Here is a 70,617-nt window from a genome sequence, read left to right on the forward strand (position 1 = left end):
CTGCCAGGCTGCTGTGTGATGGCATTAAAAGCCATTAGCATGAAGCCTTCCTCTCATCTCTCAGGGCTCTCTACCCTTAGTCCTCTGAATCGTTGTGCTGGTTTGAGGCTAACTGGAATATTTTAATGAGAGAAATTAGATCGTTGGTTGTAAAGAAGAAAATAATGGTGAAGTCTATAGCATTCCTTGGTTTGCTGAGAGGGATAAAAGGCTAAAATGGCAACAATTTGTCCCACTTTGTTCCAGGCCACTGCTTCCTTTCACTCCTCCCTCATTCTGCTCTAGTATCTAGTACAGGCTGGGAGGTGATCTGCCGGAAAGCAGTCCTGTGGAGAGGGACCTGGGGGTCCTGGTGGATAACAAGTTACCCATGGCACAGCAATGTGCCCTTGTGGCCAAGAAGGCCAATGGGATCCTGGGGTGTATTAGGAGGAGTGTGTCCAGCAGATCAAGGGAGGTTCTTCTCCCACTCTACTCTGCCCTGGTGAGACCTCATCTTGAATACAGTGTTCAGTTTTTGGCTCCCCAGTTTAAGAGGGACAGGGATCTGCTGGAGAGGGTCCAGCAGAGGGCTATGAGGATGATTAGGGGACAGAAAGGCATGGCTTATGAGGAGAGGCTGAGGGACCTGGGGCTGTTTAGTCTGGAGAAGACTTAGAGGGGATTTGATAAATGTTTAAGTATCTGAAGGCTGGGCAGGAGAGGGGGGACAGGCTCTGCTCATTTGCTCCCTGGGATAGGACAAGGAGCAATATGTGTAAGTTGCAGCAAAAGAGGTTCTACCTCAACACAAGGGGGAACTTCTTTACTGTAAGGGTCACAAGAGCACTGGAACAGGCTTCCCAGGGAGGTTGTGGAGTCTCCTTCTCTGGAGCCTTTCAAGGCCTGTCTGGATGTGTTCCTCTGTGATCTGTGTTAGATAGTACTGTCCTGCTCTGGCAGGGGTGTTGGACTCAATGATCTCCTTGGGTCCCTTCCAATCCCTAACATCCTGTGATCTCCCCACTAACCTTGGCTAACAGATAACAACCCAAGCTTTGCTGGTTGTTTTGTTTGTCTGGGAAGAATGAGGGAGCGACAGAGACACACAAGTGAAGAGGGGTTTACAGCTGGAGTTCCAACCTGCAAGGAGCATCCTTGTTTTTCTCATGCTTTGTCTGCCTTGTAGTTGGACAGTTTTGGTCCCCTTGTACTGGACAAGCTACCCTCACTCTTGCCAGCGTGGCCTCAATGATCTGTGGAGTGGAAAACTAATGCCTTGCACCCTAAACATAGTCAATAGATGCAGCTTAGAAGTGCATCAGTTTCCTCATTCCTTCTGCACTATGAGCTTATGTTCAGGCCACTCCTCTGACTAGTTTGTATCCAGGCACACTGGGCCAGGGGACAACAAGCCTCTGCTCAGGCCCTCTGGTCATTCTGCCACTTCAGCAGGTGTTTCCTTGGGACTCCCTTATCTTTGCTGCATTTCCAGCACTGGGTTCACCCAGACTCTCCGATTCCTCTGCATCATAATGGATTTGAAACTTAAGAAAACTGTTTAATTGATCAATGTTTGCACAGACCTCTTTGCCCAAAAGTGATGTATTCCCACAACATCCTCTCCAGGTGACAGCTGCGCAGAAGCTTCTGACAGCCCAAGCTGCATGGGGGTCAGAGGGTAGGGCTGGAAAAAGAAGTGTCTGACCCAGCTGAACAGAACAGCCTACATGGGCAGGACAACCTCTGTCTAAGGGAGGCTGCAAAACCCAGGTTACCCAAACACCTGAAACTATGCATTGATGCAGAGCAGGTAGATTTTTTGTGCTTGGGGGAAGGAAAAAATAACCTGAAATACACCTTAAATTCACCAGAACTGTGTGTCTGACACAGAGCTGCAGACTCTGGTAATACAGACACAGGCAATTTTCCCCACAGCGAGAGCAGCAGTGGGTTGCACTCCAAGATGGGAGAAAGCAAGAATCATGGAACTTTAGAGGTTGAAAGGGACCTCCAGAGATCAAGTTCAACACATCCAGGCAGGTTTTGAAAGTCTCCAGAGAAGGAGACTCCACAACCTCTCTGGGCAGCCTGCTCCGGTGCTCTGTCACCCTCACTGGAAAGAAGTTTCTCCTCACGTTGAGGTGAAACCTTCTCTGTTCAAGTTTGTATCCATTGTTCCTTGGCTTATTACTGTGCACCACCAAAAAGCAATTAGCCCCATTCATTTGACACCTGTCCCTCAGATACTGATATACATAGATAAGGGCCTCTCTCAGTCTTCTCCAGATTAAACAGCCCCAGGTTTCTCGGTCTCTCTTTGTAAGGCAGATGGTCAAGTCCCCCAGTCATCCTCCTGGCTCTCTGCTGGACTCTCTCCAGCAGGTCTCTATCTCTCTTGGACTGGGAGCCCAAAACTGGACACAGTATTCCAGTTACAGCCTCAGCAGGGCAGAGTAGAGGGGGAGAAGAACTTCCCTTGACCTGCTGGCCACACTTCTCCTGATGCACCCCAGGATGCCACTGGCTCTCTTGGCCACAAGAGCACATTGCTGTCCCACGCAGAACTTGCTGCCCACCGACACTCCAAACTCTTTCTCTATGGAGCTGCTTTCCAGCAGGACAGCCTCAACCTGTACCGGTGCCTGTTGTTACTCCTCCCCAGACGGAGGACCCTGCGCTTGTCCTTACTGAACTCCATAAGGTTTGCCTTCACCCAGCTCTCCAGCCTGTCCAGATCTCCTTGGCTGAGCCAACGCTTGAAGCTTTTGCTTCCCTCTTCACAGCAGGGAAAACTGGAAAGCCAGTTCAAATGTTTGCTGTTGGGAAGATGTGAAGACACACAGGATCAGGAGAGGCTTGAAAGTGCGCGCTTTTATTTTCTATTACAAAGGCTAAAAGAAGCAAGTCTGGTTGGTTGTTGTTGGTTTTTATTTATTTTAAGAACAAAACCAAAACTGTTGTTAAAACATCTACATTATTATCCTGATACTAGACCTTATGAAAGATACTAAGTTCTTTTTCTTTTTTTAATAGTAAAGCGTGGTATTCTTAAATTATATTAATACAAAGACATATTAAAGGACTCAAAATCATTACTACCCAGCTCAGAACTGCAGCATCCCCTTGCTGTCTTTTCCTTTCACTTGCTAAAACTCATCCATTTTTGACATACAGTTTCATAAAAGCTAAGTAGGGTATTTTTTGGTTGGGTTTTTTTTGTTTTGTTTTGTTTTTCCCAGTAAAGCTCAGGTCAACTCCAACACCAGCAGCACCTAAATCCCTGCCCCTACCAAAGGAGTTGGGATAAGATTTTCACTAAGTCTTGTCAGCACTTCACAATTTGATCTAAGTCCAGGTCTCCCCTCAGAGTGATTTGTGTGTCTGTGGTAATTGTACAGGACAGGAGATTTTTCCTCTGAGGTTATAAAATTAAAACATTGCTTCTTTTGTTAAAAGCCCTCAGATTTGGCTCTGTGCTGCAGAGGTTTCTTTTTCCTTCACAAGAATGAAGAAAAGAGAGAGATTTAGCACAGGGTCTTGTGAGTGGGCCACTACAGCAGCCTTACAGCTTGTGGTTTATCTGCTGTAAAGCCACAAACAGTTCCCCTGGGAGTTACAGAACCTGCTGAAGGAAACCCTTTTGGCTTGATACAGTGAGCCTGGTAAAGCTGAGCGTGGAGCTAACTGCCTTCCACAACATCCCTCTGAATAATAAAAGCATTAAAACTCCTTAGCAGTATAATAATCTCTCATTGAGATGGGACTGCAAGGACAGGGGCTTTCAAAAACATCAACAGGGGAACCTGTCCCATCTCAAAATTCATACCTACCTCTATAAACCTCTCCTTTCTTATTGCCCTTGCCCTAATCCAAAGAGAAGCCTCTATATTTAACCCGGAGATGCTGCGTTTCCTGGCCTGAGTCCTTTTCCTTTTACCCTCATTAAAAGATTCCTTCGATACCACACACATATAATATTATATAGAGCGATATATTTAATACCTGTGTATATATGCTTCATGGCAGGGGTCACATATATACACACTAAAACGAGTCTGGTGACAAAGTACTGCAACACCACAGACCAGGTTATCATAGCAGGGAAAACAAAAAGATACTTGATGCAAGCCCTGTGACCGCGGACTTCCCTCGGCTTGTACACATTCGCCCTCTCCCTGCCTCAGCCCCAATCTGAACCCCCAACCCCACCCCCCAGCAGCTCAGCTGCCGTGGCAGGGACAGGAAGAGGGGACAGTTACCCACCCTGGAAGCTAAAGGAGTTATGGTATGAGAATCACAGCGCAGCGAATGCTAGAGTCACGCTAGAGATGCGGGTCTGACACATTCCAACGTTCCCACAGCCACGTCTGTTTCCTTGGCATCTCTGCTCAGCAAGAGCAAAACAAGATAGCCTAGGTCCTCTCCTATCTCTGTTTATAACAAGGGCCAGAAGGAGAAGGTACAGCAAAGGGCAGAGGAGAAAATACAGCACCTGACCACTCAAAAACTGCCTTGGCCAATACTGTGTTGGTCACTCTCTTTCCCTACAGCACTATGGGTCCTTCCTCATCTCATGCTCCTCCCCACATGTAGGCAGAGACAGAAATAACTGCTTCTCTCCTCTCTTCTCCCAGTAAGCCACCTGTGTATCATCAGATGCTACAGTCCTGGTCCCTTCCAGGTCAGATCTCAAGGTGCCCTACAACCAAGAAGGAAGCTCTTACCAAACTGCTGACCACTATCCACATGTTAAAGGACAACAAACAAGCTCAGAGCAAAGTCAGCTTGGAGCACACAATATCCTTGCAGCGGGCCAAGACCAGCGTGCAGCACACTCTGCTCCTGTGCCAGTGACCCCAGTGGAGCTGATGCACCTCCCTGGAGGCTGCCTTAGACCAGTTCCAGCTGCCCTCACAGCATCTCCTGCATTTCCCCATCTTCTCTATTACCACATCCCATCTCTCTTAAAAATGGGAACCCTAAGGATATGGGAGAAGGGAGGGAACAGAGGGACCCAGCAATGCCAAAGTACCAAGCAGTTCATGGCCAGATTGCATTTTCTGTGGATACAGCAGTGCCAGCCCCAAAGGTGGCTGTCCTGGGAGACTCTAAGAAAAAGGCACTCCCCGAGAGGGCTGAGAGATGTGTGTTTGTGTTTGAGTGGATGGTGCCCTCCATGCATGCAAACCTGCAAAGTGCAGCTGGACTGCAGAGGAGAGGAGGAAGGGGAAGCTCACACGTTCACTGCTTACAAGATGAGGCTGCCAGAAGGGACAAGGCTGGCACGCAGAGCAGCACTGCCTCTCAGTGCTGCCACTAGAACAGCCAAAAATCCTGGCATAGAGCTCAGCATCACCACTTTCTCCACTGTGCTGCACATCAGGTGGGACAGGAGCAGGCACACAGATGTGATCCACTGTGACAGCCTCCACTGTGATCCATGCTCTGTGTCACATCCTGGCTGCACTGGACCTCTGGTACTGGTAACCCTTCCCTTCCAGCTGGATTCCCATCAGCAAAGCATCGCCCATGCTGCTCGACGGGTCCCCACCCAGTTCTTCTGGCAGTGCAGGTTGAAAAGCAGCTGTAAATAAGCAGTACCACATGCCACTTACAGAGCAAGAAGGGAATACTATTACCTCCTTCTCTCACGTCAGGACACAAGGCAACATAAAAGCACAGGCTCCTTTTGGTTACAGCTGTTCTCCTGCCTGATACTGTTCCGTGCACTACAGTGCCACAGGGTGTGCCACAGCCTCCACTACACCTTCTAGATGTGTGTACCTGTACCACTCACACTGGCCAAAAAACCAAAGCAAAACTACCCACTCTGAGTACCTGCTGCACACCAAGAAAGACATCTAATGTAGGGTTCCCAATTTGCTTTTTGGATACAGGCAGCTGAGACACTCTGATGTCACCTACAACCCAGCTCCTGCTGCTGCAAGCAGTTTTATTACTTCACTAGTTACAGCTACACACTTTGCACCAGACAGCTGATATCCTCCTCAGCACGAGCTGACACCTCAGGGCAACTCAGACAGCAAGAGCTTAAGCTTAGATGTTTTAAGCCAGATCTAGTGGTTTTCCTTCTTTTGCACCTCAATTCCTAAACCCTCTGGTGCTGAGCTCTCAGGAGAACAGGCCAGCAGCAGCAGCATAAGCAGAGCTTGCAATGCAGCCCTGAGAAAAGGAGCACAGGAACCTTATGGGCACCTTTTCACCTGATGTCTGGTCCTCTCTCTCTGCTTTGGCCACACTCTGAAAGGCCAGAGAGTGACACACAGAGAAATTCCCTGAATCACAGGCCAGTACAGACTGGATTCATTCCTTTGAGTGAAGGGCAGCAAAATCAGAAATATGGAGAGGAAGGAGAATTTGGGGGAAAAGAGAGAGAAGACAGATCACAGAGTTAGTGAGCATGGTGTTCGCTGGCCAAGGAGAATCAAATTCACAATTTCATTCATCACTAATAAATCATCATCTCATAATCTTAACAGGAAAAGAAAATAAAAGGTTCTCTTAAGCAAGACATAGGTCTTGCTCTCCCTGCTACTGCCACTCTTGGAAACCCTGCCCTGTGTTTCTCCAGCCGGCAGGCTGCCCCCTGCAGCCCTCACTATACCCCGTCCCGCAATAGGAAGTTGTATTTCCCGAAGTCATCATCCCTGGGGCAGAGCAGCATGTCCTTGCGGGCCTTGGCCAGCTTCTGCTTCAGCACCTCTCTCCTGTCCAGCCACTCTGTCAGCTCGTCCTGGCCGTGGGCATAGCGACACTCCTCTCCTTCGGGACAGGTCTTGTTCTTCTGGAACCTGCCAGCACAAGCAGCACGATCAGGAGGGCACCTCCAGGGCAGGGTTTTGGGCTCGCTGTGTGGGCCCAATTCTCCTACAAACCCACATGCAACGCTGGGGAAGGCAGCACAGAGGCTGGGTACAAAACACAGCATCAAACAGAGAGGCGTCTAAGGGGATTTAGGCAACAGAACAAAACAATGTGAGCTGGAACTTGACCAGCAGGGATGAGGAGAAATCACCACGCAAGAGAGGAAATGTCAGGTAACAGCTGGAGATAGATAGAGAGCCTTCTCTCTAGCCAAAATGTCATTTCTCACTGTCACAAGCCTTCTGAAGACACTTCAAAGGTGTTCATTCAGAGGGTGTGAGACATTCAAACCATTTAATAAAGCACCTGGGATCCCCCCAAGCATTATGCCAAGCAGATTGTTCAGAAGCCTGAGAGCTGAGAGCATCCTGGCCTTGGAGGGCACAGGTGCAGAGGTGAAACCTGCTCTCCTTTCCTACAGACACGTGCTTGGGAATGGAGTTGTAGTGTGGCTAAGCACCTCTGGAGCCCAAGACCAGCCTTGCTGGCACACAAACCTGTCAGCTTGGCACACTCCTCCTCCAAGCAGAAGTTCCTGGGAACATCATGAGAGGAGCAGGAGGTGGTGAAGGAGGAGGGATGATGGAGGCCCTAGACCTGTTGCTCTGTCCCTGCAACAGTAGCATCAGAGGCGATGCCCAGGGCAAGGGTCCCAGAGGGAGGCCCAGAGCAAAGATTCTAGAGTGGGAGGCCCGGGGCAAGAGTAATGGAGGGGGGCCCGGGGCAAGGGCACTGGAGGCGTGGCCTGAGGCAAGGGTACCTTTCACAGAGCCGGAATTCCCCCATGGGGAAGCGGTAGCTCCAGCAGCTGGAGTCACTGTCTGAGGTGAAGACCTTCTCCTTGTGCTTCTCCGACTGGATGTGCTGCTGCCACTGCTTCTTGCTGTTGCTGTTCTTGCCGCAGAGCCAGCAGTGGTAGCCCATCTAGCAGGTGCAGGGCAAAGGGCCAGTCAGTGCAGTAACAGTCACACCCTCCAACCTTCCCATGCTGGCACTGCCTCTGCTCCTCTCCTTCCAGAGCATCCTGGGAGCTCCACTCAGTTTACTACTTCCTGTACTTAAGTGTCATGTCATTTCTAGGGCACTGTGCTGCCACTTAAGGAGGACCAGAGCAGATGCTCTGTCGAGGTCCACCTACAGCTCAGACAGGCTCAGAGAGCAGGGCAGCTCAGTTCACTGACATGGTCTCCCTGTCCCTGCTGACAGCCCAGGTGGGGTCTGACTGCAAGGACCTCAGATGCACAGGCAATGGGGGACTCTTTAGGAGCACAAACCTTTACACCAGCCACCACCCCTGGGCTAAGCAGACACACCTGCCTCTTTTCCCTGGGCCTCTCTGCTCCAGACTTAATTCCTCCTCTTTTCCAAGAAGCCAGCAATGCCTTTGCCAGCTTTCCCAGGAGTAAGCAGGAACAGAGGCTGACCCCATGCAAAGGGAACCTAAGGTAGACTCCTACTGACCTGAGGATTAACAGAAAAGCCATTGCAGAGCCTTGCTGACCCCAGGTCAATCCCTTCCCACCTCATCTGTGCTGCTCCAAGCTGTCAATTTAACCTGCATTGGCACAGGTTCTTTCCCACAAGAGCAGTGCAGTGCCTGCTAGCTCACATCTGAAGCACAGGAGAGGGGCAGGCTGTCAGCCCCGAGGAGGAGGGCTGAAGGGCAAGAGATCAGATGATTACCATGATGTCAGCATAGTCGGTGGGCATCTGGATCTGTTTCTCCCCTTCTCGTGAGGTGAGTGGTGTCCCCTCTCCAGGCTTCCCAGGATTGTGTTTCTTCAGCCACATGTCATAGGTCTGCTGCATATCTAGAACTGCACAAAGGCGACTCATGAAGCCACTGAGACAACCTCCCACACCAAGCAAAGACTGTAAAGCCAGGACCACTGCTGGGGCAGCCCCTCCCTCCCTGCTCCTCTGTGGCAGCACCTGCGGTCAGGCTGAAGGCCTGTGCATGGGAGGCCAGGTGTCACCTCTCCAGATGGAGAGGAACCAAATCCACACCACACCAGCTGGTATGCAGGGATGTCTTCCATGAGTCAAAGGGTAATCATGATTGTAACTGTAACCAAAGCATTTGGGAAGGAGCGAAAGTGCCCCAAAATCTCCACAGACTTCACAGAGTCACAAAATGTTAGGAAGGGGCCTCGAAAGCTCATCCAGTCCAACCCCCCCTGCCAGAGCAGCATCACCTATACCAGACCACAGAGGAACATGTCCAGGTGGATTTTGAGTATCTTCAGAGGAGACTCCACAACTGCCCTGGGCAGTGAAAAAATTCCTCCTCATGTTTATCCCACAAGGTGATTCTCCATCAAGCCTGATTCTGCTTGACCTCGGCAGACAGCTCACTCCAGACAGGGAGCTGAGGCAGGGGATGGATTCAGCTCTGTCCCTTCCCTCTAAGCCTGTACTTCATCCTCAACATTTGAGAGTCAGAAGAACCCTTAAGCAAGCTGGCCACAGGAAGCACTAAGGATCAGGGGGGAGACCTAATGAGAGCTTGCCTTATGTTCAAAACCTGCACAGCAGGGTGCAGGCAATGCCTCTTGCTGCTTTTGATTTAAAGTTAATTCAGGATAATAGTGGGAAGGGAAAATTCGAGTGGAAGCTTGGACTGCACATCTGCTCTTTCAAGATCAGCTCCTGAGAGAGCTGTGGAAGCATTTATAAAGGCCTGCAGACAGGGATGCGGCGCTGGAAGTGCAATGTGTCGGTGATTTACTCCTCGCTAAATGGGTAATTGAGGCACTTGAGGCAACTGGGGATAATGAATGCAAATTCTCCCCGACTGGAACAACACTGTCGTTTGAAGATTCACACTGGTGCTTGAGCAAACACACCCAGACTGGTCTGATGTGCTTTAAAGGCCTCAGCAACAACAGTTCTTGACCGGTACCAGATGCCAGCCTGTGGTCCAGCAGAAAACAAGAGCTTTCATCCTGGCACAAAGACCAAGCTCACTCACAGGGTGTGCCTGAAACCCACTTCAAGCTTCCCAGCATCTCTCCAGCGCTAGGTCAGCACTTGGACAGTTTGGCCTTGCAAAGAGCTTACTGCTGGTCTGAAAACATAAGGATTGCTGCCAGAGAGCTGACAATCCCAGGACGTGGGCAACCCCCACCCCCCCCCAGAAAGGTTCATCGAGAGCCTGCAAAATGAATACTAGTAAAGCTCCTCCACAACAGCACCATTCAAGATGTTCTCATTCGGTATCTCGAACCCAACCCCTTCAAATACAATGCCATAAGCAGGTAGTGTCACAGCCCAGGAGCAAAGGATATGAAGAGAAATGGGCAAGAAAGCCAAGGCAAATACAAGATAGACAAGAAAGGAAAAGGAGCAGCTACAGGTCTGGCCCAGTGCTTTGGCAGAGCTCCATACAGAGCCAGACCTGGGGTGGTACAGGCAACTGAAGGGACAGGGGATTCAAAGAGCTGCAAAAAGGGAGGACAGCAACGAAGCAGTGCAAGACATGGGACAAGTGTGCACCAGTCCCAGAGTGAGAGCCTTAAGATCCACACACACATTTAACTAAAGAGCAGCTCTAAATTACTGTAGTTAGACCTGCACCACAATCCCACCGAAGCTCACGGTGCCAGCTCTGCCCAGCTCCATTCTGTGATCAAGAGACCCAGATGTCCTCTTCCCATTCCCCAGACTCTCTGGCCCATGTGTCCCCACTCACTTTTGTTTTCCTTCATGAAGGTCCACATGTCTCTCTCCTCAGGGCTGTGGGCGAAGGAGCAGTTGCCCACGTACTGGCATTTCCTGCCATTCTGTGCATGGATACACAGCTGTTGAAAGACAGAGAGCAGAACTCAGCACCAGTGCAGAAACACTCCATGCTAGAGAGGAAAGTGGGTTCACAAAACCAGCTGGGACATTAAATTGCACACAGGAGAGGTCACAAACAGGACACTTTGTACGTCATTGATTCCTGCTTCTTTTCCTCAGGTATTCTCAAGGGGACACAAAGAGTAAGCTCAGTTCCAGCACCTGGCCTCTCTCTTCCTGCCATTTCAACAGGGTGCAGGTATGATTAGCACTGGCCCTGGGGAAGACAGCAGGTAGCAACTTGGATCTACCCCACAGTGTCTCCTATAGGTCCCCAAAGGGGATTCATTCTCCAGCCATCTCCAAGCAGGCAAAGAGTGACCTTATGAGTTGCTTTGTCCACAAAAGCATGCACAACACTTCACTTCCCAGCTACCAACGGCATCATTGCTAAGGCAAATGAGAAGCCTTCCAAGCATCATATTAACCCATCACCCCTTCTCCCCTAGTCCTGCCACCAGAGGAGCTGGCTCACACAAACTGAGTAGAAGAGGCAACATTGCTCCTCTCTGGGTGGGTTTGGGTGGGAGCTCAGGCAGCACACACAGTCAGTTTTGCTGCATGATCTGCAATTTACCTGCTGCTCTCATGTCCTACTGCAGCAGCTGTATGTAACTCTTCCTCCCCTCTCCACCTTCTAGCAATTGGCCTGCAAATGGAGAGTGCTGAAGGCCTCACGCATGGCCTTTTGCCTGTCCATGGACTAAGAGGCAGCAGATGCCACAGAGTAGAGGAAGAAATGAGGATGAAAGAGAAACTACTGATCACTACACTCAGAGCTGTGGATGGGTATCTGCAGTTTTCCTCACAGCTGCACATGGCTTTTTAGCTGAGTTTTTCGTTTTGCTTTCAAAACACACCATGGGCAAATTTCACAACCTATAGCCACACAGTCAAATGCAGGGAGAGGCTTTTTCCAAGACCTCCCTCTTTGCCTCTCACCCACACTGAGAAACCCTGACCTAAGAGGAGACGTAAATCTCATTCCCAGACCCTGTGTCAGCCGCTTCTTGAGATGGTGACTGCATCAACAGCAATGTCAGAAGCTCACATCTGAGCACAGAGGGGTTTGAATGGGTGCTGCTCCTTTTTTCACTCTGCCTTTTTGCTGGCGTGTTGAGACCTCGCTGCCATCAGTCTGTCCTTGCCTCTCGCCTCAGCCAATGTGTGTCTGCCCCTTTACCAAGCCTACAAGGGACCAGCTCTCAAAGCACTGCACCAGGGTGGGAAGGGAGGGGCACTTGGCCCTGCCAGACATGGGGCTTACGTCGTATTGCTGCGGGAAGTTGCGGATGGAAGGCAGCGGTCGGACAGACACCCACTTCTTCTTCGCCTTGGACATCACCAGCAGGACGCGACGCTCCTTTGTCCAACTAAGGAAGAGAAAATTAATGAAGAGGAGAGATGAAAGGAAGAGCAGAGCAAGGTTTTGTTTTCCTCAGAAACCTTTAAAGATCAAGGGAGAACCAGATACTCTGCTCCAGCTTGTCCCTGCACTACCTGGTTGCTCCTAGTTATGCACATCCTTGCCAGAGAAGACATGAGAAGGGCTATCTCTTATTGTAAAGCCACTGAAGTCTCCCCCAGGTCTCATATGGCATCACCGTGCTAAACAGCTGCATCCCTCCCTTTGACACAGGCAATTCTCATGCAGTCAGACCTACAAAAACTGTTTGGGAACATTTTCTTTTTGAAAGGTGCAGTAGAGAAGCAAAGTCAGCACCAGCTCCTCCTCACAAACAGGTGCCAGGAAGTACGAATCCTCCTTCAGCACCGCTGAGTGATCACCAGCAGATATCCTGAACAAAAATCTCAGCTCTGTTCAGCACCTGCACAGAGGCCTTATCCTGCTCAGTCCAGGAAATGATTCTCACCTGCTCATTTCCTCCAGCAACTGCTGCTTCTGTCTCTGTCATCAAAAGTCTTACACCTGCAGTAGGATGCTGGACTGTGCCTTTGGGGCTTGTGTTAAGGGAAGTGAAGCCCTATAAACCTTTTCATCCTATCCTGACAGGCTGCCTGGGTGAGATGGGCCAATTTCCATCACATCCCAGCTGATATTCCTCTTCTAGAGGGCTTGAAAGAAAGATGAGGATAAACCTTCTAGATACAAGGAAGAACGTTTTTACAGTGAGAGTGGTGACACACTGGAACAACCCAGAGAGGTGGTAGAAGTCTCATTCCTGGAAGCATTCAAAGTCAGGTTGAATAAGGCTCTGAACAACCTGATGTAGTTACAGATGTCCCTGCAAGGGAGGTTAGACTAAATGATCTTTAAAGGTCCCTTACAACCCAAACTGTTCCATGATTCTATCACACTAAACATCCTTATGGACCCCCAAGGAACCAGGAGGTGCAAACATACAAGACACACATCAAAGAAGAGCAACTGAAGCAATGCAAGAGCCAAGGAAAGCAATTTAAAAAGGAAGCTGGATATCCTGAATTATTGCTGAGAGTGACCTGGGAGTAAAAACAAGTGCAGAGAACTCTACTAGTGACCTTGCTAAGAAGAAATCATAGCTACTGGGAAAAGGGGACTTGAAAGAGCTGAACTGTGCACCAGGAAAAACAGCCTGCACAACGCTGGCTGCAAGCACAGACAGCAGAGAGCTGGGAATGGGAAAACAACTATCTGCACTGCTTGCTGCAGTGATAAACACTTCCAACAGCAAGAGGCTGCTAGGACACCTCATAGCCTCTTCCAGAGAGGCAAAACGAAGCCAAGAGGAAAAATCCCTGCCCTTGAGGAGAGGTGGGGAGAAAGAAGAAGTTGCATTGCTTACCAGTGGCGGGCTTTGGCACTACAGTACTTGAGGTCTTTGTCTGGCTCCACCAGCTGCCCGTTCCTCCAGCACTGGCCACATACAAATTTCATCTGGAGGTCAAAGGTGCTTGACGTGGGAGCCCGGGGAGAAGCCTAGGGAAGAGAACCTTAACGTCAGGTAAACAGAGCCAGAATGCATCCCCCCAAACTGCCACAGGGACGCTGGTGGCTCCCTGCACACCCATGTGCCGGTGCCAAGTCAGATTAGTCAGACTCAGCTCTCCTTTGCCAGGGTTAGCTGGTGGCCCACTCAGATACCAAGCAAAACCACCGCCTGCTTCAGCCTGATTCCCTGGGCTTTGACAGCTGGCCAAAAGCACAGCCTGGCCGTGGAACCCCTGCAGTGCATCTCTGTGTACAGACAAGCTCTGTGAGACCTGCCCCAGTGCTTAATCCCCACTTTCCTGCAGGGAGGGAAATCCACATCCTCCTCACTACCTGTGGAGAGAGCTCAGTCACACAGCCAAGACAGCCCCCTCAGGAGGGAGCCAGGCTGTGCTGCAGCACAGCACATGGCACTCTTGCTTTGGAACCAAGAGGCTCATGCCACATGCAGCTTTTGATGCACTGAAGTCAGATCTGGGTCCTCTTGTTGATATCCTTCCAAGCCACTTTTGGGCAGGTTTCCATCTCTCACAGTTCCTTTGCACCAAGTTTCACAGATAGTTGGTCATGATCTCTGGGCAGAGGTACAGCCAGGAACACACATACTTCATGTCCTCTCAGACACTTTGCTTGATTGGTCTTCTACCTATTCCATGGAAGGCTGTTTTGGGATTATGCCAAATACATTTTGGAAGGGGAAAAAACAACAACAACAACAACAAAGGAGCCAGTTCTGTATTACCACTGCCTTGTGTCTCCTGGAAAGCAGATGACATTCTGTGTCACCACTGTAAGACACGAGGCTGGTGTTCCCAGTTAATTTCCAAGCCAAAGAGCAAACCTGACCCTATGCCAGCAGCCCTGGGCTCCAGAGCATGTGAAGGTACAAAAGAACACCCTGAACACATCAAGTTGACCATGATGCACAAAGGTCACACACTAGCAAAACAGTTCTCTGCCTGCCGACCACCTATGCAGCCCATCCCAGCTGCCATGACTTGATTTCTAACCCTAAGCATCTAACAACGAGCAAACAGGGAAACCACGTCCCCCAGGAGCAGGTTTCTGCCAGCAACTGACTGCCAGCAGCATGGACCTCACAAGCATCCCTTGGCAAAGAGAAAAGAGCAAGCAGAGGTGCTGCAGAATCAAAGCACCTCCCAGGAAATGCCACATAAATTATTGACTGACTACTACCACTCTGCATCCTCCTGACATAGCCTTTTGCAGAAGTCTTTTCAGTCTTTTGGAGAAGCAGAATTGACACATAAAAGCTCCTCCTCTGCTGTGAAAAGCTGACTGGAGAGCAGACTTTCGCCTGTGCTCACTACAAGAGGCCATCTCTGCTCTGCATGTCCCAGGAAAAAGACCCCTCCAGAAAACTGTGATCTCTCTTGAAAAGCAGGGGTGGTTCTGGCTCACCTGCCTGCAAGATGGCCTTTCTAGTGGCATCTGTCACCAGTGCTGGTGACCACCAAGAACCCATCAAAGTGGAGTGCTGCAGAATGAGCAGGGTTGAGACCTGGGATATGACAGGAGGCAGTAAGATGTCTCCTTCTCTGATGTGTGGCCTTTGAACTGTAGTTTTAATCTCCCCTCGGTCTCCAAAGGAAATTATGCTCCAGTTTGCCACTGACCCACCAAACCTACCGACACTGCTGGCATACTCCCTTCCATTAGTCCCATGCTATCTGCCCCATGATACCTCCAGGTGATAGCTGCTTGTCTCCAATCTAGTGACTCAGCAAAACCAAAAACTGAGTGACCCCAGAAGGCACAACCAGATCAGAGATAAAGCAAACATTTCTCAGGTAATTCTGGTGGTCTGGGCTGCTTTCTCCACAGATTCTTAATCAAAAGGAGCCCCAAGGAGCCCTGTGCATGTCTGGGCTGCTTTCTCCACAGATTCTTAGTCAAAAGGAGCCCCAAGGAGCCCTGTGCATTTCACCAGCAAGCCATGCTGAGGAAGATGCAGTTCTTCAGCCTGGAGAAGAGAAGGCTCTGGGGAGACCTAATAGCAGCCTTCCAGTACCTGAAGAGGGCCTACAAGAAGGGTAGAGAGAGACTGTGTACAAAGGCCTGCAGTGATGAGGGGCAATGGCTTCAAACTACAGAAGGGCAGATTTGAATGTTAAGAACAAGCTCTTTACTAAGGAGGGTGGTGGAACACTGGAACAGGTTGAGCAGGGAGGTGGTTAGGACCCCATCCCTGGAGATATTCAGAGTGAGGCTTGACAGGGCTCTGGGCAACCTGATCTAGTTGAGGATGTCCCTGCTGACTGCAGGGGGTTAGGACTAGACGACCTTTGGAGGTCCCTTCCGACCCAGACCATTCCATGATCCTGTGCAAAGTGCTGGTCAATGCAGTGGGCATGTATGCTCCCAGGGCATTAGGGGCCAAGCCAAAAATCAAAGCTGCTGCTGTTGCTGCTACATGACTGTATTTGCAAAGGCAAGACACATACCTGGCAGGCTGCTGATAACCAGCAGTGTGGAAATTAGTATCACATGAGGCTCAAGCAGACAAAGCCAGGCAGAAGTGCCTGGGGCTGTGGCACCGCCCCTGGCTATGAAGCCAGACAATATAGTGTTAGCTGTGCACTATGGCAACCAAATAAATACGAGTCTTTGGCATGACAGCTCTCCACTTCAGGCTCTGCAGAAAGCAACAGCCCCAGCACGGCCTCTCCCATCTCCTGATTTCAGCAACTCCTCCTAGTGATACTGAAATGCCCTCTGGAGGAGCCCAGGTTACCCCAGCCCCCCAGCTGAATGAGCTGCACTTAGATACAAGTGCCCCTTATTAGAGACTCTGCTCTCCAGCCTTCAACTGCTAATTCTGACACTTGCTTTTGTAGGGGTTCTGCAGCTGGCTAGTGGAGATAAAACAGATTAGCCCTTGAAAACCAGAATAAACAAGGGCTAAAGCTCATTAATTCCTAGGGATATGATGGAAGAACACCCAGCAGCCTACCTCAGTCTCTTCTGCTGACTGCCTCCTCAATCTGCAGCCACTGGCTAAACTCCTTCAGCCTGAGGCCAAGCGTGAGGTTCCTGGCAGGTGTTTAGCAAGCAGTGTATCTTCATCTCCCACCTCCTGCTAAGTCTCCTGACCTGCACCAACACAGCTGCGTGTCCCTACCTTTTTTCTCTGTAACTGCACAGCCCCAGTCACTGAGGCCAGCTGGCAGCTGTGACAAAACTGCAGCGAAATCCCTGGGAGTGGTTTTGCTTCCGCTGACCAGAGGGCACCGGGGTGAGCGCGGCTCACACGGGAGGGTGGGAAGGAGGGGTCTGCTTTTACAGCCCTCTTGGGAAGTTGTCTTTGCCAGGCAGCCAGCTTCGAATGCTGGAAGGACGCTGGGAAAACTCTGAGTCACATTAGCCTGCTTGGATGGGAGAAAACAATGACAAAAGTAAACATCTCTTAACAGATTTGCCAGTCCTGGCCCCGGGGTCTTGGGCAGCAAGCCAGTGTCTGATCCCAGAGCACAGCCCTCTGGCTGATACGTGCTGATGCCAAAGCCACAGGTCCTGACTCTGCCTCCTTGCGCAGTGCCAGGCTGCCAGTCCCTACAGACAACTGATGATGCCTCTGCTAAGCACTTTCTCACTGTACCAACAAGGCTGATGCTTTGCCTTTGCACAAATCGATGACCCAAAAGTGTGGAGGGTCCAGTTCAGCTCTGTGACAGGTATCTGCAAGGGCACAAACAGACTTTCCTGTTGGCCATCAGCCTTAACACTGCCTACAGGTTCCAGAAAGTGTTGTTTTCTGCCCATCCCCTGACAGCTGATGTAATAGGTGCTGGCATTTCTTTTCCTGATCCTCTGCCCCCTGCAAGCCCCAACAGCCAGAAGCAAAACCTTCACTCAACATCCAGCTCCTACACACTTCTGAGAACATGCTTTGACCATGCTCACTGAAAAACTTGCTTTTCCAACAGCAGCACCTGCAGACAAAGGTGAACTCGAAGCTGCAAGGCTCCCAGGAAAACAGCTGTCCCTCTGTTTATTTGGGGTTTGTTTTAAGCTCCACATTATGCACAGAGAATGACAAGACAGAGCTTTCTGGAAAAGGGAGGCAGATCCATCCACACCAGGTGGGACAGAACCAGTCACCAGACTTCACTCTCCACGGTGGGGCAGGGATTGCTGATGTAAACCAAACTACTGTCACAAACTGCTGCAAATTCATACTTGGTTTCCTCCACCATGAAATTACAGGCAGCTGCCTGTCTTCCCCTCTTCAGAAAGAGACACTTCTGTCTGCAGGGGCCATTCACATCATCCAGGCTTTCTTCTCATATGCTACAGGTCTCATATAACAGAAGTGCAGAAATTTGTCCTCTCAGCTTCCAGAAAGGCTAGAACATGCTCCTTAAGCAAGTCAGCTTTTGGAACTAGAGACCTTGGTTACCCTGGACTGCTGCTTTCCATTCCTCTGCCCACAACCATTTCAGACACAACAGCAGAATGGACTGCACGGGTATGCTGCTGTGCCATATCCCAAAGACAGCTCCATGTCATGCAGCACAACCACTACACAGGTGCAAGCATCAGTGCAGTTACCTACACCTTTCCTGCTGGGCTAACCCATGCTTATTAGCCCTGCTTTTCCTCAGCATCAGTGCCCTAAAGTGTTCAGAACACTTCTGCAGGCCCATAACCTAGCCAAACAAAAGCTGCCACAAACCATGTGAGTTACTCAGGTCCCTGTCCTGTAAAACACCTCCTCTGTAGGGTGCTCACAGGCTGCAATCAATACTGTTGTCTGCAGAGGGACTTGTGAGTGAGAGATCCCAAAGAAAGGCTAAGCAGCCTTGCTCTGACACAGGCCAAGGGGCTCCAGGCTCTACAAGGGTAAAGCAAGTTGTCAAGGGGGAACAAAAAGGATTCACAACACTTTCCCCTCTGTTTTTCAAGGGAGAGAATTGCTCCTACACCTGAGAGCTTAGAAGGAGGAATGAAGATTGTCACCTCATCAGCTGTATCTTTCAACAGCAATTAAAGAACAAAAACCTCCCTGTTCAACACTGCCTTAGATCAACTTCAGGGCTGGGAATTGTCCTCACTGGGTGGGCTCTGCTTCTATATTAGAGAACATCCCCTTGGGGGAAAAAGGATAAGGCTGTGTCACCCATGGCCAGCACACCACAAGAAAGCAAAGCAGTGCCCTTTGTTTACAACACACCTCTCCAGAGGAAGCTCTTGGCAGGGCTGGAGGGTCTCTCCCACACTGGTGGCACAAAGAGAGGCAAAGCTCACAGCCTTTCTTTGGCAAAGCACCACCAAGATCTCTGCCCATCCTCAACAGCACCTGAGCTGCAAGTTCCACCCACTCGTGCATTTAGAGCACTGCTGTAGGTCATGAGTCACTTCTTAGTCCTGAATTCAAACTGCCATATCGTCCCTTGGCCACTGAAGGGCAGCAGGACACCTTTGGTCCTCTGTGTGGCCACGATCCCCCCGAAGTCTCCCGACTTGCCCAGCAAGGTGCAGCAAGCACCATGCTCTCTGTGCTGCCCTCCCTGCTCTGGAGCCTTCACCCCACCACTGAACAGAGTAGATAACAACGGTGCAAAACAAGGCACAAAGCTCACAGGTAGCATTGCAAACAGGAAAGCTCTCAGCTTTCCTTTTCCTCAATGTCCAGCGTGGTCTGCCTGGGACCTGTCAGGCACAGTACTGAAAGGAAAAGAGAGAAAGTGCTGGAACAGCTGAGAGCAAAACCAAAACACAAGCTCTAGATGTACTTTACTCACCATGCTGTTGGCTGGTTTGCTGGCATGTGCCTCCATCTGCTGCCAATACTTCTTTGATTCCTGCACAATATCTTCATGGGTCATTCCTGGTAATAAGAGGAGACAGGACTGAGCCACTCTGCTTTGGACAAGAGAAAAGAGGGAAGGAATAGTTGCTGGACTTCCTCTATTGGGACTTAAAGACTCGTGTGACTGACAGCTCCCAGTAGTGCTACTGGTAATGTCAAAAAACAGGTTGTGAGGAGACTCACCACAGAATGTGCTTAAGCACAGGCTAAGGAAGCTCCTCTCTCCACACAAGCCAAAGAAAAGAGGAGAAGTTTGGTCTCCTGGGTTCATTCAGACCTAGTGTTCTGCTCAGGCTGGCTGCAAAGGACCAAGATGCTGCCTCCAAGATGACGATTCCTGACTAGGAGTCAAGACCTTGATCAAGGCTTTTCCTCAGCACCATGAAGTCCCTGAAGACAATGCTTTGTTACAGTTGATCTACTGAACATTGGAGTTTCTGCCACTAGCTTGGAAGATCACAGAAATCCCAGAGGTATCTATCCATCTCCAAGATCTCACAAGTCTCACCTAACCCCTACTGGAATTAATTAGCCTGTTACACACTTGAAGCTGTGGGGGCTGCCCATCAACCAAGAGAAGAGGAGGAAAGCTGGAATTCAATACAGACAAACACCACGTGTAGCCAAGGTAGCAAGGAAAGAGAAACAGGGCAAAACCAACCAAGAAACAGTTCCTAGCAGGCAACCAGTGTGGTGGGTTGAAATTATCCCCAAAACATATCACCAGATTATCTCAGAAGGTTTGGAAGCAAAATGAAACTACATTTACAAGCAAGCTAAAATCTAAAAGCATAAAGATACAATGCACAAAAATACATTGACACATATTTACAATTAAGAAAACAACACAAGGACCCTCTTGAATTGTTTGCCACACACCTCTGGGCAAGGGAAAAGGGAATAGCTCTTCCCACAGAGGGAAAACAGAGAGACAAAGGCCTGCTGTTAGCACTCAGCCATAACAAGAGTCTCCGCCAAGGTCAGTGTGGCCAAAGCAGCAGCCTGAGCGGAGAGGAGAAAAAGAAGAAAGAACAGTTTGTGCAGCACACTTTATCCTAACCTGCAAGCAAATGGAATGGTATAGACCTTCCTATTATTGTTCTGTTTCATCCAATCCTCTATTTTATTTACCTGTTATTCAAATATGTCCAGAAAGTTCCTGTTTCTTGTTTATCATTTAGAACTAGGCTGGAGAGTTAGTTTCACATCACCACAACCAGTCAGAAAAAATCTGCAAGGTTTCAGGAATAATCTCTAAGGTCCCTTCAACCCAAACCTTTCTATGGATCTATGAACAAGACATAGAATCAATCAGGTTGGAAGAGACCTCCAAGATCATCCAGTCCAACCTATCACCCAGACCTATCCAGTCAACTAGACCATGGCACTAAGTGCCTCATCCAGTCTTTTCTTGAAGACCTCCAGGGACGGTGCCTCCACCACCTCCCTGGGCAGCCCATTCCAATGGGAAATCACTCTCTCTGTGAAGAACTTTTATTTTGGGAATTAGATTCTGACCAACTCAGGTGGTGAGGGAGCAGCTTCCCTGCCATCACCAAGCAGCTGGATGAGCGCTAGGATTCTCCGAGCAATTAACAGCAAGAGAAAAGCCTGTAAGAGCAGGAACTGTCTGGTCAGTGTGAGGATTCTTACCCAAAAACAAAAGAAGCTATTGAAATGCTATAAAGACTTGAAGGAGCTGCCAAAAAAAACATAGCAAGTCTTTTACAATGGCCAGCTAACTGCAACAAGTGGGGTGCTGAGGATGGCCTTTATAAAGGCACAGAGAGGTTGCAAAACTGATTGCTTCACTTTTTATTACTAAAGTATGGTGTTCCCCAGCTCACAGCACACTGACATGATCTTTGATCTGGAAGCCAGCATGCTGCAAAACTTAAGGGCCAGCAAACACAAGTTTTCATCTCAGCTTAGGCTCTGTGTAACTTGGGTCAGTCACAGCATTCCTGACCTCAGTTTCCCCACCTGCGCTTTTAGCTGTTCAGGTCCCTGCCAGGTAACAATGCTGCTATTGTACAGGGCTTGGACAGGATCAGAAACATTCAGGGAACTTCACCATTCTTAAAGAACATTTGCCCAGGCCTCCAAAAATGGCAGCTGCTGCATAGCTGGTACTATTCCCAGATCAGAGCTATTTGTGGATTTTCTCCTTAGCCATTAATCCTAGAGGAAATTGTGTGGAATTAGAAAAACTGCAACATCCTCTTCAGCATCCAAGTATTCCACAATGGACTCGTTGATGGTCTGTGCCTTAGGAGCAAAAACTGCAAAGCTGGAAAAACCACAGCAAAAAGTTAATGTGCTGCACTGGATCTGGCAGAGAAAGGGCAGAAGCAGATCCCATCTCCTACATCCTGCACACCTGCACTGTGATTCTTGGCCTGCAGCGCCGATGGGAGAAGCAATACAGCTCTTGTCAGATGAACCAAGTCCAGATGAGGTTCTTAGCAAGTGAATGTCTCCATCCAGCCCGAGAAATCTGAACTAACTCAACTATACAGTCTAGAAATGTGGTGGTTGGGGGGAAAAAAACCAAACAACCTCCCAAATAATGAAAGGATGTTTTCCAAGACACCAGCTCTACAAAGCATGAACTGTCTCAAAGAGACGATTGGGGAACCAAAAAACCCATGTGTTGAATGCTCAGAACATTTCAGCATCGTTTGCAACATCATTAGTGAGAACAAAGACTCTGTGATTTCCACTGATGGAAGAAGTTAGCAAGACATATCTGTGCAAAGCCACAGCCAGCAAGAAAAAAGTCCTGCCTGTCCACACGTTCAGATCTTGGGAACCTTTACTCTACTAATACAATTCTTTAACCCCATAAACAAAGCCACAAGCTCTGTAAAAGCTCCAGTGGCTGTGAAAAGCAACAGCCCTCTGGTTTCAAATGCAAGCTGCTGTGAATGATGTCCTCTTTCTATTCTTGTCAAGCAAACGGTGCCCAAATCAAGCTCTCTCCTCCAGTGAAACATTTCCAGAGAATGAAAACAATTGCCTTTCATCTCTGTTGCCATAATAAGGGCTACACTTAAGAGAAGTAATAAACTATCACTCCAGGAAGGTGAACTCACAAGGAAAGTGGCCCCTGTAGAAAAAGAAACAAGATGATGATGTCTTTCCCATTGCTGGAAAAGGTGGGAATAAGCACAAAGATTACTGACCACCTCTGCAGCTTCACTCCTGGCTTGTTTCAACTCCTCAGCTTCCCCTTTGGAAATGACTTCTTCAAGTAAAGAAGGCTAGAAACAAAAATCAATCTAACCATTTCTTCTAGCTGAGGGGAGGGAAGAAGGAAGCAATGGAACGTTTTCTAAACAAACCCATCAACAAAAATAAACCAACCATGGAGTGGGGTAAAGAGTGCCTGAATGTCACACAGTACCCAGAGTACTACAGGCAGTAACATAAGCAGGCAGGGCAGCAACAGTGGCCTACAGCTCACAGGCAATGTGGGGTCTTAGAAGCTCTCCTGTTGTGTTTTTCTTATGTCCTGTGGCCACAAGCAGGTGAGGCCAAACAGGATGAATAAAAGATGGTATTTGTCAGTGAGCTACTTGCTCATCACTGTCCCTCATGAGCCAAACTGAGGCCAGGAGCTGCATTGAACACAACAGACCTCTGAACAATAAATTAACAAGTTGCCTCCAATTACATCAAAGAATGGTAAGAAACTTCCAACATGTTCCCTCACTGAAGTGTTCCCATCACTGGGAACACTAAATAAGACCTTGTGGTGAAAAAAGTTGTGGGTGGACCAGCTAACAGGAGAGCACCAAGAGAAAACCTTCAATATGTCAGAGAGAGTGGACTGAAAGTGCCAGATGTGGCAGGGTCATTATATAGGGTGACCTTAATATAATTTATGCAATAAATGGTAGGTTTAAGTTGGACATAAGGAGAAAGTTCTTTACAATAAGAGTGGTAAAACACTGCAACAGGCTGCCCGGTGATGTGGTTGAGACCTCGTCCCTGGAGGCACTCAAGATCAGACCTGATGTGGCCCTTAGCAGCCTGGTCTAGTTGCAGGTGTCCCTGTTCACTGCAGGGGGAGTGGATGAGACGACATTTCAGGGTCCCTTCCAACCCAATGCAATCTGTGAAGCTGTGAAACTACCAAGTACCCTGTTGTTACCCACTGCTGGTGACTTTGTGTAGGGCAACTGGAGCTGCACTGACTTTCTTTACAGAACTGCTTTGTTACCTGTGCACGCTGCCATTCTCACTACGCCAGATGCTCGCTCAGGGGCTCAATCGCTGTCTAGGGTCTCACGCAGGATCTAAGCACCAAAACAGCTCTGGGGATTCAGTTCTACCTAACAGTCATTTTAACCTACACAGCTAGTCCCAAGGGAAAAAGCTTGCTGATCTGCATATTACAGTAGCACACGTAAAGGAACAAGAGCCAAATCATCTCACCAAACATCTTTGCTGTGTCTCTGAAGAGGCAGAGTTAAGTGCTTGCAAAAGTGAGTGACAGCTTCTCAGTACCCCCAAACCACTCTCTTCCCCTCCCAGCTGGCCCTGAGGAGCGCATTCACGGCCAACCCTGTACCAGGTAACACTCACCTGAATACTGCTGCAGCAGCCAGACCTTGAGCTCGATGAAGCTGTGAGCAAAGTGGCAGCTGTCCTCCCGCAGGCAGCCGTAGCGCACCTCGTGCCGGCACACGTCGAACTGGAAGTGCTCCTGGAACTGGCGGATCTTGGAGTACTTGAGGGAGGTGGAACGCACGATGTGGACCAGACACCTGCAGCCAGGACAGAAATATAAAGCACCAGAGGGTCAAATCTTCACTCCTCTCTGCCTTACATATGGCTTTCATTTGGCCAGGCAAAGGACACAGAAAATCACCTCTAGGAGAGGCAGAGCACCACTGGGAAAACTGAACCCTTGTGTTTTCCCACCCTATCAACCCTCAGTAGGTATTTTCAGTCTCCCCAGCCCATGGGTGATGCTCTGCTTAAGTTCAGGTATCAAACACATTTCAAAACAGGCAGCAAGGACACCAACTCCTCTCCCTCAGCAACTCTCTCAGTCTCAAGTTGCCAGGAACCAGAAGGGGGTTGTATTACTGCGTACTTGATGTGGTTCTTATACTTGTTTTCCCAAACACTCATTACCAGCCAGTCAAGAGACAGGATCCTGAGCTGGAGGATTTTCAGTTTAACCTTTATGTAAAGGCCAAACTGAAAAGCAAATTAAGCCAATGGAAAACTCAGGCTGACTCCAAAGGGCTGAAATCCCTCTGCATCAGGAGGAAACACAGAGGGCGAGGCACACAGTGCTATTTATCATGCTTTGAGTTGCCCTGTGATTGGAACCCAGGGAGAGAAAAGAAGGAAGGAGACCAGGATCCTGGAGTTAAACTGGCTGGACTTGTGAGAGATTGCTTCCATCACAGCACAAGAAAACATTCACTCACTTGTTGTCATGGAAACTGTGTTTGGCAGAAAGGTTGGAGCAGACAGATGGCGTGTCCTTGGTCCCTTTGCTGATAATCCGGGGTTTGCTGTCAAAGCAAATCTGAGAAGAGAAGAATTAGCATGCTGGGAAAAATCTTAGAGAGCAGTCAGTCAGAGCCACTTCACTTGGAAGGGGAAGAAGAACCAGAGCCAGTCTATTCTAATGTTCATAGTTAGAAGCAGCCTGGTGAAAACTTTGTGGTAGGGCTTTAAAATAAAGCAAGCAATTTTTCTGGAAAAAGCTCCTGGACAACATTTTTTTGGCTTATTCTCAACAGTATTTTCCACTGTGGTTGGAAAAAAATTTGGTCAGAGCCAGATATTCTTTCCCAGTTAGCCAGCAGAGCAAGAACAAGGAGGGGAAGAATGGGGAGAAACAGAACAGCCAGTTCACAGACAACACGTGCCTCTGTGTACCACTGCCAGCGTGGGGACCTCTGCTGCAGAGCATCAAGATGGTACAAGCCAACCCTTAACTGTAGCTGAGCACAGACATCAAGTGGAAATTGGTTGCATTATGGGGTTCCAATGTCTTAAGCAGCCAGGGCTAAATTACCATTCAAAGCAACACCTCAAGACACAGGAAGAGACAGGTGAGCCCATGAGGATGTCTGCATCTGGTTCAGCTGCAGGCCTAAGAAGCAAAGCTACCTCCTCTTTCTCCCATGCAGCTACATCCACTGCAGCAGGGCACTGTCTGGGACAGTTAAAATCATACAATTGTTTAGGTTAGAAAAGAGCTTTGAGATCACTGAGTGCAATCATTAACCTAATGCAGCCAACTCCCACTAAGCACCACACCTACTCATCTTTTACACAGCCCCAGAGATGGTGATTCCACTACTTGCCTGGGCATCCTGTTCCACTGCTTTATGACTTCTTTGGTGGAGAATTTTTTCCTAATACCCAATTTAAACTTCCCCTGGTGCAACTTGAGGCCATTTCTTCCAATCTCTCACTTGTTACTTGGGAGAAGAGACCAACTTCTACCTCACTACGCCTCCATTCAGGCAGGTGTAAAGAGTGATAAGGTCTCCTCTGAGCAATCCCAGCTCCCACAGCTGCTTTAGACCCTTTTCTAGCTTTGTTGTCCTCTTTCTTTGGACATGCTCCAGCACCTCAGTATCTTTCTTGAAGGGAAGGGGCCAAAACTGAACCCAGTATTTGAGTTGCAGCTTCACTAGTGCTGAGTATAGGGGCATGATCACTTCCCTCCTCCTGCTAGCCACACTGTTTCTGATACAGGCCAGGGTGGTGGTCACCTTCTTGGCCACTTGAGCACACACTGGCTCATGTTCAGCCAGCTGCTGACCAACACTCCCAGGTCCTTTTCTACCAGGCAGCTTTTCAGGCACACTGCCCCAAGCCTGCAAGGTTACATGGGGTTGTTGTGACCCACATGGCAGTACCCAGCACTTGGCCTTGCTGAACCTCACACCATCAGCCTTAGCTCATTGACCCAGCCCATCCAGATCCCTCTGCAGAACCAAGGCTGTGGTTCTGCTGACCCTCCTTACTTCTCCAAAAATCAAAACCTGCATAATTTCATGATCACTCTGTCTATGATGACCTCTAACCACCACATCACCCACAAATCCTTCTCTGTTCATGAATGACAGGTCCAGTGGGGCACCTTCTCTAGCTGGCTCACCAGCTGTGTCAAGAAATTATCTTCCACACTCTCTAGGAACCTTCTCCACTGTTTCCTCTCCCCTGTATTGTATTTCCAGCAGACATCTGGGAAGCTGAACCCCCTCGCAAGAACAAGGGTTAGTGATTGAGAGACCTCCCAGCTGCCTATGAAATACTTCATCTGCCTCTCAATCCCTGTTGGGTGGTCTACAATAGGTTACCATCATGATCTCTGCATGGGGTGACCTTCTCACTGATTCTTACCCATAAACACTCACCCCCACCATCTCCATCACAGAATCACAGAAACATTCCAGTTGGAAAAGACGCCCAGGACCACCAAGTCCAACTGTTATCCCTACTCCAAAGAGTTTACCCTTAAACCATACCCTCAAGCACCACATCCAAATGACTTTTACACAAGTCCAGGGCTGATGACTCCACCACCTCCCTGGGCAGCCCATTCCAATGCCTGACCACTCTTGCTGGGGAAAAATGTTTCCTAACATCCAGCCTAAACCTACCCAGCTGCAGCTTAAGGCCATTCCCTCTTGTTACAATTTATCTGAGAGAAGAGACCAGCAGCAGCCTCTCCACACCATTAAGCACTAGAAGGCTGAACCAGTGCAGAACATACAAGGCTAGAGACCATCACCTCTCTTTCCTAGTACATCCCTTCTGGAGGGTTTACAGCCACCCATTGCAGCACTCCACTTGTGGGAGTCTTCCCACCACGTTTTTGTGATGCCATCTGTTATCAGTGGTGCCAGATACACACTGAGGAAAGAATGAAGGGTGCCTGCTCTGTACCTCACAGAGGAAGGTGAAGATGCCCTGATGTTCCTTGAGGAGCTTGGCAATGGTGAGGTTGCTCTGCTTGATACCACCTAGTGGGTCAAAGAGGAGGTCGCGGTTGAGGGTCCCCTTCCTCTCCTCTGTCCACACGTCGATCTCCTCCTGGTGGTACGCGAAGGTGCAGTTATCCCCGTACTTACAGTCCTGCTTGTTAAGCATATCTACAAAGCAACAAACAGCACACACCACCACACAGGCAGGGCGGCCCAGTCAGAAACTAAACTCTCTCTCCCGTCTCCTCCCGCTGCCCACACCACACAAGGAGCTGCAAGCAAGAGAGCACAGAGTTAAATCAAAAACCAACCCAACAGTATAACCCTCACCCCACCCCAAAGTCTGTCTATAGCAAGACACTCAGGAAAGTCAATGCAAGCTGCTGAGTCATGACAACCTCCAGTAATGCCATCTGTTCTGGAAACTGCCTCAAAATGGGAGGCCTGCCTCTTAAAATTCAGTGCTTGGCCACAACTGGACCAACTCCTGCTATCTTGGCCCTCCCAACCTCCCCACCTCATTATCTCCTTCATAACGACACTGCCTCATGGAACAGTTCCATCACATTGCCTGCATGTAGGGAGGGGTGGGCTAGAGCAGAGAAGGCAGAGAGAGCTTTTCCCTAGGTAGAACCACAGCCCTGCCAGGGGGCTGCTTGGTGGAGAGTGACTAACGAAGGCAGGTGCACAGGAGACAAGCACTCAGGAAAGCTCACATCAACAGGGCAGCTCCATGTGCTTGGCTGTGCGCAGGACCTCACTATGCCACTGTAACATTTCTCCTTCACCAGTCTAAAACTGCCTCCTCTCCACAGCATAGGAGCTCATTGCCTTTCATTGTACTGAGCTTCTCAGCCCATGAGCTACTGAGGAGACAGGAAAACCCCAAAGACAGCAGGAGACAGCAACTGGAACTCTTATCCCAGCCTCCCCTGGTGCACACTGTACAGTCCCTTCCTAGTCACTGACAGCCTTATCCCCTCCAGATCACCTTTGCACAGGTAATAGGATCCTACAAAGTTGGTTTTGGTTGGGCGAGGACGGATCCTCTTCCAGGTCTTGTCTTCTGAGCTCTTCAGCCTGCCCAGCAGGATGTCTCTCTTGCACTTGTGCTCCAAGCCTTCCCGGTAAGTATAATCGCCAGCCTTGGGCCCTGCAGGACAGAACAACCCCATCAGCCTGGGCAGAGGCAGACCCTACCCCAGGCAGGACTCTGGGTGGCAGAGCAAAGGCATCACCTGTTTTGGGGTAGCAGATATGACAGGCTTGTTTGAAGACATGAGTAGATGCCAGAGGGTTCTTCACCAGCAGGGCTGTGTTGGGCATTACTGGTTCTGGCAGGTGCTCGGTGCCCTTGGGCACAGTTGGGTGACTCACTCCACCAAGGCTGACCTGAAAGAAAACACATGTGCCTCTCTTCTGAGCCCTGCAGCTACATGGGTAAGAAACCTCTCTAATCCTTTGCCCCATTCCAGCCTCTCAAAATGTTCTCTCTCATCCAAATGTTCACATTTGAAACTACATTTCCAAAAGAGCTGCATGCAACCTGCTCAAAGATGACAAAGAGCATGGGCTGTTAACTGCAAAGACAGGCCTCTTTCTCTCTTAGTAAAGGACATCACTTTTCTATCACGAGCCACAGAACTAAACAGCTCCCTCATTCCTTCCCCTTCCTCCCATCATGACCAGCTCTGCATGTGACTACACTCAAACCAACCTTATCCTCAACCGGGGAAAAAGCCAAACCACTCATCAGTGAGTCTTTAGGGGCTGAAGGACAATCTGAGGACAGAGACTTAGCCACATGTTGAGGTAGAAGGAACAGCAGGAGGCCAGGAATTTAAGAATATTTCATGTCCAAGTTTGCTAACCATAGATAATCCTGCCTTTTCCCTCCAGGGCTGGAGACACGAGACAGGAGCAGGACAGTGGATCTGGAAAAGCCTCCTGACAGGGGCAGAGTGGAGCAAGGAACCTCACTAGTTTTAAGAGAAAGCTGGCTCACTCCAGCCCACCATGCAGTGTTTTGTGGCTGCCAGATACGGTGGGACCCAGGCCTCCACAACCCACTGGCAATATGAACTGCTGCTGACAAATGAAGATGGAGACTCTGGGGAAACCTTTACCTGCCTTGACACAACACTCATGGTGGCAGGTTAAGAAAAGGGGCCCAAATTAACCTACATCACCCAAGTCACTACTACCTTGGTTCCAGTGCACCTTGGGACATCAGCACGGGGGAGCGGCTCACTCACCACGGGGGACGGTTTTTGGCTGCCAGGTGGGTGGCGCAGTTCCTGAGGGCTAGTTTCTTCTGGGCAAAAGGAGGGGAAAAGAACCCCACAGAACAAAACCAATCATTTCAATTTCAGAGGCAGGGCTGCTCACAAAAAGACAAGCAAATGCTTAGCAAATCTACTTGCATTTTTCTATTTGTTTTGCGCCCAAACCACTTAAGTCTTGGAAAAACTGTAGGAGAAGACCTCTTGTGCCCCAAACCCTACTGAACTCTATGCTGTTAAGCAGTGGCATTCCCAAGGTGGCAATTCTAAAGCAGCCCAATGCTAAGGTGAAGCTGAGTGCTGAAGTGCTAAGTGGGCAGTCTCTGCTCTTCTCAAGATATGTTTGTTGCTAAAACACTGCAATACTGGGGACAAGTTAGCCAAGATGAAGCCTGCCTTCCCTCCTGGGACAGAAGGGGACTTACTCTTTGCCCACCATAATCCTTGTGACATATGAGTGTGGTGCTCCATGCAACATAACACTCTTCTTCAATCCAGAGATGAGAGACCCACCTTGGTCTCTACCACTCTGCCTGGTGCAACAAGGTCCCCAGGATTTTGCTCGTTTGGTCCAAAATGTCAGAGTATCATTGGAGGGGGTGGAGGAACCATGTTATAGCCGAGCAAATTCTGTGAAGGGAGGTGTCCTGGACACCAAGCTAGGACTAAATCTCCCTGCTCATCATTACACACCTCTGCTTTCTTTTCTCCTCTGAGATTTCACACTGTACACATACTGGTTCCCTACAATTACACACACCTATAGCTTAAATCATTACTCTTGAGGCAGACATTCAGGAGCTCTGCCCAAGACAACTCTCTGCCCTCTTCTACATTTATTTTTGTGTTGTGCAGCACTGGCAGATAGAGCTACATGGCACAGGTCCTACTCAAAGGAGCAGGACCATGGCAGAGGTTTCCCACCAAAGGAAACAATTTGGACAAGAATTAACAGGTAAAGCAAAACTAAACTTCCTCATCCCCACACCTACCAATGGCAAAGGAATCCAAGGCATCCAGTGACCCTCTGCTCGTCCCAAAGGAGTCCAGCGCATCCAGGCGCGAGTCTGCGTAGGGGAGCAGATCCAAGGAATCCAGAGAATCCAAGGTGGAGCCACCACTTCCTCCCGGCGGAGCCTCGAAGGCATCCAGGACAGAGGAGGAGGAGAGCTGCTTGGTAGGATCCATCACCAGGCCAAAAGAGGCAGGTGGCAGCGGGGTGGAGACAGGGATGCTGGCTCTCACGACTGGGGGCAGCAGCGGAGTTCCCCCCGGAAACACTGGGATCAGCTGGGGCATCTCTGTTGGCAGGTTGGTAGGAATGGTGCCCTGGACCAGAGACTGGGGAATTGGGAAGGGAGAAAATAAACAGCATGTTAGGAACAAGGAGCAGAGAATCGGTGAACACAGACAGCAACAGGCTCCCACTCAAGTATGTGCTGTACTATCTGAAGCAAACAGATACCCAGCAGCTCCAGCCACCTGCAGACTTCCCACAGACCTTCTAGTCTATCCACGCAGCACACTGTCTGGACCAAGGTCCCTGAGGGTGTGTTGGGCTACCTGAGCTCAAGTGGTGTTTTGCACCACATGGAATTTGGGATTTACCCCAAAAAAATAAATTACCAGGCTGACTCAGGATTTGGAACTGAAATGAAATGATTATTTACAAAAGTAGGCTAAATATTTAAGGCAATAAACATATACAAATATATATATGGGGGAGTGTGTATATATACACACACAAACACACACACAACTAGACAACAGCCCAGACCACCCCCAGGACACCCCTCTGGACAAAGCCCAGGGGCTGTTGCCAGCTAACACAGTATTATCTCTCCCAACTCCCAGTCACTGCTCTTACCAATAACCCAAACAATGTCAAGGAGGATGAGCAAGCAAGGCCAGAAGGAGAGAAAGGAGGGAAAAGGAAGCAGAAGAGAGCCAAGAACAAGCTGCACTTCTAACTATGTAGAAATCTCACAGACCAATGGAATGGGATAAACATATCTCTTGTGTTCTGCTCAGCCCCTTTGAGAGTCCATCCCCCTGTACTCTCTCAAATCCTCTGGAAAACTTCTGTTTACAATTCAGGATCCCAGTCCTAAAACTCTAACAGCTCACCAGTCTGCAAGTTAGAACCCTGTGCTGGGCACACAGATCAGCTCAGGTCAAGCAGCTAAGTGCACACAAGGTAGGGGCTATAGCTCATGGCACCTCTCTTCAGAGCTTTTTGGCTTGCAGGCATCCCACATGAATTTGAGTATGTTGCTTCCAGACCTAAGCTGGCTCACATAATATCAGCAACACACAACTACAATCCAGGGTAAGTAAAGAATACAGATTTGTCTCTGCTTCTCCCAGAGCTGTTCAAAGAGCTTAGACTGCATGCAACCTTCACAAAATACAAGCAGATATGAGCATGCCCACTGAATAAACCCCTTCTGGTGAGTCCTGCTTCAGCACACTTCTACTCTCAGGTCTGCTTCAACTTCATGGACAACAGAGGCCAGGGAGAAGGTGGTGGTGGAGGAAGGCTACCTTGGGTACCTTTTGATGGGCAAGTCCATGAAGCTGCCCACAGCCAAGCAGGCTTAGAGGTGGGCTCTTTAGCCCAAGCCAGTTGCAGAAATGAAGGAAGGAATGAATGAGTTTTGCCAGAGGAAGAGCTAAGAGTGACACAGAAAGAGAGACAGCAAGCACGTTCTCCAAGGACCTGTCTGGATCAAGAGGCAGGGAAACCATGCAGTGCTCATTCTTACTAGGGGGTATGGTGACCCTTCAGCAAGGGAGTCCAGGAGGGAGTCCAGCTCTTCCCCAATGATGTCCCCATCTGTAAAGTCCTCCACGCTGTCAGGCGCTGGCAGGGATCCGCAGTCTGGAGAGGCAAGGAGGCCGGCAGCAGGGAGTGAGGTAGGCAAGCCCTTTGCATCTGAGTCGGAGGGCAAAGGGGCCAGGCCCTCGCTCACAGGCATGGAGGTGGCCACAGGAGCTGGGAGGCACTGCAGGTCCATAGCACAGTCTGTGATAAGGGAGAAACAGAGCCAGTCACCCAGGAGAGCCTCTTGCAGGGCACAGGCAGAGGGCAGCCTGGCAAACCCAACACTGCACAGCTCCACCAAATCACAAAACCCAAGAATGCCAATCTCATGAGAGGGGGAGTTCTGGTCTCAAGAGTTCTTGCACTTTCATTTGTGTTCCCCAGCTCCAATGGCTCATCAATAGTTGAAATATGCTCTAAGAATGAGTGCCCAGACTGACTGCTAGGATTTGGCAAGTCCATACAGTAACCAGGGACAACACAAAACCTGTGGCTCTGCAGCTACTGAGTTCACTGTGGCCAAGACTAAAGGCCAGAGGCACATAATCCAATTTCCCTATAACATAGCAGCTAATGTTTTCTTTAGTGCTCCTCACTAATGCATTTGCAGAGATCACTGCCTTCTCTATGCCTTGGAGCTTGGATATCCCAGCTGAAAGGCTACCCACACAACACTCCCTAAAACCTCTGGCACCCTAAATGGCACAAGCTAGAAAATACAAGGTCCTGCTGGGACCTTGTCAGAGGTCAGGTGCTCAGACTAGGCTGTGACAACAAAGTGTCCCCCCAAAAAAACCCTCAGACTCACTCAGCTGTCTCTACTCAAGTAAATTCCCTATTCATGAGTGCTTCCTGATGTCTGCAGGTGGGAGGTTGCTGCCCACACTCCCCCTCAACACCTCAGCAGGAAACATCCCCTTGGGAACTTGTGTGAGTCAGGGCTGGGGCAGCAGAGAGGCAGTGACTTCCCTTAAGTCTTCCTTGCCTGTCCAATACATTCCTGCAGCCATAAGGTGTTCCCATCATGCAGTATAAACCTCTGTTAAGTGAAGTTAAGGTTACAAGCACATATTCCTCACAGAAGAGCATTTGATTCTTTAAAAGAAAAGGTTAAAAAAGAAGTTCAAATGTTAGAAACTTGGAAAATGCAGCATTACATTTGCAGCTCTCAAACCAAGCACCCAAACTACCTTAATTCTGCCCCTGTGCAGATGTCCTGGAATAAAAGAAAAGAAATAAGACAAAGATGCTACCTTCTCCATCCGCAGTGCAGTGGCTGCACTGTAGCTCTGACAGCCTAAGGCAAAGTTTGGAAGGAAAGGCAATGGCTTTTATTACAAAGACTGAGAAGAATGGGAAAGAAACTAGACAAGCTTCTGAGACACAAAGCTTGGTCCAGTGAGAAATGCTGCATCCTGTCTGTACAAGCTCTGCTCACTCAACCCCCAGGAGAACACAACCAGCCCTCTCTAACTGGGACTGGGCAAGTGACTCATGTTTTACTCTTCTCCACACTGCACGTTCATTGATCTAGGACTATGCTGCTACCCTGTTGATGACCTTCTTCAGAGAGCTCAGCACATCAGCAACTCCTGCAACCCCCCAAGTCCTGAATAAAAGAGCAGCAGAGGCCACACACAGACACAGATCCCTTATCCCTAACCCCTCCAGAAGCACACCACCACACCCTGCAACCTTTCCTCTGGCGTTTCTGGCGAGCAGTCCACATGGATGGACTTTGCAAAGCCAAGGTTGCTGTGCAAGACACAGGAGGCTGAGCTGTGAAGAAAGGCAAGGAAAGCAGGGGAGAAGCAGCAAGGGCAGTTGCAGGTCCCTTTCCACAACCTCATGTATGTGACTGAAGGAAAGCACAGGTATGGTACATGCATTGCACCTCACGGGATCCAACACAGGCTTTTAGCCCTGCAGCTGGATGCATTCCCCAAAGGCATCAGCTCAAATGAAGAGTGCAAATGTCCTTAGTTTTGCAGCTGCCCCTCAGACCAGGCTCAGCTCCAACCCCACAACCCCTTGTGACCACTTCTCTCAGCTCACTGCCCTTTGGTGAGGGTCTCCCAGCCACACTGAGGAGCCAGCTATCCAGCCTCCCTCAGTGCTGGCCTCATTTCTGGTAGCTCAGCCAGATTTCCCTCAGTACAAAGGGACAGCTTGTGCCTTCCCATTTTTTTGATGCTTAAATCTGGAGTACTGTCAAGATCCCTCCAGGGGCCAACAAGAAGTTCAGGACATGCTGGAAGGGCCAAAGACACAAGCAGCAGGGAGCAAAATGGTTCACAGTGACAGGGCCCCAAAGGATCCAGAAGTTCAGTCCTTTTCCAAGGAATGAAGGAGGCCCTTTGGTTCCCACTCAGACTGAGAAGCAGAAGAAAGAGGCCCTCACACACCCTAAGAGGCTTAAAACCCTGAAAAGCTGAAGAGAACCAAAACAGGCAGAGAATGATATGAGTGATATGTGACCCTTCACAGCTCACTGCATGTGAAGGGTTAGGACAGCAGGGACCAAAAGATTCCACTACTTGCAAGGGGCAGAGGGGAGATATCCACTCCCCTCTCCTCCACCACCCAAACCCTGTCATTCCTTCAGCCACTTCCTCTAATTCCCCTCTGTCCAATCTTTCCTACTATCCCTCCTTCCCCATTCTTGCTTTCCTCAGGACACCCTATCTGCTGGCCTCATTCACCAGCCACCATACCCACACCTCACACTCTCCTTCCAGAAAGCTCATATACCTTCTGCATTCTTCTTCCAGAAAGCTCTTACACCTCCCACACTCATCTCATGTTTGTTCCACCTTAAACAAATAAAACTCTCAAGGAAAGGATCCAGAGGAGTGCCACAAAAGTGCTCAGAGGGCTGGAACACCTTTCCTAGGAAGACAGAGTGTGGGTTGTTGAGCCTGGAGAAGAGAAGGCTCCAACAAGACCTTGTAGCAGCCTTCCAGTACCTGAAGGGAGCCTACAAGAAAGTTGGGAGGGACTGGAGGGACTGTTTACAAGGACATGCAGCAACAGGACAAGGGACAGTGGTTCTAAACTAGAGAAGGGCAGATTTAGACTGGACATTAAGAGGTTCTCTACTATGAGGGTGGTGGAATGGTGGAACAGGTTGCTCAGGGGGCTGGAGGAGGCCCCATCCCTGGAGACATTCAAGGTCAGGCTTGCTGGGGCTCTGAGCAACCTGATCTAGTTGAAGACAGCCTTGTTTCCTGCAGGAGTGTTAGCCTAGATGACCTCTAAATGTTCCTTCCAACCCAGTGCATTCTGTGATGCTATGAGGAGCAGATCACAGGCACACTCCTACCACCCCTGATTTCTGCCACTGCCATGCCACTAAACCCCATGTTTTACTATTAGAAGGTCAATGTGGGTCATGTCCATCTGCTCACTCAACCAAATCTCTCTGTAGCTTCTCTGGCTACACAGCAGTCTGTCCCAGAGGGACAAATACAGTGCTTTTAAAAGCCCTGTTTCTAGCTCCACTTGCCACAACAGCAGTGGTTCCCTGGTGCATTAGCTGGCCAAAGGCCATAACCAGCCAGAGCTGAGGCATGATCTGTACAGGGCAGGGCTGAGTTAATCAGATGACTTCCAGCACAGCACAGGGGAAGGAGCTTCAGCTGTTGGCATCTTAAAAAACAAACCAAACCAAACAACAACAAAACAAAAGACCTTGTAAAGAAGCTTCAAATCTGAAACTCCCAATGTATCCGGCACCCACAGCCTTCCTGATGTCACCCCTCTCTCAGGATGCTGGGATAACACAGAATTGCAGTGCTTTTGAAGATTCCTCTGCTTGAACTGCAGCAAAGGTGGCATGCCACTCTGGCACCAAATCCTGATTAGATAGAGAGCTTACTGGATGTAGTTGCTCTTTACTCTGCAGCAGGAGTCCGGCTCAATTTAGCACAGCCAGAAGAGGTGAACAACTCTCCTTTAATTCACAGAACTGGGGTCTTATGATGGCATGTAGCTTTCAGTTACTGAACTGGCATTCAGCAGAGAGCTAACATGTTTTCCAAAGCACCCTAATAATGACATGAGTTTCTTTCTATAGAAAGAGAAACTGCTACTTGCAGTGGCCACTTATCTTCACACACAGAGAAAGGAACAAAACCTGATGAGCTCAGAGGCACAAATTCAGTGCTCCCACACACAGCAAAGGGCACAGCACAAAGCAAACCTTTCCACAGGGGCAGAGTTAAGGTCATTTGTTTCCCAGAATGAGAAAAGCAACCCCAGGGCCCTCCTTCTGCTCTTCCTGGGTGCCTAACCCTGAACAGGACTATCTCTGGGTCCCTCCCAACTCCCTTTGTTTCCTCCACTTCAATGTCTTGGAGGACCATACGCACTCAGAGCACAAACAGTTGCCTAAAACTGTAACTTGACTTTATCTGAAGTGTTTTGGCTGGGAGCAGAGTTTCAGAAGCTTTGCCAAGGCCAGTTTCAACAAAGCACAACTGGAGAGAGCTGTGTACCTCAGCAGACCTTTTTAATTCCCAAACGTGTCTCTCACTAGGCTGGGACAAAAAACTTCTCTGCAGCACAAATACTCTTGTTTCCCACTGCCTTTTCCTCCTCCTCCTATTTACCAAGGCCAGGAACATGCCAAGGAGACACATATGAAGAATGACAAACTCCTCAGGCCTGCCAGCCAGGCCAGATACCTTACAAAGGGCATAGAAATCAGAGATGATGTCTTTACCTGTTTCGATGTCATCTATTGAACTCAATCCATTGGAAGTGGTCTGAAAAGAGGGCGTAGGAAAAGGGAGAGAAAATTATCACCAGAAATTAGTATTCTATTTTTTTTTTTCACACTTCACAGATGAGACTTAACTACATTGGTGCATCTCACCCTTGTTTTTGTTTCATGGCCTCTTTCAGTGCAAGAGCAGTGAAACCAACAAACTTTAAGAAGCCATTAATCCAAGGTGCCTATTCATTTTTGCCTCTATCAGTGGACAAACCCTGCTGCTGCAGAGGAATCCCTGCCCTGCACTATATCCAACCACGTAAGTCTGTACTCAGAACAAGAGTTTTCACATCTAGATAAGAACACTGTGTCCCAAGTCCCAAGACACACCAATTGGTCAGCCCCATGCAGTGTGAGATCTGATTAGCCTGACCTCACACAATGTTCCTTTCCTTTCACGTATTTTACAATGTACCAACCACAAACGTTTTTGAGCAAACTCAAAACAGGAAAAGTCCTCCGAGATGACTGCTGAGTTGAAGCTCCAGGCAAGGACATGACACCAAGCTAGGAGCAGGTGTTGATCTGTTGGAAGGTAGCAGAGCCCTGCACAGGGATCTAGACAGGCTGGATGGGTGGGCAGAGGCCAACGGGATGAGATTGAACAAGACCAAGTGCAGGGTTCTGCACTTTGGCCACAACAACCCCAAGCAGCACTACAGATCGGGGACAGAGTTGCTAGAAAGCAGCCAGGAAGAAAGGAACCTGGGGGTACTGGTAGAGAGTAGCTGAAGATGAGCCAGCAGTGTGCTGAGGTGGCCAAGAGAGCCAATGGCATCCTGGCCTGTATCAGGAACAGTGTGGCCAGTAGGACAAGGGAGGTTATTCTTGCCCTGTACTCAGCACTGGACAGGCCACACCTTGAGTGCTATGTCCAGTTCTGGGCTCCTCAATTCAAGAGAGATGTTGAGGTGCTGGAACATGTCCAGAGAAGGGCAACAAAGCTGGTGAGGGGCCTGGAACACAAACCCTATGAGGAGAGGCTGTGGGAGCTGGGGTTGTTTAGCCTAGAGAAGAGGAGGCTCAGGGGTGACCTCATTGCTGTCTACAACTACCTGAAGGGAGGTTGTAGCCAGCTGTGGGTTGGTCTGTTCTCCCAGAAAACCAGCAACAAAACAAGGGGACACAGTCTCAAGTTGTGCCGGGGCTGGATGTTAGGAGGAAGTTCTTGCCAGAGAGAGTGATTGGCATTGGAATGGGCTGCCCAGGGAGGTGGTGGAGTCACCATCCCTGGAGGTGTTCAAGAAAAGCCTGGATGAGGCACTTAGTGCCATGGTCTGGTTGACTGGATAGGGCTGGCTGATAGGTTGGCCTGGATGATCTTGGAGGTCTCTTCCAACCTGATTGATTCTATGATTCTCTATTGCAGTAGTTTTTGCAGCTTCTGGACCTTGCAGTGTTTAAATTTCTTGCAAAAGGCAGGCTCTTCCAACTGAAAACTAGGCACAGCTATCAAGGAAAGCAGACTGCCTTTCCTGAAGCGTGTCCAAAGAAGGGGCACGAGGATGCTCAGAGGGCTGGAGCAGCTCTGCTATGAGGACAGACTGAAAGAGTTGGGACTGTTCAGTTTGGAGAAGAGAAGGCTCCCAGGTGACCTTCTTGTGGCCTTCCAGTATCTGAAGGGGGCCTACAAAAAAGCTGGAGAGGGACTTTTTAGGCTATCAGGTAGTGACAGGAGTAGGGGCAATGGAGCAAAGCTGGAGGTGGGGAGATTCAGGCTGGATGTGAGGAGGAAGTTCTTCTGCATGAGAGTGGTGAGAGCCTGGAATGGGTTGCTCAGGGAGGTGGCTGAGGCCCCATCCTTGGAAGTATTTAAGGCCAGGCTGGATGAGGCTGTGGCCAGCCTGATCTAGGGTAGGGTATCCCTGCCCATGGCAGGTGGGTTGGAACTAGATGATCCTTGTGGTCCCTTCCAACCCTGACTGATTCTATGATTCCTAGGAAGATGTGAAGGCAAGCCACTGAACAGTGGGAGACAAACTAACTCTTTACTATCTCCTCTTGTACAAAAATCAGCATTTTTATGGCTTCATAGTTTGTTTGCTTTAAAGAGTAGTGTGAAGTATCAAATAGCCTGTACAAATAACAAGAGCCTGGTGGTGGAGCAAGGAAATCAGCATTTTCTTGTATTTTAGCTGAGCATTTGTAGAGTGCCCTGCCCAAGCTGGATCTCCCAGGTGACAAGACAATACCAACAGTACATAAACTGTGCATATGCCTTGCTCAGTACATCACATAATTTAATGCTGCATGTTTCTTCAGCATTTGCACCTTCTGTCTTTGACTTAGCATTGCTCTAACTATGCCCAAACCTGGAAACTAAAACTTTGAAGTGCAAACATTCATGGTACCTAAGAAAAAACCCAAACCAACCACATTCAGTGCTCTGATTACTGTCATTAAAAACCTCATCACTAAAAACACTTGCAAGGAAATTATTTTTCTTGGCACTATTTTTTTACAGGGGAAAAGGCTCATTAATACATTTAAATCCTATAAGACAGGTACAAAATTAGCATGTAAATGGAACTGTGAAGCATTCCTGTAGCCCAGCCTATGAACAGTAACAACCACAGGATGCAAACTTTACCTGGTTTGACAAATTGCCTGATGTGCCGTTACTGAGGAGTGAGAATGTTTCCAATTCCTGCTGCAAGGAAGAGAGAGGTCTTACAACACAGACAGCTCAAGAATGTCTGTAGTCTCCATAAAGCTGGGTTACAAGAGTTTCCTTCCAGGTACTGCCCATAAATAAAAGCCACCCCATCTGTGACACAAGTTTTCTGAAAGGGTCATATATTTGTTCTGGCCACCTCAGTGCAAAACACCCAACACACAAGCAGGAAGCAAAAAGCTTCCCTTGGTGAAAGGCCTGGAACACAAACCCTGTGAGGAAAGGTTGAGGGAGCTGGGGGTGTGCAGCCTGAAGAAGAGGAGGCTCAGGGGTGACCTCATTGCTGTCTACAACTACCTGAAGAGAGGGTGTAGCCAGATGGGGTTGGTCTCTTCTCCCAGGCAACCAGCAACAGAACAAGGGGACACAGTCTCAAGTTGTGCCAGGGGAGGTCTAGGATGGATGTTAGGAGGAAGTTCTTCCCAGAGAGAGTGATTGGCATTGGAATGGGCTGCCCAGGGAGGTGGTGGAGTCACCATCCCTGGAGGTGTTCAAGCAAAGCCTGGATGAGGCACTTAGTGCCATGGTCTGGTTGACTGGATAGGGCTGGGTGCTAGGTTGAACTGGATGAGCTTGGAGGTCTCTTCCAACCTGGTTGATTCTATGATTCCCTGAGGTACATAGATTTTGGTCTTCTCTATAAGAAATGACTGCTTTGGGAAGGCATTCCAGCTCTGGATTGGAAGCTGGAAGTCAGCAGGGGAGACAGCCAGGCATTATCAATCACTAAATTTCACCTAACTAAAAAGCATTGTGCAGGTTTCTTTAAAATTTTAACTCTAATTTTTGTTTTTATAAGATGGGAATTGTTTAAGTCCCTCACAGCTCAGTAATGTGACAGCAGCAAAAACACAGCAAGGTCAACACAGTGAGCAGACACAAGAAGTAATTGTGTAAAACTTCCCTTTCATGCAGTCACAGAACTGTTTTGGTTGGAAAAGACCTCTAAGGTCATTGAGTCCAACCATTAACCTAACACCACCATGGCCATTAAAGCATGTCCCAAAATGCCATGTCCACATGTTTCTTGACCACCTCCAGGGATGGTGACTCCATCACCTTCCTGGGCAGCCTGATCCAATGCCTGACCACTCTTTCATATAGATTTTTTTCCTAATATCCAATCTAACTCCCCCCTCCCAGCACAATTTCACACCATTTCCTCTCATCCTATCTCCTGATACTAGAGAGAAGAGACCAACCCTCATCTCACTACAACCTCCTTTTGGGTAGTTGTGAGAGCAATGAGGTCTCCCCTCAGCCTTCTCTTGTCCAGGCTAAACAACCCCAGTCTCCTCAGCTGTTCCTCACAAGACTTGTTCTCCAGACCCTTCAGCAGCTTTGCTGCCCTTCTTTGAGGCAGAACCATTTCAGAGTGTTGAGAGCTGCTACAATGTCAGAGTTTTTTTTGGGGAGCAGGCTAATCATATGTGAGGTCAATTGGGGAGAGGAGGAAGACATTAGTGCCAAATTCCCCCCAAAACCTCTCTGTGAACTGCATACCCACCAAGCACTTCACCACATCCTGCAAAGGTGCCCCTCTGGTGATGGAACATTCCGTCTTTTTGATATCCCTGCTCATGGGAATGAGGATGTGAATGCAAACATCAGCCTCAACTATCAGCTAACATGCCCAGTTCCTGAAAACTCATCCTGGGCTTTTAGGTGACCAAGGCAGCTTTATCCAAGAGTGCTAGCAGTGGCCTAACGCCCTCTAGCTCCATCCCAGAGTATACATTTAAACACCCGACAGTGCTCCAGCTACAGCAGCGCTTTCTCGTAGAGCCACGTTAAGGATCCAGCCACTAACGTTCACTAATTGTACCCCTGGCATGCTTTTTGCTGCCTCATCTCCTAGGATCTGACCAGATGTGTACCTCTTGTTCTCCCACCACAAATAAGGTGTAAATATGGGGCAGGAATGCTGTAGCCAGGTGGGAGTTGGCCTCTTCTCCCAGGCAACTAGCAACAGAACAAGGGGCCACAGTCTCAAGTTGTGAGAGGGGTGGTGTAGGCTGGATGTTAGGAGGAAGTTCTTCCCAGAGAGAGTGATTGGCATTGGAATGGGCTGCCCAGGGAGGTGGTGGAGTCACTGTCCCTGGAGGTGTTCAAGAAAAGCCTGCATGAGGCACTTAGTGCCATGGCCTAGTTGATTGGACAGGGCTGGGTAATTGGTTGGGCTGGATGATCTTGGAGGTCTCTTCCAGCCTGGTTGATTCTGTGATTCTATAACCATGGGATTCCACCCTCATCTCTCATAACAAGGAAAGGACCATAGTGCAAAATCTCCTTTGGGATCAGGCCACATGTCTCTCTCCCCCCAAAAACCACAACCATCAGAGGCCTTTCCTGCAGCACCAGCCTGGCTCTGCTTATCCTAGCTGTGGACTCAGGACAAAGTGAGTCAGAGGGGCAGGACAAGGAAGGTATCCAGCACCCTGCTAGAGGGATTGCAGTGCATGTGTGTGAATGTGTGTGGGTAGCTGCAGAGCAGCACCTACCACTTATGTAAAAGTCAATCTGAAAGAGCCAGAGAGCAGCTGCTAAGAAGAAAGAAGTCATACCTGAGGTCGTTTGTAAGCTTTCCGAACCCTCAGTCCCAGCTTCTGGGCAAGCTCCTGTCCCAGCTGTGTGACGCTTTCATCCTGGGGACAAAACCATTGGCAGGACACTCTCAGTTTTGCCTTTGTGGCACACACAATGAAGCAAGTAGGAATGCAGTTAGCCACACTGGGCTGCATCAATAAGCCTCACTTGTAGACAGCAGCAAGTGGACAACTGCCAGAGCAGCCCTAGGAGACCATGCAGATCTGAGTTCTCCTCTCTTTCAGTCCTGCCAAGATATTGAGGTTGCACCAGCAGCTCTCTGCTACACTTTTTTTGATGCTGTAGAAAACAACAATCAAAGGACTGCTTCCATTAAAGTGCTCAGTCTCTGAAAGCAGGGTTCATGAGTCTTGCTGCTAAGGTGGCTGGGCTGCCAAGGTGTCAGCAGGGGGCTGATACAAGCTTCCACAAGGTCTCTGTGTCGGAAGATTGACTAAGACACTTCACAAGATAAAGCCTTAACAGGAAATAGTGAGAAATTAATCTTAAAAGAAGGCAGAGTTTTGTGAAAGGAAGAGATAAGCATGGATTGCTGAAATGGTACCTTGTTCTCTTGCTAATTACAATGTGAATACCCTATTCCTTGGACAGACCCAGGGTTTTATATTTCACTGCCAGGAATGGGGAGTGGGAGGCTATATCACACCTGGATAAGCACCAGGTGGTCCCAAAAAGACATCAGGAGATTGAGATAAGGGAAAGGTAAATTTCTACCTTCATATGTAAAGTCAGGAGTGATGGAATGACTGCCTTACTTTGTTACCATCTTGTATAGAAGACCCAGATTATGTCTCAGAAGGTGTGTCAGCTTTTTGACATCACTCTGCTAGCACCTGATCCTGCTCAGGATGGTAATAAACACAGTATCTTGTCTCTGTGTGTGGGTTGGACTTTGCACACTGGGTGAAGAATTCATTTTTGGGACAACACCTGTGTCTAGGAAGGTGCCTGCATGCCTTCCTTCTCTGCCAGCTACAGAGTTAATCATCAGTCTCAATATGCAGGCAGTGTTTGCTAGCCTGTTTTGCTTGCTTGTTTTTAAAAGCTGAAACCAAGTCTCAATCTCCCAACTTAGCAGACACAAGGCATTTGGTCTCTGGCTCTGGTTAAACTGTCTCAGTTCAGTCAAACAGGTCCTTCTGCTGTCCTCCCTTGTGTCATTTAATTTACCATCCTCCCCACTCACTGTTCCTGTGCTGTAAGCTTTAGACATAGTTCTGCACCACACTTCATTCACCTGGTCCATTCTCTACAGCTCTTCCTGAACTAACAACCTGCCACAACCTTCATTATTTATCAACAGCAACTCTTGCCTTCTGTTTTCCTCCCTCTCCTTATTCACAAAAATATTGGAGAAGAAAAAAATATCTGCCCAAACCACTGCAATATCCCTCCTTAAAGTCACAACATCTTCTCCCTCAACTCCAGCCTTGAAGCCTGCTCTTTTCTCCAACCTTGAAGCTTGCTCTATTTTTATCTACTTGCCATCCTGGTCTTTCCAATATTCTTCCCCCTGCAGATTCATTATTTTCCTTTCAACTCTTCCCTAGTCTCTGGTTCTTCCAGCCCACAGTATCAGTAACTTTTCCCTTCAATTTGGAGTGCCATTTTTGGACACTGTACTTGCTTCCCCACACCCTCAGCATTGGTCTTGTCACCATCTTCTCTGACCTCAATGAACAAAAAATCTATCTTGTCCATTTCCTCTTCTTTCTCCACCTCACATCCCTGCATGAAGTACTTTTTCCTCCTCAAACCATCTCTGCACCTATCAAAGGCCTCTTGCCATTCTGCCTTTCAAAACAGTCTCTCAGGTGTCTCCCAAAGTCAGTTATTTTCTTGGTCCCTGTGGAAAACTCACCAGAAATACCTCAGATGTAATTTCTTTTCAGTAATCTCATACTCACACTTACCAGGTTTACTCTATCCAACTCCACATGCCAAAGGAAGTCTGAAATATCACCTCAGACTTCTGGACAAGATCAAGGATGTTTCTCTCTCTAAACTGTCTCTACTTCCCTTCCCAATAATCCATAGTTAATCATTGTCTTTTTGTCCACAGGTCTGAGGCTTGGGACTGGAGGGTATTTACTCTTTGTCATCCCAATGTCTTCCTTTAGCTTTCTCTTCCCCTTAGCCAAATGCCACCTTCAGGTGCTTACTACCTCCCACCTAAGTGAAGGGACACTCTCCTCCAAGACCCTAAAAAAACCCCAAGCCCTACAACAGCAACTCCAGAGGGGAATCAATTTCACCATGCAAACTACCAGCACTGAGTATCTGTACCCAGAAACAAGTTAACTGTGCTAGACAGTGAGCCAACTGAGTGGCAGATCCTTCACCACCAGAAGTTTTAGTACATGCTCTGCTTTGATGAGTGCAGCCTAGAAGTGCCCATGTGCTCTGAAGGAAATAAGACCAAGATGACAGATAGCATGATTTGCTTTTGATGCAAAGAAGGCTTATGCTTTCTGTTAATAAGGCAATGGAGTATGTTGATTACAAACCTGAACTGTCTACAATAAGGAATGCAGGTTGGTCTCTTCTCTCAGACAACCAGCAACAGAACAAGGGGACACAGTCTCAGGTTGTGCCGAGGGAAGTATAGGCTGGATGTTAGGAGGAAGTTCTTGCCAGAGAGAGTGGTTGGCATTGGAATGGGCTGCCCAGGGAGGTGGTGGAGTCACCATCCCTGGAGGTGTTCAAGCAAAGCCTGGATGAGGCACTTAGTGCCATGATCTAGTTGACTGGACAGGGCTGGGTGCTAGGTTGGACTGGGTGATCTTGGAGGTCTTTTCCAACCTGGTTGATTCTATGCTATGGAGTTTGGAATATTTTTAACTATCTGATCACACTCTGGTTTCCTGTTCAGTATTTGAACTAAAAGGACACGCAACAAAAGCACTGTCAGGAAAACATCCAGGACCTTGGATATGCAGATAGCTGCCTCAGAAGGTAAAATAATTTGCACACCTGTGAACATAAAAATAACTGTGAGGTGGTGTCAAGGGCACTCATGCATTTTCTTCAAGAAGTAAACCACTTTATCAGTTAGTCCTAGCAATCAATAAGCATGAGACATTGTTATCTGAACCAAAAAAAACAGTAAGCATGTTTTCCTTCCAGTGCTCCAGCTCGCACTTGTTCCATGCTCCCAGCGACTCCCACTGGATAAATAAACCCAGCTAATTAAAACAGTCTCACTGCCTTAGTTCACATCTCAGTAAGGGATGGTTCTGTCCTTCACAAACAGGCCAACAAATGTGCTGCCACTAACTATAGAGAGTGCCACTCTGGCTGGCACTATCTGTAGAAGGTGACTTGGAGTGAAGAAACGTGAGAGGTCAAACATCTTCTTTGAGTTAGAGAGACACAATTTCTGGATACAGGAACAGTCAAACTTCCTCTTCCACTATCCTCTGGCCTCACACTAAGCATGTTAGAGAGGAGGAGCATGGTAGGCAGTGAGTTTCATGTCAAACACTCACATGTGGGAGGGACAGCAAGCATCGACTATTGCACTCGTATGCTTCTTTGTGTCTTCCCAGCTCATTTAAGGAGCGAGCTTTCCGAAAGAGCGCTCGGATGTTCTCCTTGTCGAGACTCAAAGCCTTCTCGCTGTCTTCCAGAGCTTTCTCATACAGCCCCTGCATGGAAGAGACCACTTTGAGTCAAGTGAGGCACAGCAGACTAACTCCTCCTCCTGTGTGAATGCAAAGGTTTGATGTCTCAGCAGAAATTAGGAATATAGAAGGCAGCTGGAAACACATAAATGACCTCAGACACAGACCAGCGTCTGAATGCACCAAACCTACAGTTGGAGAACATTTGGTTAGGTCTTGCAAAACCCAAAACATTTCAAAGTCAGTGAATGCTGCTTGAGCAACTCTCTTGTCTCCCCCTCTACCTTGGGCATGTTATATTTGTCAGTCTTTAATTACAGTGGCTGCTTGCTAATATTTTTTTTCATGGGACTCAGCCTCATTATGAGCAGGATGGACCTGCTCTGGGGTTGTGCCATAAAAGAAAGCTGTTAGATTCCTCAGTAAAATGGACCCAGGCAGCCTTTCAGAGTCTGAGTGTTTCAGAATCTTTTTCCATGGGTGTGCTGAAAGTTCTGTTAAGACCCAAAGCCTTCTCATTGATTTCCAGTGCCTCACTTGAGGAGGTAGAGTACTCCAGAGCAATAGTCACACAGTATTCCAGAGAAACACTCAGTCACTACTGGAAAGCATTGGATTGTACTAACTGCTCACCAATGTGGACCAGAACAGCATCATTAGACCTGTCCTATTCTCCCTTACACCCTTCTTCTGCTTGTAGAGGAAGGACAGAGTGCAATAGTGGGGACACACCAGAATTTTCTGTGTCATCACCTCCTCCACTGTTGGAACAGGGAGTGGATGAAACCAACTGAAACCCCAGCTTGACATCTATTCCAATTGCACAGCACTGCACTCATGATCTTTTCCTCCTTGGACCTCGAAGGCAACTTGGGCAGGCACTCACCATGGCAAAGTAGCAGGCAGCTCTGTTGACATGCAGCTTGCACAGGAGCTCCTTTGGGATGGTCACCTCATCAGAGGCTGCATAATCTGCCACGTTCAGCCCTTCTACATACTGCACCAAAGAAAGCTTGAAATCCTTCTCTCGAAACAAATCATTGCCCTCTGCAAACAGGTTTCGCACCAGCTTCTGCAAAAAGGCCTGGGCAGAAGGGAGAGAGTAAACAGCCTGAGGTGGTTATTCAGAGACAGGAGAGGTTTCCCAATTTCCACCTGTTCCAGCAAACTTCCTGCCCACTGAGATTATCTTGCCTCCCCATCCTCCTGTCTTTTGACAGAGGAGAATAATCCAGGCAAGTCTCCTGGATAAAGGAGACAAGTGTCTTCTCCTTCCCCTGAAAGCTGTCATTGCCAGCACTGTACAACTTATGAGTTACAAATTGTGACAGACTATCCCACACTCCCCTCTTTTGGTAGGTAAATTAATGGCTGTGCAACAGAACAAATTTTGCTAACCAAAGGACTCCCTGCTTCAGAAAACGTATTCTTCATTACCTCATAATCTTCTTGGCTTAGGGGTAATGTGGACCTGAAAAAAAAACAGAAGAGAAAATGCTCATGAGACAGGAATCCATGCAAACAAGGCCTTTTGTCTGGTGAATAAATCATCTTTCTGGTTCTGTGTTGATGATTTCAGTGAGTTACTGAACATTTTATCACTTCAAAGGCAACTGAGGCAAAGAGAATTAGAATCCCTTCATAGAATTGTTCTGTTTCGGTTGGAAAAGACCTTTAAGATCATGGGGACCAGCTGTTATCTAACTCAATCAAGTCTGGTACTAAACCTTGTCCTTTGACACCATATCTATGTGTCTTTTAAACATCTCCAGGGATGGGGATTCAACCACCTCCCTGAGGAGCCTAATCCAGGGAGCACTACACTCAGTGATGGCCACAGTGGTGTCAAGAGATGGTCAGGTCCCAAAGGCATCTGAGACTACAGGAATTTTATTCTCAGCTATTTTCTGTGCATACACAATCCTCTGTAACACACCTTCAGATAGCCACTAAAGACACAAAACTAAACATCTTTGAGAAAGTCCCCTCAAACCACTGTGAGGCCAAAGCCATGCAGTGGTAAATGCACTCACTTTTCTTGGTGTTAGCCACATGCTTTTAGGCCTACACCAAAAAAAGGAAAGGAAAAACAGTGCAGGTTCAGGAGGACACAAAGGCTGCCACAAAACTGGTAGTGCTTGTGTGGGTAACACCTACCCCACAACATTTAGGAGAACAAGACTTACAACGGTCTGATTTGAAGAACAGAACCTTTCAAATCATCCAGGCTTGGACCATGTGTATTTATTTTTTCTCTAAGCAGGCTTTAAAATCCTTACCACCTCTCACATCCCTCCCTTGAACTACAGCACTGTATACATGATCTCACTGATCAGAGAATAAACTTGGTTCAGATGTCATCTAATCAAATCATCATCTGCACAACAGGAAATGCCCTGGCTCTGTAAGAAACATTAATGCTGCTTATAACATGTAAGTACCCATCTTTCACATCAAAGCAAGCCAACAAAGGACACTGTCCCTGGGTCAGAGCTCAAGACACACTCCAGAATCATGAGAAACATGCCATTACTTCCAAATTATTGCCTTTCCAGGAATCTTGCACATTTTTGTCATTACTGAAACAAACCTCCCAATTGCCTCTTCTGAAAGTGGGTTATCAGCCACATTTCACCTCTGACTGGGGTGAAAATATCATTGCCATACCACAGGCTATAAATATGCAATGTAGAAGGTTTGGTCAGGGTTTTTTCACGTTGTAGAGGGACACATTTCTGCCATAACAACTGCAGGACTTAAAGCAGACCTTATAAAATACCCAAACCAATCTGAATTGCAGTCTTGCTACTTCCTTACTCATTATGGAACCCAAGCCTGATCCTGTTTTGGACGAGCAGGGTGGACTAGATGATCTTTTGAGGTCCCTTCCAGCCTCTAACATCCTATGATTTTGTGATTCTGAGGCCTTTGCTAACTCAAAGCACTGGATGGGAAAAAAAGGCCTTACTGTATTTTATATGGAAGCACTCAAGTCTCATAATTACTACATAAGCAACCAGTGGGTGGAAGTTGAGGCATAGGAAGTTCCATGTAAACACAAGGGAATATTCTTCACTGTAAGAGTGACAGAACACTGGAACAAGCTGCCCAGAGGACTTGTGTAGTCTCCCTCTTTGGAGATATTCAAGACCTGCCTGTATGCAATCCAGTGTGATCTGTTACTGGTGGTCCTGCTCTGGCAGGGATGTTGGACTGGATGACCTTTCAAGGTCCCTTCCAGACCCTAACATTCTGTGATTCTGTATCCACTTTGAGCTGCAGAAGGCCACATGATATTCAGAGAAGACTGATCTGAGGCACCTAGCAGGTTGGCAAATATAAAAGAGCCCAGGTCATCTATTTCTCCAATAGGTACCATATTGGGTACCTGGCAAGTCATCTACCTTGGTTTCCCCACTTACAAAACCAAAACACTGAGACAAGTGGGATAACCTTGTGGAGAGAGCACTTTGAGATCTCCACACTGAAGACAAAGAAGATCCAAATATTATTAGCATTATGCTGACTATAAAAACCATCCTGGAACTCCAGAGGAGGGCAAAACCCAAGGAAATTAAAATGACAGAATTTCATGTTTAGCCAGCTGGCAGGACAAGAAGCACACTGAAGAACTAGTGCAAATCCTCAGGGTTCTCTCTTCCCCATGTTGCAGACCCAAAACGGTGAATAAAAAGAACTCAGTTCCTACAATCCTCAGTCCAAAGACAACCACCTCCAAAGCCACAGGAAACAATGAGGTTGTCCACTTACTGAATGAACTGAAGTCCTTTCTCTATTTCTTGCTTTCTCTTCTGTCTCTCCATTATAATTGCTGCAGAGGAAGAAGAAAGAGAAACAACACAAAATGAGTCATTTTAGGTCTTGCTGGCAATTAAGTAGCGCAGTATTTTGTGTGTGCCTGAATTTACTACTAACACAATGTTCCAGACCAGACGCCCTGAACTCTGAAGTCCATGATTTATCTACGCTGCAGATACAGAATGGCAAGCAGCTCACTACAAAGTATCTGCTTTTTCTCACATGCCACCTCCAGGATACATGGGCAAAGGGGAATTACTTCAATTTGAGCTGCCAGTAAATAAAGCAGTGGGAACCAACTGTTAACGTGAGTGTCTTCTAGGAAAGGAAAAAACAACATCATAATAAGTCAACATTTCCCCTGCACTGGCAGTCATTTCAGGAATTTGTGCTGGGACCCTCCCACAAGAAGCAGTTCTGACCATTAGTTATCTGAACTGGGTTTAAATTAGTTTGCTGTGTGGCAGATGAAACAAGTAACCTCTGTAAGGCATATGGAGGCATATCCCAGAGAGCGATGCAAAGGAAGGAGGTGATCCCCATAAAAAGATCAGTGATAAATCCATGAAATGGGATTTTCATGCTGGAAAATCAGCAGGCAAGAGAAACACAGGCTTGGGAATGCCCCTCTGGAGAGGTGATAGGGCCTCACCCTGCAGTGTTTTAAATTGGGGTGGGCAGCACCTGAGAAAGCTCAGGAGAAAGTTATCTCCACTTAGGGTCACAAATGGGCAAAGTAATTTGTCTGGATTTGACCAAATCCAGCCTGGGTCTCTGTGAGTACAGAGAACTAAGCAGTGTGATAGAGCCATTTTTGGATGAATGTCTCAGCTAAAATGGGCTTGAATCACACCACAGATACATGAGCTTCATTCCCTGCAATTTGGAAGTAAATCCTTGAACAGCTCCTCCCTGACTTCTCCCCAAGGTACACAGGTCTGCCACACAAGAAAAGAAGACCTTGGAAAGCACTGTAGCCCAGCTGCCTTTTCCATTAGAACCATTCCTATCATTCTAAGATAATTTAAAACATCTATGGCATATTCAGTCCAGACAGGGTGAAGGGACCTTTAAGGTACGTGAAAATCAATCCTAACAACTCAGCAAGCCCTTATTGATTGTGCTCTGTGCCATGCAAAATGTAGAAGAATTGACACCTGCCCTTTACCAAGGAGAGTTGGGGGAAGGGGCAAAAGCAGGAACAAGAGTAAGGCCAGAAAGAAGTGGTAGCAGAAGGAAGCAAGAGCTTGAAACTGACACTCTGCACTGTGCAAGTCATTAGACATTGGATTTGAGAGCAATCTGGTTTGAGCAGCAGATAGAAGATTTTGAGCAGCTGCATAGGGAATGGGACAGGCAGTGCAGCAAGAAGGAGACAGCCAACAGACAAAGAGAGCGATGAGCAGCATCTTTACCAAGGCTTTCAACAGAAGTGATGGAGGAGGTGGACTTCAGTACAGCACCAACAGAAGGCCTGGAAGGATTTATAAATAACCTGGATAATGAGCAATCAGGAAGAAAAAAGGAAATTTAACATGGAGACTATGAGGTTAACATGATCACTAATGCTACAGGCAGGCAGGCTTGAGGGGTAGAAAGAGAGAAGCAATTAATTTGATAGCTGTCCTCACATGAAATTCTGCAAAGACAGAAAAGAGAACAGGTAAGGTGAAGAGGAGGAGTAGCAACCACTTCCCAAGAGCAGGAAAGTCATGAAAAAGGACAAAGAGACCCAGAAGAGAAGGATCAGGTGGGAAGAGAGCCACCACAGGAAACTACAATAGATAAAATGGAAGGGGAGCAGGCAAGAGTCAGGTGGACCCTCACAAAAGCTCATGGAGGAAGGAGGAATTTCTGGCTTTCTGGTCCTTAAATGCACTAATAGACCTATTATGCCCCAACCAGCCACAGCTTGGATCCTGCTCATAGTTCAGGAGCTCCACTTCAGCTCGGGTTCAGGCCTATTGTGTTGTCTGAGCTATGCTGTAGGTGGATCTGTCCTCAGTCCTATGTCCTGGACAAACCTCAGACCTACACTGTAGGCAGCTTGTCTCTGGCACTATCTCCTACCACTGGGTGGACCATGGACACGATTCATCACCTCACTTCCTTTGGGACTGTTGATAGACTCCTTGTTCTGCCTGTGTTGTTCAGATATAGTGGAACTGTATCCTAGCCAGTGAGGCCACTGCTGGTGGCTATCATCACCTTTGGCTCCCAGCTTGGCCTCCCTGGAGGCACAGACCTGCTCTTGCTGCTCCCTGACATGAGCCATGCTGGAGAGAACAAAACTCAGAGAAGTGAAGCAGCACTCCAGAGATCTGATGAAAAGGGAGATTATTGGGAGAGTGGTTGAACACAGCCTAGGCACCACAAAGTCAATGACTGCAGCCCCAAATCCCTGTTGCACACATTTGCAATTGTCTGTATCCACAAAACAGGTCCTCACCTTGAAAAGCTTCTGACAGGCACAGCCTACTAACAATCTCTGCTTCTGAGCTCAGCTCTTTCAGCACTGCTGCAAGGAGTGAAGAGATCTGTACCTGTTCTCACGGCTACCCTGACCTCACAAGTAAAACATGCTAAACAGCAGGATGTGGGTATGTATTACAATGAGAACTGGTCACTGTTGCTTGCCCACAGAGAAGGGCATTCAAACCTTGCTAAGCAAAAGCTGGAGTGGAGCCAAAGGACTACAGGGAAAGGCTCCAGAATGTCTCCTTCCTAGAGTTACCCAACTCTTCCTGCATCCTGGACCTCTCCTGGCTTTTTCCCTCCTCACATCCATTGCCACTGCATCTGACATGCACATCTCCACCTTTGCTACATGTGGACAGTTGACCAACCTACTGCATCTCTGTAAGTCCCACAATACCCAGCCACAGTTTTGGTTCTTGCTACAAAACCTTCATTAAAAAAAAGACATAACCTCTGAGTCCTGCATGATGATCTCTTTCTGCAGTGACCCTCATCTTCCACAGCAAATGTTCTCCAACCCAAGACCTTCCATTGCCTTCTTTAGATAAAAAATCACAGGCCTGATCTTCCCTCCAGACCACTGCTTGATGCTACTGCCCCACATTCCTCTCTCCTTGCAAGTGGGAGGCCAGCCTCTTGTTAAAGCTGTCAGCATTCAGCTGATGTCAAGACTTTGCATGTAAGGCTCATCTCCTTATGGTAACACCCTCTAAACACCCACCACATGCTGCTGCCCTAACAACTTCTTTCAAGTCTCTTGGGCTGGCTGATAGGTTGGACTGGATGATCTTGGAGGTCTCTTCCAACCTGGTTGATTCTATGATTGATCTTTCCCTTTTGACCTGACTACCCACCAGCACACTCCTCCACGCATGGCAGACCTCTCCACCATCCTGCCTGCCTCACCACTGCTGATGGCTACCATTCGGACTCCTCTTGCTCCTTCTCCCTCGCCACCTCTCCAAAAACTCAGTCACTTCTGCCTGCCTTCATCATTCCAGACTTCTCACTGCATTTCATTCGACCCTCGGACCCAGTCACACACTCATGACCCAAGACACAGCAAGCCACCCATACCTGCAGCACTTCAGTTCTGCTGCACACCATGCCACAACTGATGCAGAATTAAGAACAGTGCCTGTGCAGCTTCTGTTTTCTTGGCCTTTTAAATAGTTTTAGAAACACAGTGGAAAACATTCCATGAAGCAGTGTGCCTAACCAGCCCTTTTCTTTTTCATTCCACCCACCAAATCTGTCTGTCCAGACTTATCTGCTCAAAACACCAGTAGACTTCGACTTCAGACTATTTTTACCCCCACTACAAAGCTTCATTCTTTTAGCCCAGGGATGTTTATCCTCTCTGGTCTAGCACCTAGAGAGGACTTTATTCACAGTTTGTCAATGAGTTACAAACTATTTGCCAAACAGAAATAAAATGCTGCAAATAGGTACAGTGGTTTTCTTGCCTCCTGGATGAAGCATGAGACAGTAGACTCGATCACAAACTGGGTGCATATGCTCTATAGAACACTACAAGGTGAACAGAAAGAGTTGGATTTACCTTATCAAGAACCTGAATGTTCTTCCCAGCCCTGCCAGAGCAGAATGTGGGCAAAGTTTTTTTACATTATATCTCTGGGATGGCAATGAATTCACACTTGACTGACCTCCAGGCTCTGACTGTAACATTTCGGCCAGAAATTAAGGCACCAAGAGGCAAACGGCAGGTTGGAGAGCTGAGGCGGGAGCTCAGCCCCAGGCTGCCTGCACTCTCTTCCAGGCAAAAGGCTCCAGGATGTGCTAGTCTGCAACATGGAGCCTTTCACTGGCTGCAGTGTGCCCACCTCAGCGGTGCAGCGGAGTGAGTAACCAGACTCACACAAACGGGACAAACCGTACAGCCCACGACAAACATGGGCTCCCACTCAGTCCTGCAGCTGCTCTCTGCCATGCCCCACTCCCTGCCTTTCAGCGCTTCCCACAGCCAACAGCTCTCCGAGTACCCACCACCGTGCTGTGCCCAGCAGCTCTCATGAGCCTGCCCTGGTACCCCAAGGTCCCCCCACGGCCTCTCTCTCACACCCCAGCGCGCAGCTAGTCCCAGTCCTGCCCTACAGCACCACTGGGGTTGCTGTCACTGAGCTGCCACCAGCTTCGCCCAGAGATATTTGCAGTTAATGCCGGCAAAGTGGAGACAAGTGCCTCACCCCCAGCTCAAAATCAGAGCAGTGACCGTGAGTTTCGCAGGAGGGGGGTGGAGGCGGTGGTCAAAGTCTCAAGAGGCCGCTCTGGCCCCCATCACCCCGTTTTCTACTCCCTCCAGCCCGTGTGTCCCACACTTAAACACCCCATGAACTGCCGGACACGCACAGCACCCCCGCGCAGGCCATCCTTCCTCCTGCCCCGGCCCGCCAGGCCCCGTTCGAGGGGTACCGCAGTGCAGCCGAGGTGAGGAGGGGAAAAAGGGGTGACGCTACCCGTCCTCCAGCCACCTGCGCTTGGTGTCGTGCCCACCCAGCTCGCCGTCCACTGCCTCGCTTGAAAAATAAATCCCGGCTCTGGTTCGCAAACGGATGGAGCAGGAGTTCCCGCTCGCCTCCTCCCCCCAGTCCCAGCACCAGGCCGCCGATCCCCGGCCTTGCGTAGCGGCCGCCGCGGACAAGAGCGCCACCTCGGCCGGCCAGGGCGGAGAAGGGCCGCCGGCGCCTTCCGTGCTCCCCGCGACGCGGCTGGGCGCCGGCACCCCGGCACCCTCGCCACCTCCGTCTTGCTGGGAGGGGTCCCCCGCGGCTAGAGATATCCAGGCTCCCCCGGAAAAAAGGAAAACCAGCCAAAACATACTCTTCCTCCTTCCCCACCCCCATCCGCTTAAATAAAACCCAAACATTTTCACGAGTCTGGGAAGCGGCTTTGAAATGACAAAAAAAAAAGAGAGCGAGATAAGCTCCCCTGCCACCCGGAAACTGCCCAAAGCATTAAAGAATTTCTTTTGGGGGAAGAAAAAAAAAATACGAAATCCCACAACCTTCTTAAAAACTTTACAAGCCCCTACGGAAGGTGCATCCGAAAAGCTCTTCCACAAGGGCTTCTCTGCTGCTTCTTGTACCAAACAAGAGAGGGGAACTGCAGCCTAAACACAAACCCGAACACAGCTCTCAAGCCTACAAACCGCAAACAGGCACAAATGCAATTAATACTAAGTTTTTCATATAAACCCAGGGTTGGGGTTTTTTTCCCCACCTTAGCTATCCACTTTTAGACTCCCACATTTTTGTCCAGGGGGTGGGATTAGGATCTCTGACGATTATTTTTGTTGCAAACCCCACATTTTTCTTTTCGGCAAGAAGCGCTCCAAAATCTTGCCCGTATTAATTTGTTTTTTTTCCGCCACTTTCCCTTTTATTTATTTATTTTTTTAATGTGTAATTACACAACGCTTCAGCCATGCAGTTCCTATCGGAAACCTTTACTTTCTAATGGAGCGACATCCAGATTTTCTCGTTTCTCAAGTCCACCCTTTTCTACACACACACACACACACGTACGGAATTGGTTTAAGACAAAAACATTAATCTCCCCGAAATAATAATAAAGGACTCACCTCTCCTTGAGTTTTCCCCACACGCACTATGTATAAACTTTCCTTGATAAATGGTATTGTATTACTAGAGATATTATTAATGTATTATTACTAGAAGTAATAATAATAGTAAGTGCTATTTAATTATAGAAGGCAGCATTCTGCTTCTGGATCGGCTGCGCCTGCAGCTCCCTCCATGTGCCTCCTGATCTCTTTACTTTCATTTCCAGGTCTCGCTCGCTCGCTCGCTGGCTCTCAGCTGCACCAGCGAGAGAAAATGCCTCCCTGCATATCCTCTGGGCCCTAGAGGCTACCGCTTTCCATTACAAAAACTCACAGATCTTTCCCTTGTGGTTGGTTTTGAGAATCTTTAAGGTGAATGAAGCTTAAACCGAAAGCGCTTAATTGGTCGAGGCTTCGTTCTTATTTTAATGCAACGTTTTTCTCCTTCGCGATTATCTTAGCCAACATAAAAAATACACCCAAAAGGAAGGAAAGCTGCCTCTGCAGAGTGATTGCATGCATGCGAAGTGCAGCAATGCACTGAATTACGAGACAGCCCCCCCCCCCCCTCTGCCTCCATGGGATTAACATATAGGTGAAGCAGTGACCCCTTTGCTCACCCATAAACTGGAAGGGGGCCAGAGCCATTGCTTACAGCAGGGCAATTATCTATTCCAGCCAGACCTGAGTTACTCGACTCCACCAACTGCTGAGGGGATTCCCTGTAAACAAGGTCTTCTGAAAACATAAATCTTTGAGTAGAAAGCAATATGGAGTGTGTACACATATAACATCATTATTATATTATATACAATTAGGTACCATACAATATACATACATTATAGATCACATAGATGTGTACATTCACGGTAATACTGGACCATTACATTAACATGTAATGGCTGGACTTGATCTTAAAGGTCTTTTGCAACCAAATTATTCTATTCTATGCTTTTATGTACTTGCATGTATATTTATATGCATACATAAAAGTTTAGGTACTTCTTTGGGATCAGATCTTCAGCTTGTTTTCATTCTAAATCCCTCAATATTTCCAAAAGTGGACTGAATCTCCACAACAGCCCACATCAGCAAAGACCCAGGAATGGAGCTGCCAGTGGCAAGTGGGTGCCCAGCAGCACATGTTACTCTGTCATGAGAAACAGTTGTGAAGACAGAGAGACACATACTCACTCCACCCAGCTGCACTTCTAATTACACTCTGAAATTTATGCTCAGCTCCCAGCCCAGCCTCCCTTGTAGGCCAGATTTCCTTTCCCTAAAGGATCCTGTCTACTGTCAAATCATCATTTCCAGACTGACACTGGTTTAATTTATCAGATCTTTTCCAATGTAATCAGTGATGTGTTTACTCCTTGGTATGTCACTTCTAGCATCTATTTCCAGTGCCTGTAAAAAGTGTTTCTTAGTGCTTTGCAGCTAAGTAACTCCAACAATCACAGAATTAACCAGGTTGGAAGAGAGGTCCAAGATCATCCAGTCCAACCTATCACCCAGCCCTATCCAATCAACTAGACAAGATTGAGAGGCAGGTTGAAGGTATCATCTGAAGGGTATTAAACTTGTATAATATTTCAAACTTGTTAATCAGAAAAAAAGAAAGACTTTATTGAGTAGGATTGGCTTCTAGCAGGTCTGCCAACACAATAAACCAATAATTTATGGAATATAGGCTGCAAATTGTATAATGTACCATATGACACTGAAGAACACTGTCTTATGCTCTGCACAGCATTTAACCACAATGCACTTTTTTTCCTGTTGTTTAGATATTTGTTATGAGCCAACAATGATTGTTATTCATAGATAAGAGCTGATAAGACAGTGCTATTTTTTATTACCTCTTCAGCAGATTTGTTACAACACTGTGACAATGAGTTGAGTTTAACCAAGATGGGTCTCTGCTGTGGAAGCTTCTGGGCAAAATGTACATTAAATGACAATCCCTGCTGAGGTGTGGCTTTAGGCAGAAGAAAGGTGGAGCAGGCCTGGGAGCGGGTAAGTAAACATGGAGACATCTGATGTGCTACATCGCATTGTGGAGAGCATCATCATGGAGCCATTAAGCATCAACGAGTCACAGAGCTCAGGACACCTCTAAACCTGCAGGACCTCTGGAAGGAAAGACATTACAGCTGGATGAGAAGAAGAGGGCTTAAGAGGAGTTGAAGAGAAAGAGGAACAAACCCAAAATCTGCAGACCATCCCAAGTTATACTGGGGTAAGCACTATGTTTTAATTCAAGAACATTAATTTTCAGGGCTGCATTTCCCAAGTGAATATCATGTTACACTTTTCTCTGTCCCAGTTTCCTTCACCTGTAAGACTGAGAAGTGTCTTGCAAGGTCATGATCCAGCATGTATAAATCCTCCCACAAAAGAACATCTTTCCTTAGTGCTTAACATAACAACTTTTCACCATTTGCTAGCATAGTTATCAAAGCTTCCTCTGCAGGTAATTAAGGTTTCCTGTGCAGGTACTCATTAGAACCAAAATATCATCAATCCTCACTACAAACTAGTTACAGTGTTACTCTAATCTATAAAGCTATTCTTCTGGGGTGAATGAGTCTATGGATCTGTGCTACAATGTCACAGCATACTTGCATTCCAGTATAGCTGTATCCCCAGTCAAAGACATTATTCTCATCCCTCTAGTTCAGGTAATTAGAGGATTTTTGGAAGAGCAACAGAGAAGTGAATCAATTTGATACAATCCTGCTTTCATTCTGTCATCTGCTTGATGTTTTCTGCAGTTTTATGCTTCTCATGCACAACTATAATGGAGTCAGGGTCTCACCTTCTTAATTTTCTTTAGCTGCAAGAGAAACTTATATTATTTATGAGTTAAATCTTACTTTAGTGTTCAGTGTAATAGGTAATTGTAATTGTTTAATAAAGAAACATTTTAATAGAGTGTTAAGTATGCCTAGCTGCAAACGGCAGTGTAGGTACAGCTGTTGCAAATCAGGAAATATGCCTAACTGCAGAGGTCATGGTATATATGGTAATGTGCAAAGAATAAGCTAGCTAATTGCTAAAAATTTCAAGGACTAAGCTTTAGGTACATCCTTAATTTTGAGATAAGAGAGAACATGCCACATGTGGGACTCGAGACATTAATCAGTCATATTCCAAGGACTAAGCTTTAGGTACATCCTTAATTTTGAGATAAAACATGCCACATATGGGACTCGGACATAAATCAGTCATGTTCCAAGGACTAAGCCTTAATTTTGAGAAGTGGGATTCGGGACATTAACCAGCCAAAGGAAGTCCATATATGGAGACGGGTTAACCAGAGGACACCTGAGGAGGACTGCTTACTTCATCCTCAACGACCACCAGAAGGGAAGGAAGACCCTAACCCAAAAGAAGGAACATGCGCAGAAAGGATGGATTTATGTAATTTGCAGGGTGGAACAACGCAGACAACATAGTATAAATAGAGGCTAATTAAGAGACTTGACACGGCAGGTGGCGGAGCGGTGACTCCCCTGTCGTCCAGCGCTGTAACTTTGCTCATATTCTACTTGCCTAATTGAATAAATTTGTAATCTGGACACTTTGATTTTGAGTCATTCTCAATTTATAACATTCAGTATGGTTACTGTACTGGCTTTTATTCCTTCATCTGTCGTGCTCCATGGAGAAACTGGATTGATTTTTGTATTCCCCAGAACAACAGCGGTCTACCAAGCCCTTCAGCCTCAATGCAGTCTCCCAGGTCAGGCTCAATGCATTTTCTCAGGTCACCTATCATTGTCAATTACTGACATTCTTCTCTTGACTCCATAAAAGCATTTGCTATTGTTTCTTACACCCATATTGAAGAATTGTGAGAGAATTAAACACAACACTTAGAATGTTTTGAGACCAAGTGGCAGAATAAAAACAGCCCATTACTTCAGTACAGATTTCACCAACTATCTGCAGCTACCACCTGAAATTGTTCCTGTCAGCGCCTGCAGACTGCAAGCTGGAGAGAAGGGATTGGGGTTAAGGACCTGTGCAAGCACACTGCAGTCAGTGGCAAGCAGGTTTGCACACAGCTCACCTAGTCCTGCCGGATGTATCTTTATTTTAGTACTAGAGAAGAAAATGTCACACACAACATACACAGGAAACTGCCAAGCAAACTCATGCTTTTGCATCCTTAAGTAGGAATGACTGAGCACTCCTGAAGCACCTTCCTTTGCAGAAAGGTTTGACAAGACCATGTAAATATGAGATCTGCAAACATTGCCTAAACAAGGCTTCACAGAAAAAGGCACTCGTGTCCTGTCTGTGGATAAGTGGGTGGCCTGCAGAGCAACTCCGAGCTTCTCTGCCAACATAGAATCATAGAATCAACCAGGTTGGAAGAGACCTCCAAGATCATCCAGGCCAACCTAGCACCCAGCCCTAGCCAGACAACCAGACCATGGCAGCGAGTGCCTCATCCAGGCTTTTCTTGAAGACCTCAAGGGACGGTGCCTCCACCACCTCCCTGGGCAGCCCATTAAGGTTGGAAAAGACCTCTAAGATCATGGAGTCCAACCATCAACCCAACAACACCATGGCCCGCTAAACCGTGTCCTGAAGTGCCATGTCTGCATGTTAACACCTCCCCTGAACCCCTGTAGCGAAACAGGCTCAGCTGCAAACCACAGAGCCGCTCAAGCCTGTGCCCTGCAGAGGAAGACACAGAGGCGGCCGAGCGCAGCCACACGGGAGTGTCCCACGGCGCCGCCCGCCCCGCAGCGCAGGGGCCCGAGGAGGCCCAGCCAGGCGCAGGCGCTCGCCACGGGGTGACCCGGCGCGAGGCACGTCGGTCCCGCCCCCCCGGCCTACCCGTCCCGGCGTGCCCCGCGGCCGTAGCGCCGCCCCGTGCGGCACGCCGTGCGTCACGCCGTGCGTCAGCGTCCGTCGCGGCGCGGCGCGGGGCGGGCGGCGCCTCTGTGACGCGGGCGGCGCAGCCAATGCCGGCAGGGGGAGCAGCGCTGCCGGCGTTCAAATCCGCCGCCGCCCCGCCCGCCTCGCCCCGCGTCCTCACCCAGCGTCCCCGGCGTGAGGGCTCGGGCCGGCGCCGCGCCATCGCCTCCCGCGGGTCAGGTCAGAGACGGGGCGGGGAGGCGGGTAGCGCCCGCGGCGGGCGTGTGTGTGTGTGGTGAGGCGATCTTGCAGACTGCGCTGCCCGCTCCGCAGCCGCCCCGGCTCCTCATGGCGGGGGTGAGGAGGCGGGAAGGGAGCGCTTCGCGGCGCTCCCCTGTGGCAGCGAGGGAACACCCCCTCCCGCGGAGCGGGTCACGGGAGCCCCTGCTGCGCACCCGCTCTTCCGCCCGGCTCCGGCGGTGCGGCAGGGCCGTTCGCGCGTCGGGCGCGGAGCGGGGCAGCGGCGCTGTCTCTCGGGCGGCGGGGTGCAGAGGGCTGGAGGGGTCCTGGGGGAGCAAGTGGCGGCGTAGCCGGCTTTTAGCAGCTTCCTCCAGGGATGGGGAGAGCACTCAGCCGCCGTCGGGGGTGAGCCGCGCTGAGAGGCTGTCAGCCGCTGGCCAGAGGGTAACCTTGGGCTGTTACCCGGCGCTCCTGCTGAGGCTGAGCCAGCTCCTCCTTAGGATAACACAGCAGGTAGCCGGCGTGTTGTCTGTCTGCCTGGACCGAACGTTATCCTTAAAAGCGTTGAGCTGAACTGACTTTGTTTGACCATCGGGAAACATACAGCCTTTAAGTAATGAGGAAACCTCTCATCTGGCGCTTCCAGATCTTGGTTTTATTTGTCAGACGAGATTTTTTTAGTTTTCCTCGTGGAAGAGTTAGCCGTGAGGAGAGGTCTGGGAGGTTGACACCTGGGTGTGGCTGGCCTGTTTACAGTAAAATGTGCTTCGGGAGGTGATGTTGAAATTGGGAAGTAGGCTGCGAGCAGGGTGAAGAAAGTAATAGGAGTTTTAAGGGGAAGAAGTGAGGGGAGTGAGTACACCTGTAGAGTATAGGAGAGCATCATAGTGGAGCAGATTACTTCCCAGATTGGTATCCGGAGGAAAAGGATGCGTGTGCAGCTGTAGGTAAAACCAGTGCTGTTTGGCTCAGAGGTGAAAGTATGAGGCTGCTTCTGAGTCAGATGATAACAGAAGGGAACCAGTTTTCTGTCATAGGAAGGAGCCTTAATTCCTTCTCATGCCCAAAGTCTGTGTTATAAGCATGCTATTTGTAAGCACTGGTGATGTGTAGTCTTTTATCCCAGCAGAGGTGCTGGGATCAGAAACATACTTTGTTTATCCCGAGTGGAGACTGGTTACAGTGATGGATATTCATTAAATAATGTGTATGCAGATGCTGCTAAGCATGGCTAGCATGAAACTTTAACCTCAAGGCAAAATCCATCATCAGTGTAAGGTCATCCTGTTTAATATGTGTGATGAATCTTCATGGGACTTCCGAAAGGAAAGAGAAGCCACAAAGCTGAGAGAGTTTTGACTGCAGCACACGTGATGTTTTCAGCAACTCACTGGTTCTAGAACTGTGCTGACAAGAGCACTACTGGGGATAGCACTGAAAAAGAAAAGCAGTTGTGTTCTCTAGCTTGCTTTGGACAAGAGGGGAAGCATACAATGCCTATAATTAAAGGAAGGGATTTGTTAGTCTTTGTACAACACCTTTGCAATTAAAATGTGTGTCTTAATGTGGTCACAATGTGTGGCTTTAGCTACTAGTTATGAATTGTAACAACTCCATGAAACCTCAAGTACTAGGAGAAGCAACACAATTTGACTGGTTTGCTTTGGAATATTAGTCTAGCCTAACTGCTGTAAGTGAGCTATGGTTGAAACACTAATGGGCATTGAAAACTTAGGAACAAAAAACACCTTAGTGTTCAAATAAATACAATTATAGAGAGAGATTAGGTGTTGTAGTTTGTTTTTCGTAATGCTAACAGTTTTCTTTCAATTGACAGCTTTTAGCATTTGACAAAACAGAAAAATGGCATCAGAAGATATCACTAAGCTTGCAGAGTCACTTGCCAAAACCAAAGTGGGTGATGGACAGTTGAGCTTCAAGGGCCAGAGCCTTAAACTCAATACAGCTGAAGATGGTAAGAGAAAACACCCTGGAGTTTAGGAATTGTCTCACTGAAATGGTAAAGTCTTGTGGCAAACCTCCTGTTCATCCTGCATGGACAGGTTGTCATAATATTAGCTGTGATGGAAGAATCTTTCAACTACAGCTGAGATGTTTCTTTCTCTTGTAGCCTGCTTTGACCTGTTCTGCTGGCAGTACTACAGCTGGCAGAACTGGTGTTTGGCTCTCTGTTGTGTGGTTCTTGTTTTTTTTTGCTGCTCTCTCCAAGTGCTTTTGATAGTCACTGTGTGTTAGAAGTCAGCTCTCCTTTTAAAGAGTAAGCAGGAGATGGCTTCCAAGACTTGCACAGAGGAATGGGCTGTTATGGTAGTCTGCTGCAACAGCCCAGCTTCTTTCCAAATTTTGATCAGTTGGTTAGACTCTTGGGTTTTCTTGCTGGTGTATGTGTGTTTCCTGATTAATGTCTTGCAGTGGCTGCTAATGTAGTAAATATCTGGAAGCATATGTGATGCTTAGGTCAACATTTCTGCCACATCAAGAACCAGATCTTCTTCAGAGATTGTTTGCTGTAGTGCATGCCTTTCCAGCTGGTTTCATAGGTGATGCTTTTTATATGCTGCTTGAGTACCACAGAGTGCTTTGGGTAGGAAGGGACATTTAAAGATCACAGAATTGTTGAGGCTGGACTAGACATCTGAGGTCAAGTCCAGCCTATGACCTAACACCACCACATTGCCTAGACTGTGTCAGTAAGTGCCGTGTCTGTTCTTTCCTTAGAACACTTCCAGGGATGCTGACTCTACCATCTCCCTGGGCAGACCATTCCAGTCTACGCTTTCCATGAGGAAGTGTTTTCTAACATTCAGCCTAAACCTTCCCTGGCACAGCCTTCCAGTCCTACTCTCTCATCTTGTCACAAGTGCCCTCTGCAATGAGCAGGGACTTATTTAACAAGACCAGATTGTTCAGAGCCCCTTCCAGCCTGACCTGATATTTCCAGAGATAGGGCACCTAACACATCTCTAACCAACCTGTCCCAGTGTTTCTCTGTAAAGAATTTCAGTGTGGTGCAAAGGCACTGAACTGTGGGGAAAGGCTTTGGAGCTTGGAAATAACAAGTGCCTAATGACAGGAGAGAGTTTTTGGCCTGCTCCTGTGTCTTGCATAGAATTTCTCTAGAGGTAAATTGTTCTACTTACATATTTGTGGGAACTTCTTTCTTCAGTGCCTGTCAACTTTTAACTTAGGCCTTGCATCTTTTGTAGGCATGTGTGCTCTAGCTCCTAAAGCATGTGTTGAATGGCAGAGGGATCTTGCTTAGGAAGTAAGGTAACTTACTTTTGCAGGTAGGAGGATGGCTGTCAGAAAATAGAACTGGAAATAAATTGAAAAGTCAGGGTAGGGAATGGAGAACCTTCTCTAGTGACCTGGCACTTCAACTGTTCTCCATTGCTGTTTCAGGGTTCTTGCAGATAATGTTGCTCATCTGTTTCAATAAAGATAGAGTTGAGTGTTATTGTGGAACTTAAGAGGATAGAAGGCTAAGATGACTGTTTGCTTTTTGCAGCTGAAGAAGTCATCAAGCAAATTGAGGAATTTGATGGCCTGGAAGCATTGCGCCTGGAAGGCAACACAGTGGGTGTGGAGGCAGCCAAGGTCATTGCCAAAGCCTTGGAGAAGAAGTCGGAGCTCAAGGTAAGATGCTCACAGTGGTGGTGATGAAGGGAAATAAGTGATGGAGGAATACTGCAGGCCTATCTGTTCCCTTACTGTTGTGGCCTACCTTAAGTTAGCCTGAAAGCTTGCTTGGTGGTTCTTTCAGTAGGAAGAACAACAGTAAGAAAGCATGTCAGAACTTGGGGACTTTAGGATGGTGGGAATGTTTGTTTGCATTCCTAATTGTTCTGCTTTAGAAGTCTTGCAGTCTTAAAGCTGGGGAGCTGTAGAAGGAAGAGTCTCTGCAGAGGAAGCATCTGTACAGAAAGAACTGTGACAACAGAACTTTTAAGTTCTTATGGAAAAAGCTGGATTGTGTCTTCTGAAGAATGGAGGAAATGCACCAGGAGCTTTTTCCATGTCCAAGCCGTTTTGCTGATGCTGCTCTAGTCTAATGTTAGGAGGATACTGTGCTGCTAGAGGCATTGTCTGTTGCAGGAGAGAAGTAGGAGACAGTGATTCATGCTGATCACCCAAGTGAGGCTTTTCAAGCAAGTCCAGATTGTTGAGCTCCATACCTCAGTAATATCTGCATTCCTAGTGTATCCTTCACTTTTCTGCTGCTCTCTTCCTGTGGTCATTTTCTCAGCAGAAAAGGAGTTGTAGCTTGAAAGCAAGCAAGAGCTCTTGTCTAGTATTACTTAGTGTGCATTTAGTGACTTCATATCCCTGCAAATGAAGTCATTGAAGCATTACTTCTCGTACTGCTCTTTAGTACAAGTGACAAGCCCAAGGGAAGACAGACAGCATCAAGCTATCCCCAGTAATGTAATATACCTTGACTATGTAAACCTCTGGGCAACTGTTGTCTTTTAATTGTTTTAATGGGTTCTATCTGTATGTTTCTTATTCTAGAGGTGCCACTGGAGTGACATGTTTACAGGGAGACTAAGGTCTGAAATCCCTCCTGCTTTGGTAAGTGAAAACCAGTTCTGAGACTGACTCAACTTCTTTTCTCACCTGTCATGCTTTTTGAGGGAGTATGTTTTTTTGGTACAGAGCTGATTTTTCTCCATGCTGCTAACACTAAGTGTCTAAGAATAACTGATTGGGCTTTTTCTTTTTTGAGGGGAAGAAGAGTTGATGAAAGGCCAAATGCAAGCCCATGCATGTGAAGCTTTTTCACTAGGGAAAACATCCTCATGATCTGATGAACAGAGTGGAAACTAAGCTTGCTGAATAAAAGTGTGTGGCTCTCTCCTCTGAGCATATCACAAAACTCTCTGCATCCTTGAATTCTCTGAAGCAAGAACATGAAACACTCAACAGAATGAAAACAATTTTAATAATGTAAAGTGGGAAACTCACTTGGGGGAAAAAATGTTTTTTGACCTGAAGACATGGGATAACTTCCTAGTAACTGCTTTATAGTTATCTTCAGCTTAGTTTGCACAATGTGTGCTCTGGCTTTGGCTGTAAGGTTTTATTTCCCTGTGCAACTTGGCTGAATTTCTTCCAAATGGAAATTTTTGCAGCATCAGTGTGGTAGCTAGCAACTGCAGCAATGCTGTTATGAGAAGTCAGTCCACTCCCTCCCACTTGCTGCCATCTGTTTCCTTACAGATTGCTTTGGGGGATGCACTCATCACTGCTGGAGCTCAGCTGGTGGAACTGGACTTGAGTGACAATGCCTTTGGGCCCGACGGTGTGCGTGGCTTCGAGGCGCTGCTCAAGAGCCCTGCCTGCTACACCCTACAGGAACTCAAGCTCAATAACTGCGGCTTGGGCATTGGTGGTGGCAAGGTAAGAGTTGTCTCCTTTTTAGGAGTGAGATCAGAGGCTAAACTTGGCTTTGGACTTGCCCTGTAGAGAGTCACAGAATGGTTGAGACTGGAGGGGATATTTGGTGATTCTTCCAGTTCAACTTCCCTTTTCAAGGTGACTGGACCAGGTTGTTCAGGGCTGTGTCTAGTCAAGTTCTAACATCTCAAAGGATGGAGACTTCACAGGGTCTGTGGAGAGATTATCTCAGTGTTTAAGAACCTTCACAATAAAAACATGGTGGTGTGTTTAAATGGAATTTTCTCTGCGTCAGTTGGTGTGCATTTGTCTGGCTCTGTCTTCCTTACCAGCTTCCAACCCCATCCTGTTACTGTGGCTTTTCTTACTCATGGGTGAAATCCCCCAGAACATTCTCCAGCCTTAAAAATCCTAGCTCATCATTCTCTTAGTATGTAAAATTCTCTAATTCCTAGGTCATTCTCGATGATTTTTGCTGGATTTGCCCCTGTATGTCCACGTGAGAGTCTGGAACAAGGCACAGTACACAAATGCATTTCACAGTCCTGATGAGAAAAGGTTCACTTCCCCTGACCTGCTGCCAGGCCTTTTCACAAGGTGTCCCAGTGGATTTTCTTTGCAGGTGCATGTTGCTACCTCATAGTCAACTTGCCCACTCTGACCCTCAGATTCTTCTCTACCAAGCTATTATGCTCCCAGTTGACTTCCAGCATATGCCAGTACATGAGGCTATTCCTCCCTATTTGCCGGACTTTACATTTCCCTTTTAGGTGTAATGAACTCCTTGTTGGCCTAATTCTCCAAGCTCAAGATCTCTTCCCTCTGTTTTCAGGGATGAATTTCTGAAGTATGAAAAGCTCATCTGTTTTGCCAGGATAGGAAAACAGTTCTATCCTAAACATTAGATTCCATGTTAGCTAGCAGCCTTGGATTTGAGAGAACAGTGCTAGCAGGCCTATCAGTGAAGGGATGCTTGTTGGATGAAGCAGTAAACCAAGACTATCACTAAGATCCTACATGTTTGCCTGTTTAAGATGTTCTTAATGGAGTCCAATGTGTCCTTGTGTTGCAGAATTAGAGCGCAAGTGTTGCAGTTTAGACATATTTATTGTATACCTTGCTATATAAGCTGGTATGTTTCAGTGGTGACCAAGGTGTGTTTTGAGGGCTGGATATACAAAACACTTCGGCCACAACCACCCCATGCAGCACTTTCAGGCTGGGGACAGAGTGGCTGGAGAGTGGCCAGGCAAAAAGGGACCTGGGGATACTGGTGAGCGTCTGGCTGAATGTGAGCCAGCAGTGTGCCCAGGTGGCCAAGAAGGCAAACTGCATCCTGACCTGTATCAGGAACAGTGTGGCCAGCAGAACCAGGGAATTCATTCTGCCCCTGTACTCAGCCATACCTTGAGCACTGTGTCCTGTTCTGGGCCCCTCAATTTAAGAAAGATGTTGAGGTGCTCAAATGTGTCTAGAGGTCAACAAGGATGGTGAGGGGGCTGGAGCACAGCCATATGAGGAGCAGCTGAAGGAGCTAGGTTGTTCAGCCTGGAGAAGAGGAGGCTCAGGAGATACCTTTTTGCTGTCTACAACTACCTGAAAGGAGGTTGTAGCCAGGTGGGGGTTGGTCTCTTCTCCCATGCAACCAGTGACAGAATGAGCGGGCACAGTCTCAAGCTGTGCTGGGGAGGTTTAGGCTGGATGTTAGAAAGAAGGTCTTTGAAGAAGGCCATGGAATGGGCTACCTGGGGAGGTGGTGGAGTCACTGTCCCTGAAAGTGCTTATAAAAAGACTGGATGTGGAGCTTAGTGCCATGGTTTAGTAGATTAGATGATGCTGGGTCATAGGTTGGACTTGATCTCAAAGGTCTTTTCCAACCTGGTTCATTCTGTGAATCTCTTGAAGGAATCCAGATGTGAGGTTGTATAAAGTGCTTGTCTTATCTCTAGATACTGGCAGCTGCTCTGAAAGAGTGTCACAGGAAATCAAGTGCCCAGGGCAAGCCTCTTGCTTTGAAAGTATTTGTGGCTGGCAGAAACCGTCTGGAGAATGATGGTGCCACAGCCCTGGCTGAAGCCTTTGGGGTAAGTACCAAAGCAGAGCTTCTTGAGAGCAAAATGGAGCAAGTTGTGCCAAAGTGTTGATGTTAGTGCACATGGAGCTTGGCTTGGCTTGGAAGTGGTGGCTGATTGTTGGTTCACTGAAATCTCAGTGTTCACTGCTGGAACTGGAATCTTTAAGTGATGAGTATTTATGACCCTGACTTAAATTTCCAAACACATAACTGGTGGCTGTGTGACATAGCTTCCTGAGTAGATGAATAGTCCTATTCCTCCTTCTGCTTCTGTGCTTATGTAGATTCTGACACAGAAGTAGGTGTACTATCTGAACTTGAGTGCTCAATCATCTGGCAAAAGCATTTTTTCACTAAGATCATCCTGTGAGGGTTCTAAATGCTGCTTAGCTTTCTCTAGCTATCTCTGGCCAGCTTGCACTTCTGTTGGAGAAAGAAAATGTGCTGTGATTTGAGCCATCTGCTTTCATTTTCTTTCCTCCAAAAAGCAACTTCCACAGTACAATGCATGTTGTCAGGTATATTAACAGTGATGCTGCAAGTTATAGATGGTTCTGTTTTTGTAAACAGCTGTCTGGGTGTTTTGACTAATGAGCAATCTTGGCAAAAATAAGACTAAGTACTTGAGAGGCAGGAGAAGTGGCTCATGAGGAATTCAGACTGAGTGGTGCTACCAAAAGGGGGTTCGTTAGTCTGCTTTGTGACCTGCTTTTCAGGCTACAAGCAGTGTTCATACTAATTTTCTTATGGATTTGCTTCTGCAGTCAGGGCAAAATGTAGACTTCCTTTGAGAATAATATTGTGCCCAGTGCTGCAGCTCAATCTGCTTCAGGTTTGTCGAGCCACAAGTGAAGAGCTTTTGTTTTAAGGTTTCCTAGAGTGTGGGTGCTGGAGGGTGCTGTCGCTTACTATTTGAATCAGGGCTTTTTATTAATCTGGTACTTGCCATGAGCCTGCAGTTGCATTTAGATTTGTGCCATAATTGCTAGTAAATCTATATAGAAGAGCCAATAGAGCTTTGAGCTGGAGTAAAACAATTGTAGACAGATCCTACAGCGGAGCATTATCTTGAGTTGAAATGTGTCCTAACAGCTTTTTTTTCACCTTCATCCATTCCAGATCATTGGGACTCTAGAAGAGGTCCATATGCCACAGAATGGGATTAACCATCCTGGCATCACAGCACTGGCTCAGGCTTTTGCTATCAACCCACTGCTTAAGGTTATAAACTTGAATGACAACACCTTCACAGAGAAAGGAGCTGTGGCTATGGCAGAGGTGAGTTGTTCTAAGCAGTTGCCTTAGGTTTGCCTTCTGCTTCCCAGCCTTCCTGAATATAGGTAACATAAACAGTCCTGTGGTGGTGGAGCCATGTGCCACACTGGTGGGCAAGGTGATCTTCCAAGCATGTTTGTACCTTCCTATTTATGCTGTCTTGCAGACTCTGAAGACGCTTCGGCAGGTTGAAGTGATCAACTTTGGAGACTGCCTAGTGCGTTCTAAGGGTGCTGTTGCTATTGCTGATGCTGTTAAAGAAGGACTTCATAAGCTAAAGGTATTGTTGTCTTCCTGCTCACTCTTAAATCTGAAAACACCTAGTTTGCAATTTCCTCCTTTTCTATCCATTCTACCATTGATTCAAAGTGGAATTCACTTCAGTGCAGGTTCTGTGCTCCCAACTTGAAAGCAATAAACTGTATTGTGTATTTGTGGCATCACCACATCCAGCTAAGGCTGTTCTATGTGGAGGTGTGCCAGTGATAAGTTCAGACTCTGCTTGATGTTTTTAGAGCTGTTGGTTCAACTTGGCAAGAAATCAAGAAATCTGATGGTGGAAGTATCTGTTTATGGAACCTCTGAGGGCTGTGAGCAGGGACCAATGTTCTTCATGACCACCTTGTAATATC

General features: G+C 47.9%; 2 protein-coding genes across 12 annotated transcripts in view; one reads left to right on the forward strand and one right to left on the reverse strand.

The window, feature by feature from the left end:
• Positions 1-2,835: 2,835 nt before the first annotated feature.
• ZC3H7B (zinc finger CCCH-type containing 7B) lies at positions 2,836-56,570 on the reverse strand. 11 transcript variants are annotated; one of them, XM_064155155.1, is made up of 23 exons: positions 56,122-56,570; positions 49,995-50,055; positions 47,622-47,694; positions 47,110-47,307; positions 46,089-46,247; positions 42,558-42,638; positions 39,910-39,969; positions 37,269-37,311; positions 32,487-32,746; positions 30,714-31,062; positions 29,641-29,753; positions 28,678-28,831; positions 28,431-28,592; positions 27,402-27,607; positions 24,920-25,020; positions 24,063-24,244; positions 19,405-19,490; positions 13,494-13,627; positions 11,975-12,080; positions 10,559-10,667; positions 8,551-8,684; positions 7,628-7,791; positions 2,836-6,794 (listed from the first exon to the last, which is right to left on the reverse strand). In XM_064155155.1, exons 2-23 carry the CDS (start codon positions 50,045-50,047, stop codon positions 6,602-6,604), a joined length of 3,120 nt encoding a protein of 1,039 aa, XP_064011225.1. In that variant the 5' UTR covers positions 50,048-50,055; positions 56,122-56,570; the 3' UTR covers positions 2,836-6,601. The 11 variants fall into 11 exon arrangements, with proteins under 11 accessions (XP_064011225.1, XP_064011230.1, XP_064011229.1 ...); XM_064155160.1 differs by having other exon boundaries at positions 47,661-47,694; positions 56,122-56,569; XM_064155159.1 differs by having other exon boundaries at positions 39,910-39,966; positions 56,122-56,569.
• Positions 56,571-61,112: 4,542 nt separating this feature from the next.
• RANGAP1 (Ran GTPase activating protein 1) overlaps positions 61,113-70,617 on the forward strand; it is a 21,994-nt gene continuing 12,489 nt past the window's right edge. The window contains exons 1-8 of the mRNA XM_064155167.1: positions 61,113-61,218; positions 63,056-63,193; positions 64,748-64,875; positions 65,752-65,811; positions 66,460-66,639; positions 68,586-68,720; positions 69,830-69,988; positions 70,152-70,265. Coding sequence (XP_064011237.1) covers positions 63,082-63,193; positions 64,748-64,875; positions 65,752-65,811; positions 66,460-66,639; positions 68,586-68,720; positions 69,830-69,988; positions 70,152-70,265 — 888 coding nt within the window. The 5' untranslated portion in view covers positions 61,113-61,218; positions 63,056-63,081. The remainder of the gene's footprint in view (positions 61,219-63,055; positions 63,194-64,747; positions 64,876-65,751; positions 65,812-66,459; positions 66,640-68,585; positions 68,721-69,829; positions 69,989-70,151; positions 70,266-70,617) is intronic.

The sequence above is a fragment of the Pogoniulus pusillus genome, chromosome 15 (genome assembly GCF_015220805.1).
Source record: "Pogoniulus pusillus isolate bPogPus1 chromosome 15, bPogPus1.pri, whole genome shotgun sequence".
Classification (NCBI taxonomy): Eukaryota; Metazoa; Chordata; class Aves; order Piciformes; family Lybiidae; genus Pogoniulus; species Pogoniulus pusillus.

Bases quoted from the DNA above. Each gene is read 5' to 3' on its own strand.
- ZC3H7B (XM_064155155.1), bottom strand. From the start codon at position 50,047: ATGGAGAGACAGAAGAGAAAGCAAGAAATAGAGAAAGGACTTCAGTTC. The intron at 24,245-24,919 runs GTGAGTGAATGT...TCCTGGCTGCAG, and splicing joins CACAGTTTCCATGACAACAA to GTGTCTGGTCCACATCGTGC. The intron at 6,795-7,627 runs GTACCCTTGCCT...TTGTGCTGGCAG, and splicing joins GAATTCCGGCTCTGTGAAAG to GTTCCAGAAGAACAAGACCT.